This window comes from Arachis stenosperma, chromosome 1 (genome assembly GCF_014773155.1).
Source record: "Arachis stenosperma cultivar V10309 chromosome 1, arast.V10309.gnm1.PFL2, whole genome shotgun sequence".
In the NCBI taxonomy this organism is placed as follows: domain Eukaryota; kingdom Viridiplantae; phylum Streptophyta; class Magnoliopsida; order Fabales; family Fabaceae; genus Arachis; species Arachis stenosperma.
Genome location: NC_080377.1, coordinates 13650231 through 13722096, shown reverse-complemented (window position 1 = coordinate 13722096; position 71866 = coordinate 13650231). Strand labels below are relative to the sequence as shown.

The 71866-nt window shown below is 36.8% G+C and overlaps 4 protein-coding genes, 1 long non-coding RNA gene and 1 other non-coding gene across 9 annotated transcripts in view; all 6 read left to right on the top strand.

Annotated features, from left to right (window-relative positions):
* The window catches only part of LOC130939971 (uncharacterized), a 4012-nt gene extending 3514 nt beyond the window's left edge, over positions 1–498 (top strand). For both annotated transcript variants that reach the window (XM_057868038.1, XM_057868034.1), the window contains exon 5: positions 1–498. This exon is cut by the window's left edge and continues 15 nt beyond it. In XM_057868038.1, the coding sequence (XP_057724021.1) occupies positions 1–73 (73 nt within the window). In that variant the 3' untranslated portion in view covers positions 74–498.
* A 272-nt stretch (positions 499–770) lies between these two features.
* TRNAN-GUU (transfer RNA asparagine (anticodon GUU)) lies at positions 771–844 on the top strand. Its single transcript has one exon. It is a non-coding gene; the product is annotated as a tRNA-Asn (tRNA).
* Positions 845–20145: 19301 nt separating this feature from the next.
* On the top strand, positions 20146–23874 carry LOC130944939 (diacylglycerol O-acyltransferase 2D). Its single transcript, XM_057873544.1, has 9 exons — positions 20146–20530; positions 20925–20999; positions 21130–21215; positions 21857–21963; positions 22050–22205; positions 22677–22763; positions 22906–23003; positions 23166–23253; positions 23510–23874. Exons 1-9 carry the CDS (start codon positions 20325–20327, stop codon positions 23609–23611), a joined length of 1005 nt encoding a protein of 334 aa, XP_057729527.1. The 5' UTR covers positions 20146–20324; the 3' UTR covers positions 23612–23874.
* A 5648-nt stretch (positions 23875–29522) lies between these two features.
* On the top strand, positions 29523–30796 carry LOC130975673 (uncharacterized). Its single transcript, XM_057900430.1, has 3 exons — positions 29523–29579; positions 30077–30223; positions 30290–30796. Exons 1-3 carry the CDS (start codon positions 29523–29525, stop codon positions 30794–30796), a joined length of 711 nt encoding a protein of 236 aa, XP_057756413.1.
* Positions 30797–45304: 14508 nt separating this feature from the next.
* LOC130984435 (uncharacterized) lies at positions 45305–46745 on the top strand. The gene is made up of 7 exons (XR_009088422.1): positions 45305–45371; positions 45466–45533; positions 45640–45689; positions 45869–46031; positions 46114–46373; positions 46452–46529; positions 46615–46745. It is a non-coding gene; the product is annotated as an uncharacterized LOC130984435 (long non-coding RNA).
* A 1145-nt stretch (positions 46746–47890) lies between these two features.
* LOC130947341 (uncharacterized) lies at positions 47891–50666 on the top strand. 3 transcript variants are annotated; one of them, XM_057876021.1, is made up of 5 exons: positions 47891–48032; positions 48510–48576; positions 49188–49253; positions 49320–49413; positions 50424–50666. In XM_057876021.1, the coding sequence occupies exons 1-5, from the start codon at positions 47980–47982 to the stop codon at positions 50432–50434; spliced, it is 291 nt and encodes a 96-aa protein (XP_057732004.1). In that variant the 5' UTR covers positions 47891–47979; the 3' UTR covers positions 50435–50666. The 3 variants fall into 3 exon arrangements, with proteins under 3 accessions (XP_057732004.1, XP_057732012.1, XP_057731995.1); XM_057876029.1 differs by lacking the exon at positions 50424–50666 and adding an exon at positions 50066–50085; XM_057876012.1 differs by lacking the exon at positions 50424–50666 and having other exon boundaries at positions 49320–49830.
* Positions 50667–71866: the final 21200 nt, after the last annotated feature.

The following is a 71866-nucleotide window of genomic DNA, read 5'->3' as shown; positions in this document are numbered from 1 at the left end:
AAAGGCTGTACTAAGTGATGTTTTCGCCAAGTATGGATCAAAAGCTGCCGTAGCTGCTTCCAAGGAAAGTTAGTACTATGCCAGACTCAAGAGATTTGCAAGGCTAAAACCAGTATCTGCATGTTGGAAATTGAGAATCAGAACTAAAAAGCCACATTGCATGCAAATGGACTTTCTAGCTGGCCATAAATGCCAGTTTTTGGATCAGTGTACAATTAAACAGTTCTGTAGTAACATAGGGGCAGCACTATTTCTATGAATGCCAAATCATTCTTTATTAATATCATTTCTCTCTTCACATGAGTTGGAATCCAGATGTTCATCGGAAGCTTTCATATCGCAAACTGCCATATCGAAACGACGACTGATCTATTGGTCACTTGGAAAATCATACTACTAAATGTGATTGAAATCACACGTCTCAACAATAAGAATTGAACATGCGCATCTGTTGAAATTTTCATTTATTATTGATTAATTTTATAACTTTTTTAACAAGTCTCTAATAGTCCAATTGGTGGGATATAAACAAGAATATAGGTGATAAATAAATGATTCCAATCCTTAAATGAGATTATTTTGTGAATGAAGTTTAGTTGGATTAATAGTACGGTGCCATTTATCATATTATTAAAAGAATTGTTTGATTTTTTCGTTAATAATATTTCCTAAGACCAAGAATCAAAGAAATTAAGAATTAAATAGACGTTGGTAAGTTTTTCCCATTATTAAAGAAGGTATTAATGTAAATTAAAACTATTGTTATAGAAGCTGGAGTAGCTCAGTTGGTTAGAGCGTGTGGCTGTTAACCACAAGGTCGAAGGTTCAAGCCCTTCCTCTAGCGTATTCTACTTTTCTCATACATGACTTGGATTTTTCAATGAAATAAATGACTACACACACATATAATAGTATGGGACTTTGAAGCCAATTTTAATATGAAATAATCAATCCAACTATATATTATTACTACACCAAAATCCATTAAAAGATAAATTTAATTTTAATACATTATCAATATAAATATAAAATAATTATTTATACATATATATTTAATTTTATAATATTATATTAAAAAAATAATTATTTTTATATTAATTGTATAAATAATTATAAAAATATATAATTACACAATGGTATAAATTTATATTATTAGTGCTTTAAAATTAAACTTTTAAAACATATCCACCTAAAAGTTGAACTACATACACATACAGACATACTTATAATAAACTGGATCTCTCTTCTTCTATCATGCATGTGAAATTTGCCACATTCTATGCATGCATAGTATATAGATTTCTATTGCATATAGCAATGCTATAACTGATGAACAAATATGAAAGAGAAGATTTTAATGCATCCTTGTCCATTCCACAAAGATTGGATCGCCTAGAGACTAGAAAGTCTTGTTACTTGAGTAGTTAGTTATTCAGCTAGTAAGTTGCTGGTGATGTATGATAAATTAGTTAATTAAAAATTAGTTAGATGTCATATGTAAGAAGGTATTAAAGTCAGTTATGAAAGGTTGTTATGACTGATTACTTAGTTAGCAGGTAATTTAATCACATTGAATAGAAAAAAAGTATATATTTTAACTAGTTAGTGGTAATTAGTACTGTAAATTTTATTTTTTTCTGAGATGAAAACCTGATTAGTGGTGCTTCTCATTATTTTCTCTGAACTTCTAACTTCTTCTCTATTTCACTAGTTTCATTACTTTTTTTAGCTTCGTTCTATTTCTTCCTTTCTCTTTATGCCTAGACTCACACAACAGAGTTGATGAGAGTGCTTTGCCTCTGCCATAGCTCTTCTCTTCAATATGGTACGGTGACCGTGGACTGAGGTAAAGACTCCGATCACGAAACTAGGTGTGAAAGGTGAGCGATTCACATCTCACAAACTGTTGCATGTTTCTTAATGCCGAACTCACAGTCAAAACCAACAATGGAAAATTCAGTGACTAACTTTGACATCCAAGCAGTTGCGAACTTGGTGAATCAAGTGAACCAGTTGCAATCCGCCACAAATCGAGCCAATTTGAGTCCTATTACAAATCTGGTGAGTTCATACTTTCTTCATCCTGGAGAGAATCTAGGAGTTCCTTTGATTTCAACTGTTCTTAGACCTAATAACTATCATGTGTGGGAGAGAAGAATGTCCAAAGCCCTCAGATCTAAGAATAAAATACAATTTGTTGATGGATCTATCACAAAACCAGCAAAAAGTGATCCTCTATACTATACGTGGGATAGATGCAATACATATGTAGTGTCATGGCTGAATCTTTCTTTAAGTTCTGATATTGCACAAGGTGTGATTTGGATCAATGTAACTACAGATCTATGGAATGCTCTAAAACATAGGTATTATCATGGAGATGTTTTTCTAGTTGCTGAATTACAAGAGGAATTCTTTACAACAAGGCAAGAAAACCTCAGCATCACAACCTATTTTGCAAAGTTGAAAGGTATCTAGGAAGAATTGGACAATTTCAGTCCAATTCACATGTAATTGTGGACCTGACATTATGAGAAACCGATTGGAAGAGACTTATCTGGTGCGTTTTCTAAGAGGTCTTAATGATCAGTTTGCAATTACAAGATCTCAAATAATGTTGATGACACCACTTTCTAAGGTCGATGCTGCCTTTTCATTGCTTCTCCAACAAGAAACATAGAATTATGATTCAAATGATTGCAAGGCACTAATAGCAAATGCCAATTTCAGAACTGATGCACAAAACCACCAGTAAATGAGAGGTGGAAGGAGTTTTCTAGGAGCAGAAGGAAGAGCAGGCGGCGACAGAGGTGGTAGAAGTTATAAAAAATGCACATTTTGAAAAAATCTGGACATGTTGAAGATGTATGCTATAGAAAGCACGAACTGCCACCACATATGAGGAATGACAATAAGGGCATCATGATAAACAGCGTAATTGCTGATGAGGAAGTTGAAAAGATTAGCAATACTCTTCCACAGGGACTAAATGGTGATGGATCTGAGATTTATTTCTCTGCAAATAAGAAACTAGCATTGTTAGCACTTCTGAAAATGGAAGATTCATAGCAACCAACTCATAATGACAGAAACCAAGCCATCACATTGTCATCAAGCCAAGGTATAACGTTTATCATGTTTTTATGCACTTTTAGTCCAAACTCTTGGGTGATAGACTTAGGAGCCACCGAGCATGTGTCATTTTCTATTAGTGCATTTAGTACCTTATATCATATTAAGCCTATACACGTCAACCTTCCTGATGGAACAAAAACTGTTACTAACATAGCAGGAACCATTAAATTCACAAGCCAATTTCATTTAGTTCATGCATTGTACATACTAAACTTTAAGTTCAACCTCATTTCAGTCTCCAAATTGACATCAGACCTTAATTGCCGATTCATTTTTAATGACTCTAATTGTGAGATACAGGATCAGTTCTCCAAGAGGATGATTGGAATAGCTGAACAAAAAAGAGGTCTGTGTGCATTCGAAAATCTTTCAACAACTGCATTCACTACATTCACAAATAATGCATCAGCACTGGCCGCTTTGATTCTCCTTGTGATTCCAGCAAGAGAAATGGAGAGGCATTATGGCATTTTAGATTAGGGCACATTCCAGATAGAAGAATGAGAATAATGCAGGAATTTTACTCATGTTTAGAGAATAAAGGATCTGCGGATCCATGTGACTCATGTCACTTTGCCAAACAAAAGAAACTTTCTTTTCCATCTAGTTTGTCACAATCTGAAAACTTATTTGAGCTTGTTCATATAGATATATGGGGACCACTTGGTACTCCCTCTATAGGAGGACATAAATACTTTTTTTACTGTAATAGAAGACAAAAGTAGATTTCATGGTTGTTTTTCATGAAATCAAAGGCTGAAGCCTCTTCTTTTGTGTAAAATTTTGTGAAATTAGTTAGCACTCAGTTTAATATCAAAGTAAAGAAAATTAGGACAGACAATGGTGCAGAGTTTAAACTAACTTCTTTCTATAACTCAAATAGAATCTTGCATCAAACAACTTGTGTTGAGATACCTCAACAAAATGCTATTGTAGAACGTAAACATCAACATATACTTAAAGTAACTAGAGCTCTAATGTTTCATTCAGCCATGCCAAGATATTTTTGAAATTATACGGCTGCACAAGCAGTCCACACAATTAATAGGATTCCAAGCACCTTGTTACAAAATCACTCTCCCTATTTAAACAACAAATTGCCAAAAATTGATTATTTAAGAGTATTTGGGTGCTTGGCATACGCCTCCACCCTCACTGCTCATAGGACAAAGCTTGATAAGAGAGCACGTAAGTGTGTGCATATTGGTCATAAACCGGGTGTAAAAGGTTACATACTTTACGATTTTTCAAATAAAGAAATTTTTGTGTCAAGAAATGTGGGTTTTTATGAGAATGTTTTGCCGTACCAAACGTTTTACTTGGCTGCTCTTGATTCCAACACTCAAACAAATTTCACACCACTACAATGATCTACATACACATTCATTGACCCATTTGATATAGGCATTTCATTTGATCATAGCATTACTTCACAGAACATGACACTTAAGTTTGGTCTCAATAATCAATTGCATAATCATCATGACAATGCTAAATTACATGGACCATATTTTGAGATCATGCCCTAGGGCATAGATATTAATACATCGAAATTTGATTACACACATTCATCATATTATGAGAATGTACGAGAACTTAGGAGATCAGATAGAATGAGGAGGCCTCCCTCCTATTGAAAGATTTTCATTGCATGCTTGCTGCTTCACATGAATCCCCTATTTCCCACTCAGAACCTTTTAAAAATGATTTTGCATCCCATGTCAAACCTGCATCTGCATTAGTTGCATCCATGCATATAGAACCAAAAACCTATGATGAAGTGTTGTAGATCTTAATTGAAAGGAGACTGTTCTCAATGAACTTTTTACTTTAGATAACAATAAAACTTGGACACTCACTAAACTTCCTGCTGATAAAAGTGCTGTGGGTTGTAAATGGGTGTTTAAGCTTAAGCTTCACCTTGATGGCAGCGTTGAAAGGTATAAGGCAATGCTTGTGAAATAGGGGTTCTCTCAAACTCAAGGTGTAGACTATAAGGACACCTTCAGCCCAGTTGTGAAGATGAATACTTTTCGGATTGTTATGTCCATAGCTGTTGTCAAGGGTTGGCATTTACATCAATTAGATGTAAATACAACTTTTTTGCATGGTGATTTAGATGAGATAATTTACATGAGGCACCCCCTGGGTTACAACTTTCAGAACCAGGTTTGGTTTGCTGCCTTGATCACTCTCTCTATGGATTGAAGCAAGCAAGCAGGCAATGGAACACTAAGCTTGCTGTCTCGCTTGTTGCTGCTGGCTACACTCAATCTAAACATGACTACAGTATGTTTACTAAGTGATCTCCATGTGGATTTACAATCATTCTTGTCTATGTTGATGATTTTGTACTCGCTGGGGATGACTTGAATGAAATCTCTCGGATAAAGAGGTATTTACATGATTTGTACAAAATTAAATATCTGGGTGAACTCAAGTATTTTCTTGGTTTGGAAGTCGCTCGAAGCAAGAGGGGGATTGCTGTGTGCCAGCACAAGTATTGCCTCGATCTCCTCCAAGATTATGGGATGATGACAGCAAAGCCAGCCTCAACCCCCATTGACTACACATCACCCTTATCGAAACACACAGGGACTCCACTCCCATCAAATTCAAAATATAGAAGAATCATTGGGCGTCTATTGTATCTCACAAACACAAAACCTGAAATCTGCTATGTGGTTGGAAAGTTAAGTCAATTTCTGGATTGTGCTACAGACAAACATTTTGAGGTTGCACTAAGAGTTCTAAGATACTTGAGAAGAGCTCCAGCGAAGGGATTGTTCTTCTCAGCCAACACAGACCTCACTCCATCTAGATTCTCAGATAGTAATTGGGGGGACATGTCCAGATTCAAGAAAGTCAGTCACGGGTTACTGTTTTTTTCTAGGAACATCAATCATCTCTTGAAAGAGCAAGAAGCAGGACACGGTTGCAGCATCATCTTGTGAAGCAGAATACAGGGCTTTGGCCTCAGCAACAAGAGAGGCACAGTGGCTTACTTATATGCTGAATGAACTTCGCGTAAAACAAGAGAAGCCGGTGACTATATACTGTGATAGCCAGTCCGCTCTACACATAGCAGCAAATCCAATTTATCATGAGAGAACAAAACACCTTGAGGTAGATTGCCATATTGTGAGGAATAAGTGGCAAGAGGAGGTGACAAAGCTGCTGCGGATTTCAAGTGGTGAGTAGACAACAGACATTCTAACCAAAGCCTTAGCCCTAAGACCATTTCGAGCATGCGAAGCCAAACTTAGACTGTCAGATTCATATGGTCCAAGTTTGCGAGGGGATGTTACTTGAGTAGTTAGTTATTCAGCCAGCAAGTTGCTGGCGATGATGTATGATAAACTAGTCAGTTAGAAATTAGTTAGATGTCACATGTAAGAAGGTACTGAAATCAATTATGAAAAGTTGTTATGACTGGTTACTTAGTTAGCAGGTAACTTAATCACATTGTATAGGAAGAAGTATATATTTTAGCTAGTTAGTGGTAATTGATATTGTGAATTTTATTTTTCTCTGAGATGAAAACCTGAATAATGGTGCTTCTCACTATTCTCTCTAAACCTCTAACTTCTTCTTCTCCGTTTCACTAGTTTCATTACCTTCTTTAACTTCGTTCTATTTCTTCCTTTCTCTTCACGCCTAGACTCACGCAATAGAGTTGATGAGAGTGCTTTGCCTCTGCCATAGCTCTTCAATAAGTCTTGTAAGTATCTTCAATTTTTCTCTACTCAAATTAATTAAACTTCTTGCCATGGTTTTTTCTTCTTCATCAAGCGCACATATATATTGAATATAAAAGTTAATTGTTTTATTACAATGCTATTTTTTTTTATTATTTATTTTTATAATGATGTATATGTAGATGCTCCTTTTGAAAGAGAAGCAGTGTTATATAGCAATGGATTGTGGTGTCGCAATTTAGAAATGTTTGAAACCAATTGAGCTCTTTCCTCTGCTCTTGAAGAGGTTTACCTTAATGAAGAGACTAGCAGTGTTAGAAAATTGACTATATCAGGTTCTTCAATATACACACAAATTTATAATTTTTTTCTTTCGAATTTTTTATTTTTACTTGTTATTATTATTTCTTTATTTATCTTAAAGCTAATTGCATGCTTTTTAATTATATCTTTAGATCAATGTATGTTATTATAAAAAGTCTACTAGAAAGAAAAAAATGGTCAATTTCAACATCAATAAACAAGCAAATCCAATTATTCACAATTTTTTTTAAATAATTCTTTTACTCTTTTTTTTCTTTCTTTTAAATATTGTAATTTTACCGACCATTATCAGCCACCAACCGTTACTATTAGCTATTATTTTGCTGCTGTCTCTGCCCATTTTAAATTCTAAATCTTAAATTCTATATTCTAAATTAATTTTATTTTGTTTCACTTTTAATTTTTTTTACTTGAGTTTTTAAAATTTTTATTATTTTTAGTTTTGTAGGTTTTTTTTAGTTATTGCTAATTTTAAAACTAGTTGGCTAAATTAATGTTAGTTTTCTTGACTTTTTCTTATTATAACTTGAATTCAAAATTTTTTATAAATTGTAAAATGTCTTAATATATAAGAAGTAACGTGTAGTTTATGAAGCACTATTTGTTTTCTTTATAAATTATAAATTTTTTACCTTTTGCATGTCGCTAATGAAGCACCATTTGTTTTCTTTATAGTCTTTGAGGTCCTCATGGAGTAGCTCCAGAAACCACCTCCAATTCTCCATGTTCTCAACATCCACAATTACCCATGCTATAACATATATGTGATGATTTGCGTCTTGACCCACTGCGAGTAAAATCTGACCTCTAGTTTGTGTTTTAAGAAATGCCCCATCTAAATCAATCAATCGCCTACACTTTGCCTTAAAACCATTCTTGCACCCATTAAGACATACATACATCCTCTGAAAGATCACCTCTCCATCTGGTTGTGGGATGGTTCTAATTCTAACTGTTGATCCCGGATTACACTTCAAGAGTGTTTCTCAGTAGTCCCTGACCATTGCATATTGGGCCTTCTAATCTCCATATACCATAGCTCTAGCATCTGCCAAGGCTCTAGAAATTGAATTCCTATTTAACACTAAATCACACTTAGACTTGAAGTAGACAACTGCCTCACATTGTCTGAAGTTAGGATATTTCCTAACCTTCTTCACTAACTTGCTAGTCAACCAGTTCCTATTTGCAGCTCGGTTGGTGGCTTCTCTAGCACATGTGTGGTCGTCATTGAAAGTTTTTATCTGCCAACATGTTTCTTCATGATCCCGTGAGGCATATACCACACACTTGCACTCCTCAGCCTTACAGACAGCCCTGCATCTCATAGCATCGTTCTTAATAAACTGAATCCGTCTACCTTCTTGAATTGTAAACTCTCTCACTACCTCTCTGAACTCAGATTTTGTATTAAACTTCATCCCCACCTCAAGTTTTAAATCACCGAACCGAATACCATCTCTAAATACCGGGAATACATCATCTGGCTCTTCTTCAGAAAATTCATCTTTCGAAGGAGGAGGAGTCTTCATTTTCTCCGAGTGCCAAGAGTTAGCCCCATCAGACTCTGATCTAGGATCCAAAGCATTGTCCAGGTTTTCATCTCCTGTGACAGGGACTTCTAAGAAACTTAAGTCCACCTCACACTCCTCATCATCCACCAACAATGCATCATCATCGTTAAGAAACTTTCTCTTAGACTTTGCTAGTCCCTCAGCAGGTGCATGTTTCAACCCAGAGTCTCTTTTCTTGGTCTCACATTTTTTTCCAACGACATCATCATCACTTGAGCTATCATCTCTCCCAGGATCATATGAACTGTCATCCGTGATGTGTTCATCTTCAAAAGAAGACAACCTCATAACTTGTTTTTTCTTGTCATGTTGCTGTACCTTCCTCACTTTTGAAGCAGACCTTGTGCAATAGGCTTTAGTAGTGATTTTGGGTTTTGGATTTAGTTTGGACTTGAACACAGAATTCTGGTTGGGCTTGGACTTGGGCTTGGAGGCATTCTTCGGGTTGGCATTGGCCCTGGAGGATGATGTAGTATTGAATTTTGGATTTGGGTTGGCATTTGAATTGGGTTTAGTTTTTGGGTTAACTGGAGGAGTCTTGCTAACAGGCTTTGCAGTAGTAGCTTGGCTAGGATTAGAGTTGGATGTGGTAGTGGGATTATTTTTTTGGGGTGTTGGGTTATTAGCACCAGGATCAGTTGGTTCTGTGCTCTTGGGTGGTGAGGTATTATGCGTTGGTTCATTGTTGTTGGTGAATAGAGTCTCATCAGCAGGGGCAGTGGGTATATTAGTTTGGTTTAGGATCTTGTCTTGTAGGGGTTCATTGTCAGGTTCATCACTAACCTCTCTCAACTCATCATGGTCACCCTCAACATATACCACAATCTCATTTCTCTCAAGAATTTCTGGTGATAAAACTATATGCTCAAAGTAAACATCAACCAGCTCATCATTCTTTTCACCCATGAAACACATCTCTCTCAACTCATCATCACAATTCAGAGCTCTTAACCCATTGTCTAAACTCCTCCCGGGAACATGCCACCAACATTCTCCTAGCCTATCATATCCTAGTTCTTTATAATAATTTCTCACCCAAAAAACATCTAAAGTATCTACATCAATATCACCAACGCATGCCTTCTTATCAGGAGAATATATAGTCATCCCGTTTTCATCTTTCTGAAACTTTTTTCCATGGTAGAACATAATATCTAAGTGCACATCCATCTGCATGATTCAAAAAAATTTCTTTTCAGCACCAGTTTCACACAATGATTCCTTTAAGATAGTTTTTATCAACTACATTCATACATGACAGAGAGATATATCAAAATAAAACACAGTTATCCACCATCAGAACAGAGCATAAAGACAAACTCCAAAAAAATAGTGGCACACAACATCGAAATAAAACCCTAGGACAAAATTCACTACAAACCTTAGGGAATAACAATATACAAAGCAATAAACTATGATCAATAACTATCACGCATTCTCTAAAATTTGAAAAAATAAAATTTTAATCTCTTCACTAACCTCGGTGATGGAACAGAAGCTCCTTCTAGCGGCAAAGTAGCTCTTCAGACAACTATACAGTGTTCATTCGTGATCCAGCAGTCTCCAGAAATCCTATTACAGTTACCCGTTCCTATTTTGAGTCACTCATAGAAGAGAGACGTTTTTCCATTGCGTCACTCATGGAGGAGTTGAAGACGAAGAGTGGAGACAAAAGAGGGATATGCAAACGTTTTGTTTTCCATCACATACAAACGACGTCGCTCAAAGGGATTTTTTAGCGTCAAATTAGAAAGAACGCATTTTCCTAGTGTCCAGCGTGGCAATATTTGGTCATGTCACTAACAATGTCAATGCTCCGGTGACGGAAAATAGGCTAAGGACTAACGTGGTGTATTTTTTTGAATCTAGGGGACTAATCTAGTGCAATCAGAATCTAGAGGACTAGATCAGTGCAACTCCCCAATCTCAGAGACCAATACGAAGCTTAATTCAATTTATGATGGTCTAAAGACTTTTCTAAAAGCAGCAATGGCATATGTGATTGATGAACAATCAATAATATATCTTATAATGATACATATGGTTTTGGTATTTTTATAATATAATTTAGCTGAGCATGAAGATGGAGTTGGAGAACACATCTAGGTGGAGTAATTCTGAAAAGCTAGCAAATGGATCAGATTTGCAAGATATGAGCATGATCACCATCCTCCAAGACAATCATGTTGCTACTTCTATAATTAAGTATGTAAGTTCATTAATTTGATTAATACACTTAAACTCATAATTAAGAAAGCACATATTATTATGGTATTGCAGGATAGCATTATTGTGGAAGCTTGTTCATTATACTCTAATAGGAAATGGCTCAAGTGGTTCAAATTCGGATGTTGATGTTATACTCTCAAAAAAATCTTGTAAATATATATATAGTTCATCATAAATTTGGTCTTTATGTTTCACTATATTGAGTAATTTTGCTTTGTGCTTAATTGGACTGCAAATTAAACCAAGTGCAGTTTATATATATAGTCATTTTGTTTTCTATCTAAAGTAATTACTAATTAGTCAACCAACTCAAGTTGAGTATTGTCTACTTATGGGTCATGAAATTTTGTCTTCAAAATTGGCCCAAACCTATGCACCTAGGCAAGCGTGCCTATCAACAAAAATGACAAAGACACCACAAAAGAAGAAAAAACCACATGCACTATTAAAAAAAAAAAACTGATTTAGCTTCGGGTTTTACTTTATATTTATTATTTTTATTTCCATCTTTTTCTTCATTTTATCTCAATTTACAAACATACTTTTAGTTTTATATATATATATATATATATATATATATATATATATATATATATATATATATAATTGAAGTTTAAATATATATTTTTAATATTGTTTTCCTCATTTGCTCAACATGACTAAATGCATTTCATCCTTAAATGATTTACTTATTATGCTTTTAATATTATTTTATTTCAGACAAATCCAAAATATAAAGCCAATCACTACTATTATTCCGTAGTTGTAGAGAAAATCAGCCAAAATATAATGACAATGTACTTGCTAGTTGCTAGTACTCACATATTTATTATTCCATAATTGTAGAAAAAATCAGCCAAAATTTATTTTATTTAATATTTATTAATTATTATAATAATTAATTAATATTAAATAAAATAAATTCTGAATAATTTTTATTAGATTTTTTTTGTTATCAACCATTATATATATATAACCATATCAAAATTCAGTATATGCAATTGTATGGATGTATTGAATTTTTTTTATTATGAGAGTAATAATAGTATTTTTTTTAAATGTGAATAGTTAAAGTGTTATTTTTAAATGTGATATCTTTAATTAGAGAAGTAAAAATTAGATCTTTTAATTTATTAGAGGTATAAAAATTAAATTGTCCAATTTATATTAAAAAAATTAAAATACAAAAAACATATTTTCTAATTTATATACTTTCTATAATTTTAAAAAATATAAAAAATTATATTATTAAAATATATTACTACTTTTACTTCGTACCCCAAAAAAAAGAGGCTATGTATTAGTGGCTTAGTGCATGTAAACGGTGTGTGCATGTGTGAGTTTGGTTAAGTGAGCACGTCACCGATAAGTCTCTATCAACTATTAAATGACAAAATTTTACAAAAAGAAATGTGTTGCCCCACATTTATATAAACTCCAAACCATCCATTATTATTAAATTATCACGTTCTCCACGATACAAATTTTCGGTCCTATAATTCATAACTCACCTTATGTCTGAGCTTTAATTTCACACAGACCACAATTAGTAGTTTAGTTTTTTACTTTTTATTTAAGCAGTGAATGGATGCTACAAGTTTGTTAGCTGTTATATTAATGGATTTGATACTAATATAAATATTTAGCAGCTTTAATTTACATATAGTTAGTTAGTTAATTTTGTTTTTATTTTCGATATATAATATACATACAGTACAATGTACAATTGTTAGTGTTAAGAAATGATTTGTATTTGTAAGATGTTCTCCATTAACCGTTATAATGTTATGGATTTAGCCTAAATACAAAGTCATCTGAAACTTATTACCAAAGATGGATATTAACTAGACCTTATATTATTAGTTAGAACATAACATAATAACGAGTGAATATTTCTATGGCTGTTGAACAAAAAATTTAGGTACAATCGAAATTGCTGGTACAAAAGTGCATCCACTAAAGTTTTTTGATCACACATTTCTTTATTGCCAGCTTGAAGCTTTGTTGGAAGATTTCATGTCTTTGATTATACTTATAGAAAAAAAAACAATTATTTTATAAGAATATATATAGTGTTTATAAAAGTTTTGATTATTCGATTATAATAGATTTTATTATTCTACTATAATAGATATGACTATTTTAGTTGTTGAAAATATATGAAATAATGTACAAATATACGAACATTTTTTGTTAGTTAGAAACTTAAAATTGATTCTATATAAAAAGAAAATAATTTTGGAAGAATGGATTTAGTTAGAATTGATTTTATCAAATTGATAATAATAATCGTCAAACTAAATGTTGTATAATAAAAAAAGTCATTATATATCTTTTTACTAATTTAATTTAATAATTTTATTTACCACATAATTTTTTGTTTCACATAAGCATAAAGGGAAGTATAAATATTTTTTGTTCAAATTTAATCTAATCCAATTAAACCTATTAAACACTTAAACTAATAATTAAAGTTAAATCGAAATTAAAAATGGTTGAAGTAGCAAAAAGATATATTGGTTTAATACAAAAGTTTAATTTTGATGCAGTAAAGTGTTTTACACAATTATACATTTGTTGGGTTTTTTCTCTCTTTTGTGAGGCTCAAGCCCAACATTTTGGAGGTGTATTCTTGCACCCTAGTGTCACAACCTTAATTCAGTTTTTTTGAGATTTTTTTGAGAGAGAGAATAGCCACCAAGTGAGAGAGAAGAGGGAAAAACAGAATTTCCGTTTTTACCCAAAGCAGTAAATTTCAAATGGCAGTTTCTCAATTGTTCACCGTTGGATCGGCTTGAAATTTAAACTGCATGTTTCTATCATCTTATTCTTCATTCTGGTCGGTGAAGATGTTTATTAAAGATTTGCAGTGAGAGAAATCGGCTTTGCAAGAGAGAAATTAGGTTTTCCGTTTTTACACAGAGCAACAATTTTGGAACGGCAGTTTCTCATTCTTTCACCGTTGGATCAACGTGAAATTTAAACTGTAAATTCTTCACATCTTGTTCTTCATTCTGGACGGTAAAGATTTTAATTGGAGGTCTGCAGAGGGAGAAATTGGCTTTGACAGCAGCTCTATTTTTTTTGGGTATATTTTATCTTCTTGCCTCTTATTTGTGAGCTTTGGTGCTTTGATGTTTTGGATGGTTATATGCACGCTTTTGTGCTTTATTTGAGACTCTCTTGTATCTCATTTGATTATAGTGGAGCTATTTCATTGGTCTGGACGACCCATGGTTTTTACCTCTCACGTTGAGGGGATTTTCCACGTTAAAATCTCGGTGTGTTCTTGTTATTGCTTTACTTGCTATATTTGCTTGTTATAGTTGCTACCATATTGTGTTGTGAGTACTTCCATATTGTTCTTGTGTTGGACATTTGTGTCGTTTCTGCTGCTAGGCTCTTTCATACTGGCATCAGAGCTTGTTGGTATTTTTCTGGGCTTGTGATTCTGTGAACAATGGAAGCTAATACTAATACTAGTAGGATGATCACTCTTAATGGTCCTAATTATGATTTGTGGAAGTCAAAGATGGAAGATTTGCTTTATGTCAAAAATTTTCATCAACCAGTTTTTGGTACAGAGAAGCCTAATGATAAGTCTGATGATGATTGGACTTTGTTGCATAGACAAGTCTGTGGATATATTAGGCAGTGGGTTGACGATAATGTATTGAACCATATTATTGGAGAGACACATGCTCGAACCCTTTGGATTAAACTTGAACAGTTGTATGCTCGAAAAACTGGGAATAACAAGATGTTTTTGATCAAGCAGTTGTTGGCTTTGAAGTATACAGATGGGACATCAATGATATATCACTTGAATAATTTCCAAAGAATTATGAATCAGTTATCTTCCATGGGCATCAAGTTTGATGAAGGGGTTCAAGGATTGTTACTTCTTGGCTCCTTACCAGACTCGTGGGAAATTCTCAGAATGTCATTGTCCAATTCTGCTCCTGATGGTGTAATCTCTATGGATCTTGCCAAGAGCAGTGTTTTGAATGAAGAGATGAGAAGAAAGTCACAAGGTACATCGACTACACATTCAGATGTTCTTGTTTCTGAGTCTCGGGGGAGAAGCAAAAGTCGAGGTCCTAAAGGTAGAGATCAAAGCAGAAGCAAGTCTTGAGGAAAGTATAAGAATATTGAGTGTCATCATTGTGGTCAAAAGAGACATGTGAAGAGATTTTGTTGGCAGCTAAAGAAGGAGAAAGCCAAGGCAAGTAAAGACAAGAGCACAAATAAAGATGATGGTAGCAAGGAAGACAAGGTTAATGTAACTCATGATGATTTTTTGTTGTTGAGGAGTTTGAATCTGTTAACCTTGTTGATAATAGCACTAGTTGGGTGATTGATAGTGGTGCTTCTATTCATGTTACATCTAGGAGGGATTTGTTTATATCTTATACTCCTGGTGATTTTGGTGATGTGAAAATGGCTCATCAAGGTGTTACAAAATGTGCTGGTGTTGGACAGGTTTGCTTAGAAACCTCCAACGGTACCAAGTTGACTTTGAAGCGTGTGAAACATGTTCCAGATATTCGGTTGAACTTACTTTCTGTTGGTAAGTTGTGTGATGAAGACTTGGATAGCTCATTTTCTCGTGATAGCTGGAAGCTCACCAAGGGTTCCATGATTGTTGCTAGAGGTACAAGACACTCTACTCTTTATTTAACTCAAGCAAAGATTATGAAAGATGTTGTTAATGCTGCTGAGTTTGTTGATGAAACTGATTTATGGCATAAGAGATTATGTCATATGAGTGAGAAGGGTATGAATATGTTATCCAAGAGGAATCTTTTATCTGGTTGTAAGGTTGCTTTGCAAAAGTGCAACCATTGTTTTGCTGGAAAACAAAACATGGTTTCTTTTAAGAGCCATCCACCTTCAAGGAAGCCGGAGATACTTGACTTAGTGCATTCTGATGTATGTGGGCCGATGAAGACAAGAACACTTGGAGGGTCTATCTATTTTGTAACCTTTATTGATGATCATTCTAGGAAATTATGGGTTTACACTTTAAAGACCAAAGATCAAGTTTTGAATGTGTTCAAGCAATTTCAAGCTTCTGTTAAAAGAGAACTTGGGAAGAAGTTGAAATGCATTCGTACTGACAATGGTGGTGAGTACTCAGGTCCATTTGATGCTTGTTATAAAGAGCATGGTATAAGACATCAGAAGACTCCTCCGAAGACTCCTCAGTTAAATGGCTTGGCTGAAAGGATGAACAGAACATTGGTTGAAAGAGTTAGGTGCTTGTTGTCACAATCTGGATTGGCAAAATCCTTTTGGGGTGAAGCTTTGAGCACTGTTGTTCATGTCTTGAATCGGACACCATGTGTTCCCTTGCAATTTGAAGTGCCAGAGAAGGTATGGTCAGATAAAGATGTTTCTTATGATTATTTAAGAGTCTTTGGATGTAAAGCTTTTAATTTGTTCATATTCCCAAAGATGAGAGATCTAAGCTTGATGTAAAGACTAGGCAGTGTATTTTTATTGGCTATGGCATGGATGAGTTTGGTTACAGGTTTTATGATCCTGTTAACACGAAGGTGATTCGAAGTAGAGATGTTGTCTTTGTTGAAGACCAAACATTGAAGGATGTTGATCATGCGGAGAAGCCAATGGTTCAGCCTAGTGATGATTTTTCTGACTTGGATATTACCCCCTCTATGCCTATGGTAGAAGATGGTAGAGTTGAAGCTCAAAATAATGAGCATGATACAGGTGCAGGTGAAGATAGAACAGTTGATCCGATATTTGATGAAGTTGGTGATGATGATCAAGATGAAGAACTAGCTTTAGAAATTCCTGCAAATGCACTTAGAAGGTATACAAGAGAGAGAAAGCCTTCGTCAAGGTATTCTCCACATGAGTTTGTTTTGTTGACTGATGGGGGAGAACCTGAATGCTTTGGAGAGGCCGTTGAAGATGAAAGCAAAGCTCAATGGCTTGAAGCTATGCAAGAAGAAATGAAGTCCTTGCTTGAGAATGATACCTATGAGTTGGTGAAGCTACCGAAGGGTATGCGAGTTTTGAAGAACAAATGGGTATTCAGAATCAAGAATGAAGAATACAATTCTAAGCCTCGATATAAGGCTAGATTGGTTGTTAGAGGCTTTAGCCAGAGAAAAGGTGTTGATTATAAGGAGATATTTTCTCCTGTTGTGAGGATGTCATCCATTCGCGCTGTGCTTGGATTAGCAGCATCTCTTGATTTGGAGATTGAGCAAATGGATGTGAAGACAGTTTTTCTTCATGGTGATTTAGATAAGGAGATCTACATGGAGCAACCGGAGGAATTTGTTGTTAAAGGAAAGGAAGATTTTGTGTGCAAGCTTAAGAAGAGTCTTTATGGGTTGAAGCAAGCTCCAAGACAGTGGTACAAGAAGTTTGAATCTGTTATGGGGAAGCATGGTTACCGTAAGACAACTTCAGATCATTGTGTATTTGTGCAAAAATTTTCTGATGATTTTTTTATCATTCTTTTGCTTTATGTGGATGATATTTTGATTGTGGGCAAGAATGCTTTGAGGATTAATGAGTTGAAGAAACAGTTAAGCAAGTTCTTTGCTATAAAGGACTTGGATCCTGCCAAACAGATTTTGGGCATGATTATTACTCATTATAGAGATTCCAAGAAGCTTTATTTGTCACAGGAAAAGTACATAAAGAAGGTGCTTCAAAGGTTTGGCACGAATGATGCCAAATGTGTTGCTAGTTCTTTTGCTCCTCATTTTAAGTTGAATACCAAGCAGTGTCTAACCACTGATGAGGAGAAACAAGCAATGGATGAAATTCCTTATGCCTCAGCTATTGGAAGCTTGATGTATGCTATGGTGTGTACTAGACCAGACATTGCTCATGCGGTTGGTACAGTGAGTCGTTTTCTCTCTAATCCAAGTAAAGAACATTGGAATGCTGTTAAATGGATTATGAGATATCTCAAAGGTACAACTAACTTGAGTTTGAGTTTTGGTGGTGAGAAACCTTTACTAGTTGGCTTTACTGATGCAGACATGGCAGGAGATATTAATTCTCGAAAGTCTACTTCAGGTTATTTGGTCAAGTTTGCAGGGGGAGCTATTTCATGGCAGTCAAGGCTACAAAAGTGCGTTGCACTTTCTACTACAGAGGCAGAGTTTATTGCAGCAACTGAAGCATGTAAAGAGTTGTTGTGGATGAAGAAGTTTCTTGTAGCACTTGGTTTCGAGCAAGACTGTTATGTGTTGTTGTGTGATAGCCAAAGTGCTATTCATCTTGCCAAGAATTCTACTTTTCATCTAAGATCTAAACATATTGATGTTATGTATCACTGGATACGGGATGTGTTAGATTCTAAGTTGTTGAAACTTGAGAAAGTTCACACTGATGACAATGGTGCTGATATGTTGACAAAAGCATTGTCAAGAGAAAAGTTTGAAACATGTTGATCGCCGGAATGGCGAGGGCCTCAACCTAGTCGAGAATGGGGAGATTTGTTGGATTTTTTTTCTCCTTTGTGAGGCCCAAGCCCAATATTTTGTAGGTGTATTCTTGCACCCTAGTGTCACAACCCTAATTCAGTTTTTTTGAGGTTTTTTTGAGAGAGAGAGAATAGCCACCAAGTGAGAGAGAAGAGGGAAAAACAGAATTCCCGTTTTTGCCCAAAGCAGTAAATTTCAAATGGCAGTTTCTCAGTTGTTCACCGTTGGATCAGCTTAAAATTTAAACTGCGTGTTTCTATCATCTTGTTATTCATTCTGGTCGGTGGAGATGTTTATTGGAGATTTTCATTGAGAGAAATTGGCTTTGCAAGAGAGAAATTAGGTTTCCCATTTTTACACAGAGCAGCAATATTGGAACGGCAGTTTCTCATTCTTTCACCGTTGGATCAACGTGAAATTTGAACTGTAGATTTTTCACATCTTGTTCTTCATTCTGGACGGTGGAGATTTTAATTGGATGTCTGCAGAAGGAGAAATTGGCTTCGACAGCAACTCTATTTTTTTTGGGTATATTTTATCTTCTTGCCTCTTATTTGTGAGCTTTGGTGCTTTGATGTTTTGGCTGGTTATATATACGCTTTTGTGCTTTGTTTGAGACTCTCTTGTACCTTATTTGATTATAGTGGAGCTATTTCATTGGTCTGGACGACCCGTGGTTTTTACCTCTCACGTTGAGGGGGTTTTCCACGTTAAAATCTCGGTGTGTTCTTGTTATTGCTTTACTTGCTATATTTGCTTGTTATAGTTGCTGCCATATTGTGTTGTGAGTACTTCCATATTATTCTTGTGTTGGACATTTGTGTCGTTTCCGCTGCTAGGCTCGTTCAACAATGACATTTATTTTTTTGGACAATTATTTACGTAAATTAATGTAAAAAATAATTATTTTTGTTAATATAGTTGTACGTAATTAGATGTACGTATAAAACTACTTTACGCTGACAGTAGAACAAATTTAAATTCTTAATACAAATGAATTAGAGCAAGTATATTATATCTACATGCTATAGTAAAAATATAATTATTTTAGCTATTTACATATTAAATATAAGAATTTAATTTTAATGCACTCAAAGTAAAATATTTTATATAATTGTGTAACTACATCTATTCTTTTAATTAACCATTTATGTTATTAATATAAAAAATAATTATTTTTATTAAAACTAATTAAAAATATATATAAAATTATTTTATACTACTAAATTTTTTTTCTTTTTTTTTTAAAACAACAGAGTTCAATACAAACGTAAAGTAAAAAGCAAAAAAAAAATAACCAAAACAAAACACCACCTGTTAAAGTCAGCTAACAAATTATTTATACTATTAAATTCTTAATATATAATTCCAAACATAATAGTATGTAACTCATGAAAATATATTTAAGCAAATATTTATATTTATATATATATAATTTAATTTTAATATATTATTAATATAAAATTATTTTATAAATCTAATTATTTAATATTATATTAATAAAAATAACTATTTTTTATATTAATCACATAAATAATCATGCAAAAGATAACTATAATTGCATTCCATGTATCTTTGCATGAAAATTAAACTAATATATACTTATATATTAATGCAAATACAATCCGTTTTTCTTAACGCCCACCACCCCACCTTGACCTGGAAAAATAGTTTACATATTTTAATTTGATTTAATTTAAAAAAAGAAAAGAAAAGAAAATGGAAGCATGTGCGAAGTGCCAACTGCCAAAGAAGTAGACGGAAACTCCGAGAGACGAACTCAAAATGACAAATTTACCCTCCAAAATCTGCGAAATTTTGTCACCGCTTCCTTCATAAGCACACCATACTCGCATTGACGATTGGAACTTCAACAGCCACCGAATCCAAACATGGAAGGCCGAGGGAACGTCACGGCGGCGCCGCCGGCGGAGGAGAAGGTCTTCAGGTCCACGGAAGTGTTCGCGCCGGAGTCGTCTTCGAAATCGAAGGGCTTCAAAATGACGCTGGCGCTTGCGTTGTGGCTTGGAGCTATTCACTTCAACGGCGCTTTGATGCTCTTTGCTCTTCTCTTTCTACCTCTCTCCAAAGCTCTCTTGTGAGTTTTTTTTTTTAATTTTATTTTCTAAACATGATATATAGTCGTTGTTAGTAAAAATTTAATCTGTATACCGAAAGGATAAACTTTATTGCTCTAAGGATCAAATTAGTATTTTTTTTTAATTATTATTAGTGTTTGACTATGTTACATTGCATTAGAGGACTAAAATTGACCTTCACTTGAAGCAACAAGTTAAGTAGCTCAATTGATGTCTAATTTTTATTTTTATTTTTTTCCCCTAAAGATTAGTTTCATGTCTGGATATGTTGTTGAAAGATGAATATAAGTATTTCTTTTTAACCATTTTTTTTGTTGCCTCTTCAAAGCTATTTTTTATAATTCTCATTTTTTGTTAAATGTTTTTATTTTTTATTTTTGCGATGCATGACAGGGTTTTTGCTTTGCTGTTTGTGTTCATGGTGATTCCAATTGATGAAAAGAGCAAATTCGGACGAAAATTGTCCAGGTAGAGGCTTTTTAGCTTTTTGTTTTTTGATGCTGGACTTTCTCCTTTTTTTCCCCTTCTTTTCAGTGATATTCTCCTTTCTTTTCTTTTAATCAAAATAAAATAAAATAATGATTGGATGGGTTTTCAGGTACATATGCAAAAATGCTTGCAGTTATTTTCCTATCACGCTTCATGTTGAAGACATAAAGGCCTTCAATTCTAATCGTGCTTATGGTTTGAATCAAAACTACTATTGATTCCATTTTAAAGAATGTTTTTATTTAATGCTTTTATGTTGAATTCTTATTGTTTTCATTTCCAATCTTTTTCCTTTTTATGTTGGAAAGTTTGATGGGAATGTAAAAAAAAGAAACTTGTTTTCTTGTAAGTTTGTTGTGTGGGTTTGTTTTAGGAAGAAAAGGGTTATAAAGAAAACTGGTATTATAAATGAATGGTGTTTGGAAATTACCATTATTTACCATATAATGACTCAGAGAATGATGTCAACAAGTTTGAAAAGTGTAACTTAACCTGAGATTTTTGAACTTGTATTCTTAAATTTTCATGAATAAATGTGAATAGTGGAATTGGAATAGGAGTACTATTATTTATTGATGTTTGACTTTAACAAAAAAAATTTCTACTTATTATTAATAATTTAAGAAATTGTAGCTACAAATAATGGTTAGTATGGAGTCAAAACAGGCAGTGCATAGTCTGCCAATAGCCTGACCCAAATTTAAGGATTTTACAATGTATTGAAGTGAAAAAAATGGGGTCCAGTTGTTTAGTTAACCATTGTGATGGTACCTGTTTTTATTGTATTTTATCAATTGCTGGCTATTGATAGTAACATGAGTATGCACTTCGTGCAGTTTTTGGTTTTGAACCACATTCGGTTTTGCCAATTGGTGTTGTTGCGCTTGCCGACAACACAGGGTTTATGCCTCTTCCAAAGATAAAGGTTCTTGCTAGCAGTGCGGTAAGACTTTCGCTTGAGAGTTGCAACTCTGCTTTGTAATTGGTTCTTAAGTATGTAACATTAAAATTTTCTCAATTGATGCATAGGTATTCTATACACCATTTTTGAGACACATATGGACATGGTTGGGTCTTACACCAGCAACAAAGAAAAACTTCCTCTCCCTCTTGGATAATGGCTACAGTTGCATTTTAATACCTGGTGGAGTGCAAGAAACATTTCTCATGGAGCATGGTACTGAGGTGTGTTCCATCTCACTCCTTTTTAGTATTTCTATTCTATTTTTGATAATTATAGTGCTATGATTGATGCAAAGTTTAGTATTATATTGTTATGGGAAATTTCGCTTCTAATGCTATGTAAATGGTTGAGGCCAACTATCCTATAACATGACATACTAGGAACTTGGCATTCTACGTTTTCCTTGTATGATTATATTAGTGTATAGTCAAAAAATTCCTAAAAAAGTTGTAAATATAATTAAGGAGTACATTGTGTTAGTTAGACCTTTTAGTGCCTACATCTTGCGGTTTTTTCTTGATATTTGGTTTTGTGCTGTATTTCTCCTTTCTACTGATTTTAAAGACAGGCTGAAGAGGATTTGAAATAAATTGTCTTAATGTCTTTCAAGATGAGCATCATTATTGTCATTGCATGATTTATGTTAAAAACTTTAAATGGGTCAGTGATATTAAGATATTTTTACCCTGTAGACTGCCTATCTCAAGGCAAGAAAAGGATTTATCCGCATAGCCATGCAGAAGGGCCAACCCCTTGTTCCGGTTTTCTGTTTTGGACAGGTACTTATTTCTTGTCCAAAACAGCTTTACAACACTAAAAATTATTTAGTGTTTCACATCCTTATATGTTAGTTTTACTGATTTATGTTTGTCATTAACTACCATTTCTCATTTTCCTTCATTACTGCAATGTTTGCTATAGTCAGATATCTATAAGTGGTGGAAACCTGGTGGGAAGTTAATTCTGAATTTTGCAAGGGCTATCAAGTTCACCCCCATATACTTTTGGGGAATTTTCGGGTGTGTGTTTCTTCTACATCCCAATTTGTTAATCCTCAACATTTTCGTTATCCATGTTTTCACTAGACAATGTTTCTTCCATGAAAAATCAGGGTAACTAAATTTATATTTGAAGTTGAGTTGGTTTAATCTTTTAACACAAATCATCTCTTCAACTTCTAGATCTCCAATACCATTCAAGCATCCAATGTATGTTGTTGTGGGTAGACCGATTGAGCTTGACAAAAATCCAGAACCAACAACAGAAGAGGTATATGTCCATCATGCGGTGTTTATCCATTAAGTTATCCTGGGATATATACCATGCTGCATTTTTTCTCTCTTTAGTATTGTTCCTATTCATCTTCAAAATGTTCATTACATTGACTTGTGATATGCTCTCACTAAAGATTCTAGCTTCCATGAAAAACCTTAGTCAAACCTTTGATGAAACCTTATATTTCAATGTAAAGCATGTGAGGTATCTCTAATATTGTTTGTAAATTTGATATCTTTCTCCATATTAGGTTGCTACGGTGCATAGTCAGTTTGTTGCATCACTTCAAGATCTTTTTGAACGGTACAAAGCTCGTGCTGGATATCCAAACCTTGAGTTGAGAATTGTCTGATGATTAGTCCAATATTCTGGGGAATTACACCAATCTTTCTTAGAGTTTATGCTTATTACACTTTGACATTCTTCTTGGTTGAAGGATTACATGTGCATTCCTTATTTTATATATTGATATTGTACATGGCACCCTTCCTTGTTTTAAGAATAACGCTTCTCTTATCTATTGTAAATAACAAACTTAATCTGACGCATATTTTCAAATAAGGAAGGTGTTGAGTGTAGTAATTATTAAACTTAAGTGGAGGTTTCTTATTTTTATTGTTTGTGTATTATTTATTATTCCTCTTCTCTCTCATTGGCGAGGAGCTTGTGGTGTAGTGGATTATTTATTTTGGCACACAGTTGTAATTACTAATTATTTATTTTATGATTATCAAGTATCAACCATAGATAAAGGTTATATTGAACTTATTTTGGGTTCTTTTGTTATTGTTTGGTGGGGTTTGTTATGGGCTAATACCTATCGATGGTTGTGCCAACCTTGCTACGGGCATCAGATAGAGAGAAATATTGCCCAACAACAACATAGTATACCAAGCTAAAAGGAAAATGAAAAATTGAGCCCATGAAAAAAAAATTAAGCTGATGAGAAATGTTTGGATAATATTTTTTGAATTTAATTTTGATACATTTAAAGTAATTTTATTAGTGTATTTAATTACGTAATGTTATTTCAGCAAAAAGAATTACTCTTTTCATATTAATTGTATAAATAGTCATTTAAAAGAGCGAATATAATTGTACGACTATATAAAATATTTTACGTTACGGTGCATTAAAATTAAAATATGTTTTTAAGCAATATACATTATTATTGAAGCGTAAATTGCCATATAAAATGAATCTAATCATCATCCTCCTCATTATTATTATATCCCTTTATATCCTCTGATGTGGCCTCAAGTTTTCTTTTTCCGGTAGTTATGTGGCATCAAGTTTTAAAGGGTTTCTACCAATTAAGAGAAGGTTTAGTGAGCCCTTTGATGGCAATTCAAGTGCCATGGCTTTTCCAATTTCATCAGTGGAAGCAGTGACTATAGCCCTTGAACATAGTATTTGTCTCTCTCAGATTCTTTAGAGACCTTAGGAACATAACCCAAACCCACTTCACAAAACTAGCTCACACTTTTTTCTCTTATCAGCAGGGATGGAACTCACAACAGGAGAGACAAATTAGAACTCAAGGTTCTATCTCCTTGATCTTAGCTCAAGCCAAGATTTCATTCTCAACCTTCTTTCCACAACCATGATATTTAGGCACGCTCACCGTGCAATTAACTTAGTGGTATTGCAACCAAAATTTCCCAAATCATTCTAACCATCTTCCTACCATTGTATCCTTTTCAGTCTGATACCTGTTCACACCGACACTCTCCCAACTCCTACACTCCAGCTCCTCCCCTATCAGTCTTTAACCAATATGACCATACTAAACATGGGTACCGAACCAATAGAAGGCACCACCATCACCCTTAATAATTAAACAAGTCCAGGCTTCCAAGATGATTGTGTTAACCCTGATCGGGAAAATGATCACCGACAGAAAGATGAAGTACAAAACTATCAAGAACTCGTTAATGGAAATGTGGGGCAATCCCAAGCACATTTCTATATCGGAGGTAGGAAGGAATAAAGTTCTTGTAAGCTTTAAAGACAGACGCACAGGGAATATGATCATAAAAAATGATCCGTGGAACGTCAAAGGGTACCTGATGAATTTGCAGAGGTGGCTGTATGGAGAGGCAATACTGGACGTTAGCCATGATTTCATGGAGTTCTGGATTCAAGTGCATGGGTTACCGATAGAGAAGTTGAATGCTGAAACAGCAAAGTGTATTGGCAACATGATTGGAATTGTTGGAGAGGTTGAAAACCCCATTAAGGAGGGAACCTTACAGAGGAACTTCCTAAGAATCAGAGTAGCGATCAACATCACTCAACCCCTCCAAACCGGTTTCTGGATGAATAGAGGAGACAATCCCAAAACCTGGATAAGCTTCCGGTACGAGAGATTGATGGATAGCTATTGCTTTAAATGCGGTGTTATAGGCCACGAGAAGAAGAACTGTGACAAACCGGTAGCTATGGCATGCTGGGATACCACCAAGCCGAAATATGAAGCAAGATTAGCAGTGGATAGAGCTAGACCACTGTACACAACAAAGGAGGAAGAAGAAGACTGGGAACAACACCTCAGAGAGAACGACGAAGCGCGTGGAAGTCAGTCGCGGGGAGGCGAAGAAGGAAATAGCCAAAGCTCTGAAAACAACTACAATATCCAGCGGATAAAAGAAACGGTAGGAATAGAGACCCAATCAGGAGAAAGCAAAGAACAAAAAACTGAAGAAAAAGGTAGTGACAATATGTTTGACCTGAGAGAAGTTAGCCGACTGCCACAAGAAAGAGACACAGAGTACCGTGAAGCGAGCCTACTCAATCTCCTCGAATCAGTCATTCACAATCTGCAAAGAGTAAAAGGAAAAGGCATCATGAGAGAAGAAGAAGCTTCCAGTAAGAAGAAAGGGGCAGAGAAAGTAATCATGCATCCAAATCAAGAAAGAGACCAAGTTGAGCCTTCTAATTGGATGCAACCCAATCCAACGTGGGCATAAAAAATAAGGAGGTATGAGATGCAGGTTCAGCAGAATGAAGAAAACAATAATGTCGATGAACTAGGCCCAAACATAAACAGCACTAATTATCCAAAAAACCCATCAGATCTCCAATCACCTTATTCAAGCTTCAAAGTAGGCCACCAAGACCTTATCTGCCAATCTAGGAATCCACTCAATACCCAAACAAGCCAATGGAAGATGGGTAAGGAAGCAGAAACAAAACGTATAGAAGAGCCAAAGACGGAAAGAGCATACAAAAATATTAGCCTCAAATGGGCCATGAGAGAAGAGGCAGACAATTGGGAAATGAAGAAAAACCAGAAGAAGAAGCAAGTACACAAGAATCAGGAGGGAGAAACTTACTATGTGGAGCTGGCTTCGGACGAAGAGAATGAAGAATCGAAAGCTAGCAACCAAGTTAACAAGGATCCAAAAATTTGGGAGGAGATTCTAAGCATAGGAATGCAACACAATCTGAAGATCAAGAGGAAAAGGGAAGTTACAGACACCAAAATTCTCGCTGAATTCAAGTGTAATGAAGATCAAGAGTCAAGAAATAGCAAGCGAAGCACGATAGAAGCGGCTGAACATGACAACAATATGGACATGGAAGAGCAAGAACCAACACTCGAGGCTGAGGAGGCGGGCCTAAACATGCCCCCACCCCAGCCATGATTGTCCTAAGTTGGAACTATCGAGGCATGGTGATAGCCCCGACGACTTCTGAATTAAAGAATTTGTGCAAAAAGCACAAGCCAACCATAGTTTACTATTATGTAGAGAAGAAAATGTAAAGAAATATGCTAGAAAGTTGCAGTTTAAAAATAGCTTTTGTGTAGAACTCCGGAGCTTGTCCGGCGGTCTATGTCTACTATGGAATGAAAATATCAATGTTTCTATTTACTCTTGGTGCCAAAACTACATCATTGCAAATATTAAAAGCTACAACAACCCAGATTGGAAATATGGATTTATCTATGGCAATTCTGTTTTAAAACAGAGAAGGAAGACATGGCAAGCATTGGTGGAATCAAATGACTTGGAGGAGGAACCAAGATGTCTCATAGGTGACTTTAATGACATCCTTTGTCAAGAAGAGAAGGTAGGTAAACACCCCAAGCCATGCATCCAAATAGAAGTATTCAAGAATTTGGTGAATAAAAAGAATCTCATGGATTTAGAATTGAAGGGTAACAAATTCACCTGGTTTAGCAACCCGAGAGAGGGGCTTGTGACTAGAGAGCAACTTGATAGAGCTATGGTGAATTGAAAATGGAGGCAAGCCTTTAGCAATGCTAGCCTCACGGCCTTAACGGAAATTACGTCAGACCACTGTCCTCTTATTTTCAACCTGAAACCAAACAGGAATGTTCCAAGGCAATTCAAATATGAGGCGTACTGGGATGACAAGGAGGAATGTAAAGAAGTGGTATCAAAAGGATGGAAAACCGAAGACCAAGAAGGAGGATATTGGAGCACATTCGTAAATAAAAGAAGCAAATGTATTAAAGAACTCAAGGAATGGAATAAGATATGCTTTAAGAGAGCGGACAAGGAAATTATGAAATGGCAACTCAAGATTCAACACCTTCAAAATCTTTCCCACAATTAGAGACAGCAACGACTAATCGAGGAGACCAAACAAAAAATCAAAAAACTGTGGAAACAGGGAGAGAAGTATTGGGCTCAAAGAACAAAGGTCAAATGGCTCAAATGGGGAGATCGAAACACAACCTTCTTTCACGCCACTTCCTTACAGAGGAGAGACAAGAATCATATTGAAAGATTGAGAAATGCCGAGGGGAGATGGACGCAAGATCAAAAGGAGGTTATAAGGCTCATAGAGGACCACTACACCAAGTTTTTTACCTCTAATGGTTGCACTAATATGACCGATTCCACCAAGGCTATTCCCAAAAGAATAATGGAGGAAATGAATGAAAAGCTACTGGAAGAAGTCTCAGAGGAGGAAATCAAAATTGCAGCGTTCAATATGAATGGCCAGAGCACCAGGTTTGGATGGTCTAAGTAGTCAATTCTACCAAAAGCATTGGAATATCATTCAGAAAGATGTTTGTGCAGTGGTTAAGAATTTTTCGATAAGGGCTACCTCTCTAAGAAAATTGATGAAACTCAGATAGTACTTATTCCAAAGACCAAACAAGCAAAGACATTGAACCAGCTGAGGCCCATAAGCTGTTGGAACTACATCTACAATTATAGCCAAGGTGATAGTGGCCAGGTTGAGAGGGATCATGGACAAGATTGTCCCCTATCCAAAGGAAAAGAAGCCTCTCAAGACTTATCCATCAAGCTTGACATGAACAAAGCATACGATAGGATGGAGTGGAGATTCATAGAAGAGGTCCTCAAGAGGCTTGGATTTCACCAAAAGTGAATCAAGCTCGCCATAGAATGCATCAAAAGTGTGACATACAAGTTCAAGATTAATGGCACTTTATCAAAAGAAATAGTTCCACAAAGAGGATTAAGACAGGGAGACCTTCTTTTCCCTTATCTTTTCATTATTGCATCTGAGGTTTTCACAATCTTGATGAATAATGCTTTAAATAAAAAATAGATTTCAAGAATTAAATTAGCACCTAATGCACCAACCATAATACATTTATTGTTTGCTAATGGTTGCATCATCTTTTCAGGAGTTAAAGAGGATGAGATTTACCAATTGATTCAAATCATTGACCTATACACCTTGGCTAAGTGATCAACTTGAAAAAATCAGGAATAACCTTTGGCAACCAAATTCCAATACAAACTAGAGTCAATATAGAAGAAATCTTGAACATTCCATCCTGGGACAACCCAAGTAAATATTTAGGGCTCCCAACACAATGGGGAAGAGCAAAAAGCAAGTCCTTATAATGGATAATGGAGAAAGTGGAAGAAAAGATTCAGGGGTGGAAGGAAAGTCTTCTAAACCAAGTTGGAAAGGAGGTCCTAATCAAAGCAGTTATACAAGCGATACCAACCAACGCCATGATCATTCTTATATTTTCAAAATCGTTCTGCAATAAATTGAATGCTAAAGTGGCGAAGTTCTGGTGGAGGAACCAAGGAAAAGAAAGAGGAGTGCATTGGAAAGCTTGCCAAAATTATGTAAGAGCAAAAAAGAGGGAGACTTGGGGTTCAGGTAATTTTATCATCAAAATATTGCTCAGTTGGTGAAACAAGCATGGAGAATAATAAAAAATTCGGAAGCCATTTGGATGCAAATACTTAAAACCATATATTTTTCAAATTGCAAATTTTGGGAAGCGCATAAGCACCGAAATGGATCTTGGATGTGGAATAGCATATTGCAGGGAAGAGATCTATTGGAAAATAAAGGTAAATAGAGCTTAGGTAAAGGAAGCAAAGTTAGAGTGTGGGATGACAATTAAATTCATGGTATCAACAAACCTCTCAAAAAAGGATGCAATGACAACCAAAAAGTGGAAGAGTTTATCACCAACTCTAGATCATGTGACAAAGCAAAAATTCGAATGAGTTTTTTCCTAACTGTGGGAAACATGATAGTTCAGACTCCAATTAGCAAAACCTCAGATTCAAATAAGTTTATTTGGCCGTACAGAAAAGATGGAGCATATTCAACAAAAATAGGGTATTATGCGGCAAAACAAGAAGAGAAAGAAAAAAATTCAAAGACAACCCCTTGACAAGCAACTCAATGGAGGAACTATGGCAAGGGATATGGAATATGAAGGTTCCACAGAAAATTAAAATGTTTATTTGGAAGGCTACACATAATATAATACCAGTAAGGGCAAACTTATTGAAAAAAAAAAAAGCTTACGAATTCTAATATTTGCACAATTTGCTTACAGGAAGAAGAGACCAGCGAACATGCCCTGCTTTTATGCGACTGGACAAGAGCGGTGTGGTTTAGTTCTCAGCCACAATGCATCCCCTTGAAGGAGAACGTAAAATCAATAGGAGACTGGCTCCAGCAGATGTACAAGAATGGTAAGACGGTAGATAGAGCATAATAGACTCAAAATTAGAGCAAAATTTGCATCATTTTGTGGTCAATATGGAAGGCAAAAAATATGCAAGTTTACAACTACATAGAACCTAACCCAGAACTAGTTATTAACCAAGAAAGAAAACTAGAACAAAAGTATAGTAGCCATACAGAGGAATTCAACAACAAAGTAATGGAACCAAGCATAAGAAGCAAAGTACCTGTTAAATGGAGACCTCCACCACAGGACTGGCTCAAGTTGAATACAGATGCGGCCTTCTCAGACGAAACCAAAACAGGTGCAACAGCTGCAGTGATCAGAGACTACCAAGGGAACATGCTAGGAGGAATAGTTAACAAAATCATAGCTCGATCAACACTGTCAGCAGAAGCACAAGCGATTAGAGAAGCTATAATTCTGGCCAACAACCTAGGAATTCAAAAAGCTACCATTGAACAATCAATTACTAGTTCAAACTCTCAAAACAAGAAGTACAATTTGGGAGGTAGATCCAATAATCCAGGACATCAGAACAATCCAAAGAAAAATGTCAAATTGTGGTTTTACCTGGATGCCTCGTGAGGGAAACAAGCTGGCGCACTGGTGCGGGATTTATAACCCACAAACTAACCGGCAAGTGCACCGGGTCGTACCAAGTAATACCTCAGGTGAGTGAGGGTCGATCCCACGAGAATTTATGGACTAAGCAACAATGGTTAAATGATTTACTTAGTTAGGTAAGCAGAAAATGGTTTTGAGATGTTCAAAAGGTTTAAAAAGTGACTTCCAAATATCAGAAGGCAGGCACGCAAGTAATTAAGTTGAAAATAAAATATGGGAGAAAACAGTTAAGGCTTCGGAATTATCTATTTTCCTGATTGACTTTTCTTATTAACTATTTTAATCATGCAAGATTTAATTCATGGCAAACTATTTATGACTAGACCCTAATTTCTTAGACCTTTCTAGTCTCCTCTAAAATTCATCAACTGCCAATTCCTTGGTAAATTAATTCCAATTAGATGGTGATGATCAAATTCTAGTTTATATGCCACAAGAATCCTAATTGTCCAAAAAAAAAGGATTATATGTCACATATCCCGTTAAATACAAACAATTAGAAATTCAGGATAATATGTTTTCGAGCTGTTGTTCAAGTAAAGAGCTTTTCCAAGTTATACAAGAACTCAATTAGAACATGGGTCATACTTCCGTTCCACCCAAATTCATAAAATACGAACAAAAATAATTATTGAAATATAAATCAAAACAAGAATTAAAACAGAAAAATAATAGTATCAATCCATACAATAGACAGAGCTCCTAACCTTAACAGTGGAGGTTTAGTTGCTCATGGAATGCGGAATATAAATTGGTATAGAATTTCCTAATGGAATCCCCCTGGAATCACTATAAAGAAGAAAAGTTTCTCCTTTTTATAACTAATCCTAATTAATTTAAAATCTAATATCTAAAATTAAGATAATATCTTTTCCTATTTTTAAATTCAAATTTGAATCAGAATCAATTAAATAATCCAGGCCTTGTAACGTAGGGACCACTTGGCTTCATCGGATCTGCGCCTAACTTGGCAAAAAGCTGCGCCTTACTTGAGTGCCAAAATGGGGCCTAGAAATCGCCCCCAGCATTTTCTGCGTTCTCTGCACGTGGTGTATGTCACGCGTACGCGTCGATGGTCTATTCTGCGTGTCACGCGTATGTGTCAGGTACGCGCACGCGTCACTGCACAAATCTTCAATTCACGCGTACGCGTCGGGTATGCACACGCATCGCCATGGAAAGCTCCAAATCACGCGCACGCGTTAGGTACACGTGCACGTCACTCTTCGCTGATAATCTCCTTTAGTTTTTGTGCTCTTTCCATTTGTGCAAGCTTCCTCTCCATCAAATCCAGCCAAATGTTACCTAAAATAAATAAAATTGCACGAGACTTAAAGTAGCATCCATAGTGGCTGAAAGATAATTAATTCTTGATTAAACTCAACAATTTAAATGTAAATTCATTAGAAAAAGATAAAAAAGATGCTCACGCATCACGGACACATTGGCACAATTAAATCACCAAAACCAGCTTCTCAATTCATGGACTACTAATCCCCAAGCTCAGGTAGCAGACATCATCAAAAGGGAGAAGTCGGGGATCCCCCATTTTAGTCTCGTCCAATCTTTTTTATTGCAACCCAGCGATGAGATCAGAAGCCACAGGCCAGCGTTGAAAATAGAGTTCTCGAGTCTCATTGTTCTGTAATCAAGGGTGGAACTCGCAGTCATGAGCATGTAATGCTCATCCATGAGCTTAGATTGTCATTGGAACCCGAGAACCCTTGTACCTACCCAAAGCAATGCATCTCCTTCGGAATTGCGTCCTTCTCCCTGACAGGCGAGCCATCTCCTTCATCCTGCACCGCCGTAGCCAAAACAGCAACACCCATCTTCCTTCATCATCGCCGAAACAGTAATGATTCACCATTGTTACCATCTCAGAATCAGCTATAAAGAGAGAGTGGAAGAATTTGGAGAGTGAGCGTAGTTGATGTGGGAGGCACATATTGAAAATTGAATGGGAAGTGGGCATGGTTGTACGGGAGGCACAAATTGAAAAATGAACGAAGGTAAGAGGGAGACATAGTTTGAATTAGGGAGAGTGGGTTTGGGTGGGTTTTGGGTTTCGGATCCTTTTCAGTGTGGACCGGGTTTGCTCAGTTCTCACCATGTCCAAAAAAAAAAGATGAACCGTATGAAGAAATCAACCAACTCCATTGTTGCTAATAAACTATAGATCATATTTTGGATTTGAGTCTCATCTAATGTAACTTGACCAAAATTTTTTTTTCCATTTTTATCCTTATATGGTGCAATAATTGGATACTAATTACATAATATGAATAGGTTGGTCAATAGTGGTCAACAGTAGAACAATGCAAGAACGAGTGAGGAACAAATTATGAGAAAGCACCACAAGTTACACACATTTAAGTGAAAAGAGTTTATTGTAGCCACTAGCTAGAATATGATCTATAGTTCAATTTTGTAATCATTATTACCAAGAACTTTGTTGATATTTGTAATAACATCTATGCTCTTATGCTAACGACACACATTTTGATTATCATTAGGATAAAGTATTATTTTAATCTTTAATGTTTAAGTCAAATCTTAATTTAAATATTCTATTTCAGGGTAAAGTATTACCAAGAACTTTGTTGATTTTTTATAATCATTCTATTTTTTACATTCTATTATTTTCAACTGGTTTAATTAGTTAATTGATTGTTTGATCAGTTTATTATTGACTATTTTTTTTAACCAAATTGATTCAATGACTAATTTTTGGTTAATTGGATAAAAATTCTCGGTTCGTTTCCTAGAACATTGTTAATTCATATCAACCAAATTTATTACAAGAAGGCGACTTTCAATAAAAATGCTAAAAAATGGTAATGCCAAGGAGACAAAAAAAAAACTGTCATAATTTTTTTTTTTAGTATTCATTAATTATTGCAACAATTAATGAATGCTAAACAAGATAAGTTATGACTGGTTGGCTAATTTTCTTTGATTATCAAACATTTCTGCTAAAATAAAAGAGGGAGGGGTTTATGTCATGCGTGAATCCTGTATTTGTTCATCACACTATCTCTATCAACCAAATTTATTAGTTTTTTTTAAACAAAAGGCTCAACACAATACGATGGAGCAGCTAAAAAGTACAAAATTACTAGGTAACAAAACAGAAAATTAAACTGTAGTCATCTCCGTAATTACCAGCACCCGATCAATGTGACTGTACGATTGGCCCCTAAATCAAGTAAATTTATGGTCATTTAGCTCTGAATCCACCAGTTTCATATCCTGATCCTGTATCCAGTTTTTAAAATCTTACTGTATTGGCTCATTTCTTCTCATCCACTATCACAACCTCATTAAAGTCACCCATGTAGCAAATTGGGACTTGACGTAACACAGAGATAAACCTAAACTCTTCTCACATAGTCAGTATGTCCTCTCTGGCATGTGCACCATACATATACCAAGCAAAATGCACAATTGAAACTATTATTCATCAACACCTCTTTCACACACAACCATCTCTCTTCTTTATAACAATTACTCGACTTAAATATTATGTCGTCCCATCTCAACAATAAACCTCCAGAAGCACCATCCGATCCCACAAATTCTCAATCCACCGCATTATTTTTCCAAATTTGCACTACATCAAACTTAGTCACCACCTTTTTTTCTGTTTCTATCAATTCTAACATGTTTACCTTATTTTTTCTCTTAAAATTTTCACCATTTCCAACTTTTTGACACCCCCTAAACCCCTTATATTCTAACAACTGTAAATCATTTAAACACTGTATAGCATACCTTATTTCGATTTTTAGGATGACTTCTTCTTGCTTTCTCCTTTTATTTTGTTGACTCCTTTTCTGTGCACTCGCTTCATTCTGAGCTTGAAGAATAGCCATAATATCTTCTTCCTCATCATGAAGAATAGCTCCTACTTCTATTTTCGAATCCCAAGCCACTCTATTTTCACCCAAATCATCTTTCCAACTTTCTCATTGCTTTTCTAGATCTAGCTAACTATCTGCATCTTTTCCAGACCTCTAAAGTCCTCCAAGTTCCTTAAATCCCCTACCTCTCCAAAGCAATTTTCTTTCATCATTGAATTTTCAGCCCCTACATATGATTCTTCAGCTTCAACATTCCTCATCCTGCTTGGAGCAATGTTCATCTTGACACTCTCGTTCAACCTATTTGCAGTGGCACAGGGCCACAGGTACCATTCAAACTCCTTATCTCCTTCCTAATATTTCCCTTGCTGTATTGTCACTATTTATGTGAGCATCTGTACCAGCCTCAACGAGCATCATGGCCATCTTCTCATTAGAATGTTGCTGCATTCCTAACGCATATTTTTTTTGCTATATTGTTCCCCGCACCTTCGACAGACTGGTGGACGAAATTGTGATCGCTGTTCTTTGATTTGCATTTATTGTAGAATTGTGGAACTTAGGATTTTTGGCACGAGTGGACACAACTCCGTTCAACTAACCAGCAAGTGTACTGGGTCGTCCAAGTAATAAACCTTACGTGAGTAAGGGTCAATCCCACAGAGATTGTTGGTATGAAGCAAGCTATGGTCACCTTGTAAATCTCAGTTAGACAGATTAAAGGGTAATTGTGATTATTGAAATAAATAATAAATAAAAAGGAATAATAAAAGGGATAAAATACTTATGCAGATTCATTGGTGGGAATTTCAGATAAGCGGATGGAGATGCTGTAGAGCTCAAGGACGCCTGCTCTCCTACTGCTTCTACTCAATCCTTCTTACTCCTTTCCATGGCAAGCTGTGTATAGGGGTTCACCATCAGCGGTGGCTACTTTCAATCCTCTCGGGAAAATATCCTATGCGGCTGTCACTCGCACAGCTAATCATCTGGAGGCATCACCCATGGTTGATGGCTACATCCCATCCTCGCAGTGAAAACTAATGCTCACGCACTCTGTCACAGTACGGCTAATCACTGGTTGGTTCCTGCGCCTACTGGAATAGAATCCCTTGATTCTTTTGCGTCTGTCACTAACGCCCAGCACTTGCAAGTTTGAAGCACGTCACAGTCATTCATTACCGGAATCCTACTCGGAATACCACAGACAAGGTTAGACTTTCCGGATCCTCATAAATGCCGCCATCTATCTAGCTTATACCATGAAGATTCTGTTGGGAAATCTAAGAGATACACGTTCAAGCTCGGTTGCATGTAGAACGGAAGTGGTTGTCAATCACGCGCGTTCATAAGTGAGAATAATAATGAGGGTTATCTAACTCATCACATTCATCATGTTCTTGGGTACGAATGAATATCTTGGAATAAGAATAAGAGAGAATTGAATAAAAGAAAGTAGAATTTCATTAATACTTGAGGTACAGCAGAGCTCCACACCCTTAATCTATGGTGTGCAGAAACTCCACCGTTGAAAATACATAAGTAAAAGAGGTTCAGGCATGGCCGAATGGCCAGCCCTCTCCATGATCAAGTGACCGAATGAAATAATGAGTTAAAGTGGTCAAAAGATGTCTAATACAATAGATAAATGTCCTATTTATACTAGACTAGCTCCTAGGGTTTACATGAGTAAGTAATTGATGCATAAATCCACTTCCGGGGCCCACTTGGTGTATGTTTGGGCTGAGCTTGATCAATCCACGAGCTGAGGCTTCTCTTGGAGTTGAACTCTGAGTTATGACGTGTTTTGGGCGTTCAACTCCGGATCATGACGTTTTTCTGGCGTTTAACTCCAGACAGCAGCTTGTACTTGGCGTTCAACGCCAAGTTACGTCGTCAATCTTCGAATAAAGTATGGACTATTATATATTTCTGGAAAGCCCTGGATGTCTACTTTCCAACGCCGTTGAGAGCGCACCAATTGGAGTTCTGTAGCTCCAGAAAATCCATTTCGAGTGCAGGGAGGTCAGAATCCAACAGCATCAGCAGTCCTTTTGTCAGCCTTTTTCAGAGTTTTGCTCAAATCCCTCAATTTCAGTCAGAATTTACCTGAAATCATAGAAAAACACACAAACTCATAGTAAAGTCCAGAAATGTGAATTTAACATAAAAACTAATGAAAACATCCCTAAAAGTAGCTTAAACTTACTGAAAACTACCTAAAAACAATGCCAAAAAGCGTATAAATTATCCGCTCATCACAGACCCTAACCCAGCGCAGACTGGTTCAGTAGTGACTCCATGAGGTTCTCGCTCTCCACTATACACCACACCAGCGTACTCTATCCGGAACTCGACACAGTCACCGTCACTGCCTGTCGGTCTTTTCACCCCTTTCACTGCCTCTCCCCAACCAGTCCCATTGGCCCTACATTAAGTCGCGAACTCCACATCTCCTACACAAAGACCTGACCCTTTGACCCTCCTCCCCCTCGATGGCGAAGTACCTCTGTCACATGTCCCCGCGACAGCCACTAACACAGTCTTATGGAGACGCACAACTAAGTACTCATTGTCGCATGCCACTACAATAGCACCATCATTGCGTCTAAAAGACTGAAACCATGCCCCTCAACAAGAATAAGAAAAAGGCAGAGAATAGTATTTAAAAAATGATAAATATGTATTGAAGTTATGTTTTACATGATATAAGAGTCATGCTATTTATAGAGATATTACCAACTAACTTCATAAATATTCATCTACTAACTACAAATCCTCAACTACTTATTAAATATATTTTGTGTTGTTATATGTGAGGGCTAATGGAAATTGGTTTAATATACTCCCACAAACTGGAGGATGGTATACGTCAAGAATTCCCAGCTTGGATAAGTTGGTGTAGAAAGGCTTAGTTGGAAGTGGCTTAGTAAAAATATCTACAAGTTGGCCAGAGGAAGGGACTGGCAGTAACTTCATTATCCTAGCCTGTGCCTTTTGACGCACCAGATGACAATCAACTTCCAAATGCTTGGTACGCTCATGAAAAACTGGATTGGCAGCTATATGAAGAGCACTCTGATTATCGCAGAACAAAATAGGCAGTCTATCACAAGAAACATGAAGGAAACCCAATAAATTCAATATCCGTAAGAGTTCATAGGTGGTATTGACAAGAGCACAATACTCTGATTCAGTTGATGATCATGCAACAGTGGCTTGTTTCTTTGTTTTTCAGGAAATAAGGGACTCTCCTAGAAAAAAGCAGTAGCCAGTCAAAGATCGACGTGTATTTGGACACCTGGCCCAATCAGAATCACTAAAACCAGAAATATGAAGGGATGAACTCCTGGGAAAGAAAAGCCCTCTTCCTGGGCTGTTCTTTTTCGAAGAACACGCAGAGCTACCTTATAGTGGTTCTGAGTTGGGGTGGCCATAAATTGACTCAACTGTTGGGTAGCATAAGTAATATCTAGCCGAGTGGTGGTTAAATAGATGAGCCGACCAACCAACCATCGATAAATAAAAGGAACTTGCAGCAGGTAGGCGTGTTCGTGGTGCGATTTGGTTCGATTTTTGAAGAAAAAGTTATTTGATCCAATCATCTAATTAAAATACGATTCAGTTTGGTTCGACTTTTTTATCGAAGCCATCTGAACCAAACCAAACCGATTAAAATCGGTTTGGTTTGGTTCGGTTTGTTCGGTTTCTTCAATTAATTCAAAAAATACTACCATACTATTTCACAAAGTTATAAAATTGAAATCGACCAACACAAATACACAATAGCTAACAAAGTCTTAGTCTAATGAAATTTAATGACAAAAAGAATTCAAGTAAGAAAGTGCAACATCATTTGAACTAGCATTATCAACAGTGATAAAAAAAACCCGTGATATCCCCCAACTCAACAAACATCTCTCAATTTTCCTACCAATTGTTTTCCCCTTGTGATTCTTGATAACACAAAAATTCAAGATTCTTTTTTGCAGTTTCCAATTAGCATCAATGTAATGAGCAATAATGCAAAGGTAGTTCAAGTTTTGCACAGATGACCAATAATCAGTTGTCAAACAAACATTTTGATTTGGTTGATTAAAAACAGACTTCAACTTAATTTTTTCATTCAAATAAAGCTTCCAACAATCCCTAGCAACTGTGAGCCTTCCAGGAACTGGAAACTTTGGTTGCAAACAACTCGTATAATAATGAAAACCCTCCCCCTCAACATGCAAAAAAGGCAATTCATCCAGAATAATCATTCTAGTAAGCGCTTGTCTACAACGATCAACATCAAAAGACACGGCAGAAAGTGAACTACCTATTCCTTTCCTATCATCTTTTATCGCATCTTGAAAAAAAGAATCTTTTGGGTAGGATCTGATGCCTCCTTTGGAAATTTTTTTTGTATTGCAACAACAAGTGATTTTTCATGTTACTGGTGCCATTTTTATGTGTATCACAAGCATAACTAGCCCCACACAAATTACATTTAGCTCCAGGGTACTGTGGATTACTAATTTCATCTTTAGTAAAGTGATCCCATGTCCAAGACCTAGGTCTACAAGGTTTTCTCTTACCTTCATCGGTCTCAGTTTCAGCGGAGTCATCAAGAGGAGTGGTGCACGAAATTGTGATCTCAATGGCGCCAACAACTTGGTAGGCACAATTGTAATCTCAAATCTTTTTTACAACTTCACACAACTAACCAGCAAATGCACTGGGTCGTCCAAGTAATAAACCTTACATGAGTAAGAGTCGATCCCACGGAGATTGTTGGCTTGAAGCAAGCTATGGTCATCTTGTAAATCTCAGTCAGGCAGATTCAAATGGTTATGGGGTTTTGATAATTAAAATATAAATAAACATAAAATAAAGATAGAGATACTTATGTAATTCATTGGTGGAAATTTCAGATAAGCGTATGGAGATGCGTTATTCCTTCTGAATCTCTGCTTTCCTACTGCCTTCATCCAATCCTTCATACTCCTTTCTATGGCAAGCTGTATGTTGGGTGTCACCGTTGTCAATGGCTACTTCCCGTCCTCTCAGTGAAAATGGTCCTCTACGGTTTCTATACGGCTAATCAACTATCGGATTTCTCGTCTCGGATGAAAAATACCATGCACAGATATCGTATGGCTAATCAGCTGTTGGTTCTCGATCGTGTAGGAATAGGATTTACTATCCTTTTGCGTCTGTCACCACACCCTACAGTCGCAAGTTTGAAACTCGTCACAATCATCCCATCCCAGATCCTACTCGGAATACCACAGACAGGGTTTAGACTTTCAAGATCTCAGGAATGCTGCCAATGGATTCTAGCTTATACCACGAAGATTCTAATATCAGATTCAGATGCCCCATTGTTAGAGGAGAGTTGATGTGAATCGTTGATTAGAAACCCAAGAGATATACATTCAAGCTTGTTTTCATGTAGAACGGAAGTGGTTGTCAATCACGCGTTCATGAGTGAGAATGGTGATGAGTGTCACATAATCATCATATTCATCGTGTTCTTGTGTGCGAATGAATATCTTAGAATAAGAATAAGCATGAATTGAATAGAAGAACAATAGTACTTTGCATTAATACTCGAGGAACAGCAGAGCTCCACACCTTAATCTATGGTGTGTAGAGACTTCACCATTGAAAATACATAAGAACAAGGTCTAGGCATGGCCGTGAGGCCAGCCCCCAAAACGTGATCAAGAGATCAAAAGATGATCAAAATATGTCTAATACAATAGTAAAAGGTCCTATTTATACTAGACTAGTTACTAGGGTTTACAGAAATAAGTAAATGATGCAAAAATTCACTTCCGGGCCCACTTGGTCTGTGCTTGGGCTGAGCATTGAAGCTTTTACGTGTAGAGACTTCTCTTGAAGTTAAACGCCAGTTTGTAATTTGTTTCTGGCATTTGACTCTAGCTTGCAACTTGTTTTTGGCGTTTAACGCCAGAATAGGGCAGAAAGCTGGCGTTGAACGCCAGTTAGCATCGTCTAAACTCAGGCAAAGTATGGACTATTATATATTGCTGGAAAGCCCTGGATGTATACTTTCCAACGCAATTGAGAGTGCACCATTTGGACTTCTGTAGCTTCAAAAATTCCATTTCAAGTGCAGGGAGGTCAGAATCCAACAACATCAGCAGTCCTTTTTCAGCCTATGAATAAGATTTTTACTCAGGTTTCTCAATTTCAGCCAGAAAATTCTTGAAATCACAAAAAAACACACAAAATCATAGTAAAGTCTAGAAATGTGAATTTTTCTTAAAAACTAATAAAAATATACTAAAAAGTGAATAAAACATACTAAAAACTATGTAAAAACAATGCCAAAAAGCGTATAAATTATCCGCTCATCACAACACCAAACTTAAATTGTTGCTTGTTCCCAAGCAATTGAAAACAAAATAGGATAAAAAGAAGCGAATATACAATGAATCTCACAATATCAATGAAACTTAGTCCCAATTAGATGAGCGGGGCTAGTAGCTTTTTACTTCTGAACAGTTTTGGCATTTCACTTTATCCTTTGAAATTCAGAATGATTGGCATCTATAGGAACTCAAAATGTTAGATAGTGTTATTGATTCTCCTAGTTTAGTATGTTGATTCTTGAACACAGTTACTTTATGAGTCTTGGCCGTGGCCCTAAGCACTTTGTTTTCCAGTATTACCACCGGATACATAAATGCCACAGACACATAACTGGGTGAACCTTTTCAGATTGTGACTCAGCTTTGCTAAAGTCCCCAATTAGAGGTGTCCAGAGTTCTTAAGCACACTCTTTTTGCTTTGGATCACGACTTTAACCACTCAGTCTCAAGCTTTTCACTTGGACCTTCATACCACAAGCACATGGTTAGGGACAACTTGATTTAGCCGCTTAGGCCTGGATTTTATTTCCTTGGGCCCTCCTATCCACTGATGCTCAAAGCCTTGGATCCTTTTTACCCTTGCCTTTTGGTTTAAAGGGCTATTGGCTTTTTCTGCTTGCTTTTTCTTTTTCTTTCTTTTTCTCTCTTTTTTTTGCCACTTTTTTTCAATATATGTTTTTTTCACTGCTTTTTCTTGCTTCAAGAATTAAATTCATGATTTTTCAGATCATCAATAACATTTTTCTTTGTTCATCATTCTTTCAAGAGCCAACAATTTTAACATTCATAAACTTTACTATAAAAAATATGCACTGTTCAAGCATTCATTCAAAAAACAAAAAGTATTGCCACCACATCAAAATAATTAAACTAATTTCAAGATAACATTTGAAATTCAAGTACTTCTTGTTCTTTTGTAATTAGGCACATTTTTCATTTAAGAGAGGTGAAGGATTCATGAAATTATTCATAGCTTTAAGCATAGACACTAGACACTAATGATCATGTAATAAAGACACAAAACAGCCAAACATAAAGCTCAAAACCAAAAATAGAAAAATAAATAGACAAGGAGATTAAGGAATGAGTCCACCTTAGTGAGGGTGGTGTCTTCCTCTTGAAGAACCAATGGTGCTCTTGATCTCCTCTATGTCTCTTCCTTACCTTTGTTGCTCCTCCCTTATAGCTCTTTGATCTTCTCTAATTTCATGGAGAATGATGGAGTGCTCTTGGTGCTTCACCCTTAGTTGGTCTATGTTGTAACTCAAGCCTTCCAAAGAGGTGTTGAGTTGCTCCCAATAGTTGTGTGGAGGAAAATGCACCCCTTGAGGCATCTCAGGGATTTCTTGATGAGGGAATTCTTCATGCTCTTGTTGAGGTCCATGAGTGGGCTCCCTTATTTGCTCCATCTTTTTTCTTAGTGATGGGCTTGTCCTCTTCAATGAGGATGTCTCCTTCTATATCTATCCTAGCCAAATTGCATAGGTGACAAATGAGATGAGGAAAGGCTAACCTTGCCAAGGTGGATGACTTGTCAGCCACCTTGTAGAGTGCTAGAGGTATGATCTCATGAACTTCCACTTCCTCCCCAATCATGATACTATGGATCATGATGGCCCGATCTATAGTCACTTCAGATCGGTTGCTAGTAGGAATGATGGAGCGTTGGATGAACTCCAACCATCCTCTAGCCACGAGCTTAAGGTCTGGTCTTCTCAATTGAACTGAATTGCCTCTTGAGTCTCTTTTCCATTGAGCTCCTTCCACACATATGTCCATGAGGACTTGGTCCAACCTTTGATCAAAGTTGACCCTTCTAGTGTAGGGGCGTGCATTTTCTTGCACATTGGCAAGTGGAACGCCAACCTTACATTTTCCGGATTGAAATCTAAGTATTTCCCCCGAACAATTGTAAGCTAATTCTTTGGATTCGGGTTCATACTTTGATCATGGTTCTTAGTGATCCATGCATTGGCATAGAACTCTTGAACTATTAAGATTCCGACTTGTTGAATGGGATTGGTAAGAACTTCCCAACCTCTTCTTCGGATTTCATGTCGGATCTCCGGATACTCATTTTTCTTGAGCATGAAAGGACCTCAGGGATCACCTTCTTCTTGGCCACAACTTCATAGAAGTGGTCTTGATAGACCTTCGAGATGAATTTCTCCATCTCCCATGACTCGGAGGTGGAAGCTTTTGTCTTTCCTTTTCTCTTTCTGGAGGTTTCTCCGGCCTTAGGTGCCATAAATGGTTATGGAAAAACAAAAAGTAATACTTTTACCACACCAAACTTAAAATGTTTGTTCGTCTTCGAGCAAAGGAAGAAAGAAGGGCAGAGAAGAAGAAGAGATGGAGGGGGTTAAGTGGTTCGGCCAAGTAGGGGAAAAGTGTATAAGATGTGTGAAAATGAAGGAGTGAAGAGGTGAATTTATAGGAGAAGATAGGGAGAGTGGCCGAATGGACTTGGGTGGGTTTGGGAGGGAAAAGTGTTTGAATTTGAAAGTGAGGTAGGTGGGGGGTTTTTGGGGAAGAGGGGTGGAGATGATTGGTGATGAGAATATAGGGAAGAGAATAGGATTTGATAGGTGAGTGGTATTTTGGGTAGAGTGTTATCTTAGAGATGTGTGAGGGGGAGATAGAGAGGTGGGGTAGGTGGGGATCCTGTGGGGTCCACAGATTCTGAGGGGTCAAGGATTTCTCATCCCTGCTCCAATTAGGCGTGTAAACGCCCTTAGTGTGTGATGAGCGGATAATTTATACGCTTTTTGGCATTATTTTTAGTATGTTTTTAGTATGTTTTAGTTAGTTTTTAGTATATTTTTATTAGTTTTTAGTTAAAATTCACTTTTCTGGACTTTACTATGAGTTTGTGTATTTTTCTGTGATTTTAGGTATTTTCTGGCTGAAATTGAGGGACCTGAGCAAAAATCTGATTCAGAGGCTGAAAAGGACTGCAGATGCTGTTGGATTCTGATCTCTCTGCACTCGAAGTAGATTTTTTGGAGCTACAGAAGCCCAATTGGCGCGATCTCAATGGCGTTGGAAACACTACTAGAAAATTAGTTATTACAGACGGATATTTCCGACGAATTTTATCCCACTGAAATACAGACGGAATTTCAGAGGGATTTTTTTGTCAAAAAACAAAAAAAATAGATTAGCATAAATTACAGACGGAAAAAAAAATCCGTCTATAATTCCGTCGAAAAAATTAATTTTTTTTCCATGGAATGGTTACAGACGGATTTTCCGTCTGTAATTAAGTAGATAAGATGCGCGTTTTATTAAATTATTACAGACGGAAAATCCGTCTGTAATTTAAATTTTCCGTCGAAAAATATTCAATTAAATCTAAATGAAACACGAGCTCTTTCAGATCAAACATGAGCTTCTTCTTCTTCTCTCTGTAGCACGAGCTACTTCATTCTCCTCTCCGTGGCTGCTTCTTCCGCCGCTGCAGCTGCCGCCGTTGCGTCGCACAATCTCTCTCTATCATCCTTTGCGTCGAACGAGATCCCTCCGCCGCCGCCGCTCTCGTCGCATCTACTCCCATCGTCGCAGATCTCTCTTTGCCGCCGCTCTCATCGCATCTGCTCCCTCTGGCTCCTCTTCCATCTAATCTCAACTCGCTCTCTTAGTTCTTCTCGTAACCATCTCAAATTTCAGGTATATATATCCTGATTTGTGATTCTGTTCTTCATGATAAATCTTAGGGCTTAATTTTTCTGTGCCATTTTTAGATTTATCATATTCTACTTTTGTGCTTTGTTTGAATCTGCAGGTTTACTCTGATTTTGATGAATTATTTTCTGCAATCGAAGCTTTTTTGACCTAAAATTCATGGTAGGCCATTGCTTTCTATAGTTTTTAATATTTCTTTTGTCATTGTGCTCTTGAAACTTGTTTATTGTGTATTGCCTTGTTGTTCTATTTGAACTTGGTGACCTGAGGTTTTCTTAATTATAACTTGGAAGGTCCCTGAAGAATATAGTACTAAATTTGATGGATCTTCTATTTTGAAGGTATAAAATTCTAATTCTTCCTCATATTAATCATCTAAATGTTAGTAGTTATTAATTAACACATAAGTTTTCTTGTTGAACTGGTGGCAGAGATGTAGTTCCAAGCGTTGAAGGTAACTTAGCTTCTTTTTTTTGAATTAATTTTATTTTCCTGTATAATGATGTTTGGTTTTTCTTTGCAGGAGACTAACATTGGGAGGCACGTGAATCGGTTGCAGAAGCATTCCTCCAATGGCGTTCGCAGATTGGTGAAGCTACTTGTGAGGTTGTTGATTAAACACTACTTTTCTTTTTATTTTCAAAATTGAATTAATCTTATCATAATTTCAGTGTACTTGATTGAGCTGTTTTATTTGCAGGAAGTGGAAGGAAATTGTGGATGAGTGGGTGAGGTTGAATCAATCGGGTGGAACAGCTTCTCTCATGGGTAAAACCAAACCTCAACTCAAATGTTTTGGGACATTTTTCTTAGTTAAGGAATTAGAAATCCAAGTGTTTGATGATAATTGTTGGCGTTGCATTTAAATTTGCAGCTGATGGGGACTCTCCACAGCTGAAAATCACCCAAAACGGGCATCATCAGGTCTTTCTTGGACCCTTTTTTATTTTATTTTTATATCATGGTAAAATTTAAGACCCTTTCTTGGGGAAGTGATTTGCTTCTATCTTAATCGAATTCCAAACTTTTAAAGAATTGTTTTTTTTTCATGTTTTCTTTATTGGAAACTTGTATTCAGATTTAATTTGAATATAATTTGGCAGATGTAGGCGCCCCTTGAGTTGCTTTTTCCTCAAAAGAACGAGCAGCAAATTGCTTTTTCCTCAGATGATGGTGATAGAAATGATAATGATAGAGATGACGGGGCTGATATTAAAAGAGAAGCTGGTAGTCAAGAGGGAACCCAGCAAGTTGCTGGAACAAATGGTGAGATGTCACTAATCATTTTACCTTGACTTCTATCGTGATAAGAGCCTTTAAGCTTAAATCATTATCTCAACTCTTGCAGAAAATGCAGCAGATGGATCTAACCCCCAGCCGAAGAAACTTGTTCCAATTTTTCTTGCGTACTACTTGAATAGCATGATGAGGTTCAAAATTTTAAATTTCTTAACCCTGTGCGTTTCTTCTTTTTCACAGTTTTGTACAGAAATATGATCCCTAGTAACTTTACAATGAGATTAAATGTGAATCAGCAACTTTCACCGGAGTTGGATCTCTTCATGAAACAGAGGCTCCAAAATTATGAGTTAAAACGAAGCAAAATCGGTATGTTACAATGTTTTGTTATATATAATTAAACACAATCATGCTCTTATTTTAATTTGTATCTTATTTTATTGGCAGCTTTTTGTGTTTTCAAAATCACACAAAGGAACCTATGATGGAGAGTGTCCCTTCTACTGCTCTTACTCAGGCTATAATGTAATCATTTCCTATCAATCTTATCAAGTGAATGTTATATATATACGATGATGTGGTTGTTTATAATAATTATTGGATAATACAGGATGAACTTATGTGGTTAGCAACATGGTTATACATGGCTACGAGGAAGCCTGCGTATTTGAAGTACATACAAGAAGAATCGATAAGTGCTAGCGTAACAGAATTTAATTGGGATCTTAAATATGCAGGAGCCCAAATCCTTCTTACCAAGGTTAACTAGTTCTTTATTTATTTATGAAAAAGTGTTTTAATTAATTGGTGTGTATCTTATTAATAATTGGAGTTATGTAACAGAAAAATAATCTAAGGTGGTTGTTGATGATGTTGAAATTTAGTAGTCCTATATATATTTTTCTGCTTTTGATTATACTTTTCCCAAAAACAACACCACCACCCTTTCCCTTCCATGCTTTCACATGACTTGATCAAAACAAAGTTTGAATCCTTTCATGGTGGAGAAGCATTAGCAACCCTCACCTTCTTCTCTAACCCATTGGGGAACCTGAATCAATCAATTTTAGTTTCTCTTTCTTTAATGGGTAGAATCTTCCTGTGCTAGTGTTAAAGGTCACACTTTTTCAAGAACTCAGTTGCAGATTTGTCCTTGTTTCAGTTGAAGATGGGTATTTGCAACCAGGATGCAGTCAAGCAGTTGCAATCCATGATGGAAAATGGTGTGTTCTTCACAACCTTCAAAATAAATAAATAAATCCCTCCTTTTTTTTACTCTTATTTTAATAAATCCCTCCTTTTTTTTCCCTAAAATAGTTTACTTCATATTTCAGAACATGCATCAGAAAATGAGATTGACAATGTTTTATCAGTAAGTTCCTTCACTATGTTCGTTTGACGATTCATGAAAGTGAAAGTGCATAAACTGTTTTCTTTTATGTAATGGCGTTGCTATATTTAAGTTCGTTTGACGATTACAAATCACTTTCATCACCATGTTCCTGATTCAGCACTAATATCTTCTCTTTTCCTTCTGTTTTGCTTTTTAATTTTACAGGGTGATTACATCAAAGATTTGTAGCTGTAATTACATCTGTATCAGTTTCTAATTTCACACACTGTTCTTGGATTCATTTCTTTCTTCCCCCAATTCTGTGATATTTTTTTTAATCTATTCCAAATCGAACTTTGCTCCATGGTTTTTTCATTCTTTGTTTCTCTGTAGATTGATAACTTTGGATCTATAATCTGCTTATTGTAGTTAAAACATGATTTGATTCCACTGATCTAACACCACACCAAAATTGCACTGCATTATCATGTTACTGCTGGAATGGATAATTTAATAGCTTTCTTGAAGTCCTGCTTCTGATTCATATTGATTATTGATTATCATGATTTAATAATGAATTATGTTACCTTGATCCAGGGTTGCAGTAACTAGAACACCTCTTTCAACCTATGATGCCACCTTATGCAGCACTTTATTCACCTGGAGGGGTTTATACTCATCCTGCCATTCCTATTGTAAGTCTAGCTACTTTCATGCAATTTATTTAATGGTTTATGAAAAATTGGACCTTGTCTTGTTCATTGCCCATGAATGTTTGGCTTCTACTGTAATGATATCAATCAATAGTTCACAATAGGATAAAGATTTGTTTTATTGTCTGGATAAAGATTTGAAGTTATTTATGTTATTTGGTTGTTTTTCTTTGATTAGCATGTCATATTGAGCTTTGACTTCCTCTTCTTATGATGGATGATAGCACAAATTGCTATTAAGTAGTGGTATTTGTTGAAATTTGTATTCTTTTGAATCATTCTGTGCCTGCCAGCCAGCAGTGTTCTTTTCTGATTTTTTCCCCCTCCTAAGGAAAATCATATGGTGATGCCTGTCAATACATATGTTGTAATATCACATTAGTTTTACTGTTTTATGTCATTATTGGTTATGTGCTTTAAAATAGATGTGTGTCATACCACTTGTGTTTGTTCGAACAGGTTAAATTCTCCAACCACATTTGAAATGCCACTGGAGGTTTTGGGCCATGAATTGCAGTTTACTCAGGTATATTTATCTTTTTCAAGTATACCTTCTATAACTATCCCATTTTGTTGAGAGGAAGGTACTTTGAAGAAGGTGTTCTTTATGGAACTGGTGAACAGAACTTGCATTATATATATATATATATTAAATAGTCTTAATGCAGGTAGATTAATAATAGCTAACACCTTTGTTCGTTTAGTATATTGAAGTTACATTTTCCTTTAAGCCGAGCGAGGTTTGCCTTAGTTGATATGATTTATGTCAGGCAAGCTGAAATTTTGTACAAGTAAAAACCTTCTTGAGTAGTATCATTGGTGTAGAAGAGGCTCATATTGTTGCCCTAGTGACTCTATGATTCTGCTCGATAAGTAGGTACTGTCGATATCCTCGGAAATGATTAGATATATACAATGCTATAGGGAAGAGTCCCCTTGGAAAATTTGCAAGTCATGATTGATAATTTTTCATGAGCTTAGAATTTTTATATTTTTTTACTTCGGGATGTTCTCTTGTTTCTTCTTTAGCTTCTAGGATTTGAATTCATTATTCGATTATTTACCCCCCGAAGTTTTCCTTTTTCTTTTTCCTCTTTATCTATAAAATATTTGACAATGCCAATTTTGTTTTGTCAGGATCCCAATTCAAAGCACTTAGGAACAAAAGTGTGGGATTCATCACTTGTTTTTGCCAAATTTCTTGTAAGTTGTTGATCCTCCTAACATTTTCTGAACTGTCCTGTCATAAATATAATTTAGTTTTTTCAGGAACGGAATTGCAGAAAGGGAAGGTTTTCTCCAGCTAAACTTAAAGGAAAACGTGTAATTGAACTTGGAGCTGGCTATGGTGTTTCTGGTTTTGGTAATGTTACAAATGATTTTTAATGTTTGGTTAGCCTATTAATTAACTCGTCCTATATGGACTCCCTTATTGAAAATGTTATGTAAGTAACTAATAAGTTTTTAATCAGCTGCAATAATTACAATAAAAACTAAGAGAAAAAATGCTAAAAAAAATAAAGATTTTCTTTAATAGATAATTAAATACTTATTTAAGAGAATGTATTATTTTATTTTTATTAATTTTTAACATAAATTATATATTATTTTATTCTTTTCACACAAAAACCTCTTCATCATAGAATTATCTAACATTTTATACTTTTCAAGTGTCCCATTTGCTTCTTTTTAGCTGTGTAAGCAATGACATGAAGGATTAAAACAATTATTAGCTGTTGGTTGGATTCAAATTTTGTAACAAAGAATGTGAACTCTTCAAAATGTGTAGAACTACTTGCGCAAATAAAGCAAGCATTGGCGAGCTAATTGTTCAATGTGCATGCTTATTAATGCACAAAATGAGTTAAAATTAAACCCCACTTCTATAATAGTGTATTTTTTTTGAGTTATTTTTATTGAGAATTGAGAATATCTTCCTCTTTATTTCTTCTCTTGTTGTTAAAATTAAACCCCACTTCTATAATAGTATAATACCAACTTTCATAATTGATCAGCACAATAACCACCACCTATCACTTTCATAATTCTTCCTGATCCATTAGAACATCACAACTCAGAGTATTCAGGTATTGTTTTTTCTTGTATTGTTGTCTTGCATTGCTTTAAACTACTATGATCACATTTTCAATTACATATATGAAGTTCAATCCTGTCATTTAAAACTTAACTATATAGGAGATTTTAAGAACTTGGAGGTTAATTACTTGCAATTATCTAACCATTCTTGTCCATGCTTGGCTTTGCGTGTCAGGAACATTCTTGATCACATATTAATTTCTTGTTGCTATTTCATTTGGATTAATTTTTTGACAGCTTGCAGATGTGTGTTGCTTTTTGTCATAATTAACACAGTTAAATATTAAAGCACTCCCAAGCTGCTCATGTCACCAACTTGTGGAGGGACTTCTCCAGTGAGTTGATTGTGGAAAAGATCAAGTGCTTCTAATTTCAATAGATTCCCAAGAGAAGATGAGATTTCACCTGAGAGATTGTTGTAACTGAGGTCTAAACTGATATAGAGATTTTTGGCATTTTTCAATTTCTGTTTTAATATGGAGAATAACACAGCTTTTAGTATGGTTGATAGTTTTAGTATGGTTGAAAAATATATTGAGGATTATAGTTGATGTATCAATACATTTTCTTTATGCTTTGAATTATATTGACTTGCTTGTTTAATATAGTACTTTTCTTTTAATTTGATAATACGATGAATTTGTTTATTTTTGAAATATTATAAATATTCGAATATAAATTAGATAAAATTTGTATTAAATTTATATTTATTTTGTATGAAAACAAGTTTATTTTGTAATTAGAAAAAGTAAAAAAAATTCTATTTTACCTTACAGATGGATTTACAGACGGATTTTCTGTCTGTAATCATGATTTTCCAAAGTTTAAATTACAGAGGGAAAATCTGTCGAAAAATCTGTCTGTAATTACAGACGGAAAATCCGTCTGAAAATTCGTCTGTAATTACAGACGGAAAATCCGTCTGAAAATCTGCCTATAATTACAGACGGAAAATCCGTCTGAAAATCCGTCTGTAATTATAGGCGGAAAATCCGTCTGAAAATCCGTCTGTAATTACAGACGAAAAATCCGTCTGTAAGTTTGTCGCCTTCAGGAAATGGAGGGAGAATTTACAGAGGGAAAATCCGTCGGTAACTGGTAAAAATCCGTCGGTAATTTTCCGACGAAAAAAAATCCGTCGGTAAATAATTTCCGACGAGGCTTTTACAGAGGGACAAAATCCGTCGGTAATTTCGTCGGTAACCAAAAATCCGTCTGTAATATATACCAAATCTGTCTGTAAATCTGTCTGTATTAAATCATTTTCTAGTTGTGAAAGTAGACATCCTGGGCTTTCCAGCAATGTATAATACTCCATACTTTGCCCGAGATTTGATGGCCCAAACCGGCGTTCCAAATCAGCTCAAGAATGCCCGGCGTTAAACGCCGGAACTGGCACAAGAATGGGAGTTAAACGCCCAAACTGGCATAGAAGCTGGCGTTTAACTCCAAGAAAAGTCTCTACACATGAAAGCTTCAATGCTCAGCCCAAGCACACACCAAGTGGGCCCGGAAGTAGATTTTTATGTCATTTACTCATTTCTGTAAACCCTAGGCTACTAGTTCTCTACAAATAGGACCTTTTGCTATTGTATTTTCATCAGGAGATTTTTAGATCTTTAGATCATCTTTTGATCACATTTTGGGGGCTGGCCATTCGGCCATGCCTAGACCTTGTTCTTATATATTTTCAACGGTGGAGTTTCTACACACCATAGATTAAGGTGTGGAGCTCTGCTGTACCTCGAGTATTAATGCAATTACTATTGTTCTTCTATTCAATTCAGCTTATTCTTGTTCTAAGATATCACTTGTTCCTCAACTTGATGAATGTGATGATCCGTGACACTCATCATCATTCTCACCTATGAACGTGTGCCTGACAACCACCTCCGTTCTACCTTAGATTGAGTGGATATCTCTTGGATCCCTTAATCGGAATCTTCGTGGTATAAGCTAGAATTGATGGCGGCATTCAAGAGAATCCGGAAGGTCTAAACCTTGTCTGTGGTATTCTGAGTAGGATTCAATGATTGAATGACTGTGACGAGCTTCAAACTCCTGAAGGCTGGGCGTTAGTGACAGACGCAAAAGAATCAATGGATTCTATTCCAACCTGATTGAGAACCGACAGATGATTAGCCGTGCCGTGACAGGGTGCGTTGAACATTTTCACTGAGAGGACGGGATTGTAGCCACTGACAACGGTGATGCCCAACATACAGCTTGCCATGGAAAGGAGTAAGAAGGATTGGATGAAGACAGTATGAAAGCAGAGAGACGGAAGGGACAAAGCATCTCCATACGCTTATCTGAAATTCTCACCAATGAATTACATAAGTATCTCTATCCTTGTTTTATATTTTATTCATAAATCATCCATAACCATTTGAATCTGCTTGACTGAGATTTACAAGGTGACCATAGCTTGCTTCATACCAACAATCTCCGTGGGATCGACCCTTACTCGCGTAAGGTTTATTACTTGGACGACCTAGTGCACTTGCTGGCTAGTTGTGCGAAGTTGTGAAACTATGTTTAGACCATGGTATTAAGCACCAAGTTTTTGGAGCCATTACCGGGGATTGTTTGAGTTGTGCAAAGTAGAGATCACAATTTCGTGCACCAAATTTTTGTCGCCGTTGCCGGGGATTGTTGAGTTTGGACAACTGACGGTTCATCTTGTTGTTTAGATTAGGTATTTTTCTTCAGAGTTCTTAAGAATGAATTCTAGTGTTTCAAGGTGATGTTCTTATCATCACCAAAGCTGATTGATTCTCATCAATTTAGCTCTTGAATGTAATGTCCTGCTGAAGCTTGGCTAGCCATGTCTAATTTCTTTAGACTGAAGCTTTAGACTAACATTGCATGATTCCTGGAATTCTCATTAAGAATTTTGATATCCTTATTTTCTTTCAATTTTTGAAAAATCCAAAAAAAAATTACAAAATCATAAAAACCAAAAATATTGTATATTTCTTGTTGAGTCTAGTGTCTCATGTTAAGTTTGGTGTCAATTGCATGTTTCTGTTCTTCTTGCATTCATTCATGTGTCTTAAGTGATCTTCAAGATGTTCTTGATGATTTCATTGCCCTGATCTTTAAATTCTCTTGACTTGAGTGTTTTGTTATTTCTCATATGCATTCTCATTTTGTTAGTGTCAGTAGTATACAAACTGTTAAGTTTGGTGTCTTGTATGCATTGTTATTTGATTTTAGTTGCATTGTGATTATTCCTCATTATTAAAAATCCAAAAAATATTTTTAATTTGTGTCTTTTCAAGTCAATAATACAGAGAATTGAAGATTCAGAACATACAGCAGAGAAATTATACAGAAAGAGCTGGACGTTCAAAACGCCCAGTGAAGAAGGAAAACTGGCGTTTAAACGCCAGCCAGGGTGCCTGGTTGGGCGTTTAACGCCCAAAAGGGTAGCAATTTGGGCGTTAAACGCCAGAATGGATACCATTCTGGGCGTTTAACGCCAGGATGGCACAAGAGGGAAGATTCTGTTTTTAATTCAAATTTTTTTAAGTTTTCAAAATATTTTCTTTTTTAAATCAAATCTTTTTCAAATCATATCTTTTCAATCATATGTTTTCAAAATCAATCTCTGTCCTTTTTCAAAAATACTTACTAACAATTAATGATTTGATTCAACATTTCAAGTATGTTGCCTTTTCTATTGAGAAAGGTTTAATGTCTGAATCATATCTTTTCTTGTTAGTCAAGTCATTGATTTTCAAAATCAAATCTTTTTTTTAAATTGTTTTTGAAATCATATCTTTTTAATCACATCTTTTTCAAAATAGTTTTCAATCATATCTTTTTAATTTCTAATTTCAAAATCTTTTTCAAAAAATCACTTGATTTCTTTTCCACTCTTAGTTTTCAAAAATCAATTAGTAATTTTCAAAATGATTTTAAAATTTTTTACTGAATTTTCAAAAATTTCTTCCCTTCTTCTCACATCCTTCTATTTATGGACTAACACTCCTCCTCAATGCACAATTCGAACTCCATCATACTTGAAAAGTTCGAATTCTTCTACCTCTTCCTTCTAATTTTCTTTTCCTCTGACACCTCAAGGAATCTCTATACTGTGACATAGAGGATTCCATATTTTCTTGTTCTCTTCTCTTTCATATGAGCAAGGGCAAAGAAAAAAGCATTCTTGTTGAGGCTGATCCTGAACCTGAAAGGACCTTGAAGCGAAAGCTAAGAGAAGCTAAGGCACAACTCTCTGTAGAGGATCTAACAGAAATCTTCAAAGAAGAAGAACCCATGGCAGCCAAAAACAACAACAATGCCAACAATGCAAGGAAGGTGCTGGGTGACTTTACTGCACCTACTCCCGACTTCTATGGGAGAAGCATCTCTATCCCTGCCATTGGAGCAAACAACTTTGAGCTTAAGCCTCAATTAATTTCTCTAATGCAACAGAATTGCAAGTTCCATGGACTTCCATTGGAAGATCCTCATCAGTTTTTAGCTGAATTCTTGCAAATCTGTGACACTGTCAAGACTAATGGGGTTGACCCTGAGGTCTACAGACTTATGCTATTCCCTTTTGCTGTAAGAGACAGAGCTAGGATATGGTTGGACTCACAACCTAAAGAAATCCTGAACTCTTGGAAAAAGCTAGTCAATGCCTTCTTGGCAAAGTTCTTTCCACCTCAAAAATTGAGTAAGCTTAGAGTGGAAGTCCAAACCTTCAGACAGAAAGAAGGAGAATCCCTCTATGAAGCTTGGGAAAGATACAAACAATTGATCAGAAAGTGTCCCTCTGACATGCTTTCTGAATGGAGCATCATAGGTATTTTCTATGATGGTCTGTCTGAACTGTCTAAGATGTCATTGGATAGCTCTGCTGGAGGATCTCTTCATCTGAAGAAGACGCCTACAGAAGCTCAAGAACTAATTGAAATGGTTGCAAATAACCAATTCATGTACACTTCTGAAAGGAATCCTGTGAACAATGGGACGAATCAGAAGAAAGGAGTTCTTGAGATTGACACTCTGAATGCCATATTGGCTCAGAACGAAATATTGACTCAGCAAGTCAATTTGATTTCTCAAAGTCTGTGTGGAATGCAAGCTGCACCAGGCATTACTAAGGACGCTTCATCTGAAGAAGAAGCTTATGATCTTGAGAACCCATCAATGGAAGAGGTGAACTACATGGGAGAACCCTATGGAAACACCTATAATCCTTCATGGAGAAATCATCCAAATCTCTCATGGAAGGATCAATAGAGACCTCAACAAGGTTTCAACAACAATAATGGTGGAAGAAACAGGTTTAGCAATGGCAAGCCTTTTCCATCATCTTCTCAGCAACAGACAGAGAATTCTAAGCAGAGCCACTCTGACTTAGCAACCATGGTCTCTGATCTAATCAAAACCACTCAAAGTTTCATGACTGAAACAAGGTCCTTCATTAGGAATTTGGAGGCACAAGTGGGTCAGCTGAGCAAGAGAGTTACTGAACTTCCTCCTAGTACTCTTCCAAGCAATACAGAAGGGAATCCAAAAGGAGAATGCAAGGCCATTAACATGATCCACATGGCCGAACTAGGAGAGGAGGAAGAGGCAGTGAACGCCACTGAGGAAGACCTCAATGGACATCCACTGGCCTCCAATGAGTTCCCTAATGAGGAACCATGGGAATCTGAAGCTCACACTGAGACCATAGAGATTCCATTGGATTTACTTCTGCCATTCATGAGCTCTGATGAGTATTCTTCCTCTGAAGAGGATGAGTATGTCACTGAAGAGCAAGTTGCTAAATACCTTGGAGCAATCATGAAGCTAAATGACAAGTTATTTGGTAATGAGACTTGGGAGGATGAACCCCCTTTGCTCACCAAAGAACTGGATGACTTGTCTAGGCAGAAATTACCTCAAAAGAGACAAAATCCTGGGAAGTTTTCAATACCTTGTACCATAGGCACCATGACCTTTAAGAAGGCTCTGTGTGACCTAGGGTCAAGTATAAACCTCATGCCTCTCTCTGTAATGGAGAAGCTAGGGATCTTTGAGGTGCAAGCTGCAAGAGTCTCACTAGAGATGGCAGACAATTCAAGAAAATAAGTTTATGGACTTGTAGAGGATGTTTTGGTAAAGGTTGAAGACCATTACATCCCTGCTGATTTTATAGTCCTAGAGACTGGGAAGTACATGGATGAATCCATCATCCTTGGCAGACCCTTCCTAGCCACAGCAAAGGCTGTGATTGATGTTGACAGAGGAGAATTGATCATTCAAGTGAATGAAGAATCCTTTGTGTTTAAGGCTCAAGGATATCCCTCTGTTACCATAGAGAGGAAGCATGAAGAGCTTCTCTCAAAACAGAGCCAAACAGAGCCCCCACAGCCAAACTCTAAGTTTGGTGTTGGGAGGCCACAACCAACTTCTAAGTTTGGTGTTGAACCCCCACATTCAAACTCTAAGTATGGTGTTGGGAGGTTCCAACATTGCTCTGAGTATCTGTGAGGCTCCATGAGAGCCCAATGTCAAGCTACTGACATTAAAAGAAGCGCTTGTTGGGAGGCAACCCAATGTTATAATCATCTATTTTCCTTTGTTATTTTATGTTTTCTGTAGGTTGATGATCATGAGAAGTCACAAAATCAGTTGAAAAAGCAAAAAAAGAATGAAAAATAGAAAGAAAAATAGCACACCCTGGAGGAAGATCTTGCTGGCGTTTAAACGCCAGTAAGGGCAGCAAATGGGCGTTTAACGCCCAGTCTGGCACTATTCTGGGCGTTTAACGCCAGAAAGGGGCACCAGACTGGCGTTAAACACCAGGAAAGGGCAAGAAGTTGGCGTTAAACGCCAGAAATGGGCACCAGCCCGGCGTTTAACGCCAGAATTGGCATAAAGATCATATTTGCTCACAACATGGTGCAGGGATGAATTTTCCTTGACACCTCAGGATCTGTGGACCCCACAGGATCCCCACCTACCCCACCACCCTCTCTCTTCTTCTTCACCCATTCACCAATCACCTCAACCACTCTTCCCCAAAAACCCCTCGCCTATCAAATCCCACTATTCTCTTCACCATTCATATCCATCCTTCATAAAACCTCACCTATCTCACCATTCAAATTTAAACCACTTTCCCTCCCAAACCCACCCATTCATAACCGAACCCTACCCCTCTCTCCACCCCTATATAAACCCATCTTCACTCCTTCATTTTCACATAACCTAAACACTACTTCTCCCCCTTTGGCCAAACCACAAAGCCATCTCCATCTCCTCTATTTCTTCTTCTTCTAATCTCTTCTTTCTTCTTTTGCTCGAGGACGAGCAAACCTTCTAAGTTTGGTGTGGTAAAAGCATTGCTTTTTGTTTTTCCATAACCATTTATGGCATCCAAGGCCGGAGAAACCTCTAGAAAGAGGAAAGGGAAGGCAAAAGCTTCCACCTCCGAGTCATGGGAGATGGAGAGATTCATCTCAAGGGTGCATCAAGACCACTTCTATGAAGTTGTGGCCTTGAAGAAGGTGATCCCCGAGGTCCCTTTCAAACTCAAAAAGAGTGAATATCCGGAGATCCGACATGAGATCCGAAGAAGAGGTTGGGAATTTCTTACCAACCCCATTCAACAAGTCAGAATCTTAATGGTTCAAGAGTTCTATGCCAATGCATGGATCACCAAGAGCCATGATCAAAGTGTGAACCCGAACCCAAAGAATTGGCTTACAATGGTTCGGGGGAAATGCTTAGATTTTAGTTCGGAAAATGTAAGCATTCAACTTGCCCATGATGCAAGGAGATGAACACCCTTACACTAGAAGGGTCAACTTTGATCAAATGTTAGACCAAGTCCTCATAGACATTTGTGAAGCGGGCGCTCAATGGAAGAGAGATTCAAGAGGGAAGACGATTCAACTGAGAAGGCATGACCTCAAGCCCGTGGCTAGGGGATGGTTGGAGTTTATCCAACGCTCAATCATTCCCACTAGCAACCGGTCCGAAGTTACTATAGACCGGGCTATCATGATTCATAGCATCATGATTGGAGAGGAAGTAGAAGTTCATGAGGTCATATCCCAAGAACTTTATAAGGTGGCGGACAAGTCCTCTACCTTGGCAAGGTTAGCCTTTCCTCATCTCATTTGTCACCTCTGTTATTCAGTTGGAATTGACATAGAGGGAGACATCCCCATTGATGAGGACAAGCCCATCACTAAGAAAAGGATGGAGCAAACAAGAGATCCCACTCATCATGAAATCCCTGAGATGCCTCAAGGGATGCACTTTCCTCCACAAAACTATTGGGAGCAAATCAACACATCCCTAGGAGAATTGAGTTCCAACATGGGACAACTAAGGGTGGAGCACCAAGAACATTCCATCCTCCTCCATGAAATTAGAGAAGATCAAAGAATCATGAGAGAGGAGCAACAAAGACAAGGAAGAGACATTGAGGAGCTCAAGCACTCCATAAGATCTTCAAGAGGAAGAACAAGCCGCCATCACTGAGGTGGACCCGTTCTTTAATTTCCTTGTTCTTTATTTTCCTGTTTTTCGAATTTTCATGCTTATGTTTATCTATGTTTGTGTCTTGTGATCATTAGTGTTTTAGTGTCTATGCCTTAAAGTTATGAATGTCCTATGAATCCATCACCTTTCTTAAATGAAAAATTTTCTTAATTGAAAAAGAGAAGAATTGCATGAATTTTAAATTTTATAACAGATTAATTATTTTGATGTGGTGGCAATACTTTTGTTTTCTGAATGTATGCTTAAATAGTGCATATGTCTTTTGAATTTGTTGTTCATGAATGGTTGGCTCTTGAAAGAATGATGAAAAAGGAGACATGTTACTAAGGATCTGAAAAATCATAAAAATGATTCTTGAAGCAAGAAAAAGCAGTGAATACAAAAAAAAAAGAGGGGGGGGGGGGAGAGAAAAAAAAACGAAAAAGAAAAAAATTAATAAAGTTGTGATCCAAGGCAAAAAGAGTGTGCTTAAGAACCCTGGACACCTCTAATTGGGGACTCTAGCAAAGCTGAGTCACAATCTGAAAAGGTTCACCCAATTATGTGTCTGTGGCATGTATGTATCCGGTGGTAATACTGGAAGACAGAGTGCTTTGGGCCACGGCCAAGACTCATAAAGTAGCTGTGTTCAAGAATCATCATACTTAACTAGGAGAATCAATAACATTATCTGGATTCTGAGTTCCTATAGAAGCCAATCATTCTGAATTTCAAAGGATAAAGTGAGATGCCAAAACTGTTCAGAGGCAAAAAGCTAAAAGCCCCGCTCATCTAATTAATACTGATCTTCATAGATGTTTTTGGGATTCATTGCATACTCTCTTCTTTTTATCTTATTTGATTTTCAGTTGCTTGGGGACAAGCAACAATTTAAGTTTGGTGTTGTGATGAGCAGATAATTTATACGCTTTTTGGCATTATTTTTAGTATGTTTTTAGTATGTTTTAGTTAGTTTTTAGTATATTTTTATTCGTTTTTAGTTAAAATTCACTTTTCTGGACTTTACTATGAGTTTGTGTATTTTTCTGTGATTTCAGGTATTTTCTGGCTGAAATTGAGGGACCTGAGCAAAAATCTGATTCAGAGGCTGAAAAGGACTGCAGATGCTGTTGGATTCTGATCTCCCTGCACTCGAAGTGGATTTTCTGGAGCTACAGAAGCTTAATTGGCACGCTCTCAATTGCGTTGGAAAGTAGACATCCTGGGCTTTTCAGTAATGTATAATAGTCCATACTTTGCCTGAGATTTGATGGCCCAAACCGGCGTTCCAAATCAGCTCAAGAATGCTCGGCGTTAAACGCCGGAACTGGCACAAGAATGGGAGTCAAACGCCCAAACTGGTATAGAAGCTGGCGTTTAACTCCAAGAAAAGTTTCTACACATGAAAGCTTCAATGCTCAGCCCAAGCACACACCAAGTGGGCCCGGAAGTGGATTTTTATGTCATTTACTCATTTCTATAAACCCTAGACTACTAGTTCTCTACAAATAGGACCTTTTGCTATTGTATTTTCATCGGGAGATTTTTAGATCTTTAGATCATCTTTTGATCACGTTTTGGGGGCTGGCCATTCGGCCATGCCTAGACCTTGTTCTTATGTATTTTCAACGGTGGAGTTTCTACACACCATAGATTAAGGTGTGGAGCTCTGCTGTACCTCGAGTATTAATGCAATTACTATTGTTCTTCTATTCAATTCAGCTTATTCTTGTTCTAAGATATCACTTGTTCCTTAACTTGATGAATGTGATGATCCGTGACACTCATCATCATTCTCATCTATGAACGTGTGCCTGACAACCACCTCCGTTCTACCTTAGATTGAGTGGATATCTCTTGGATCCCTTAATCGGAATCTTCGTGGTATAAGCTAGAATTGATGGCGGCATTCAAGAGAATCCGGAAGGTCTAAACCTTGTCTGTGGTATTCTGAGTAGGATTCAATGATTGAATGACTGTGACGACAAAAGAATCAATGGATTCTATTCCAACCTGATTGAGAACCGACAGATGATTAGCCGTGCCGTGACAGGGTGCGTTGAACATTTTTACTGAGAGGACGGGATTGTAGCCACTGACAACGGTGATGCCCAACATACAGCTTGCCATGGAAAGGAGTAAGAAGGATTGGATGAAGACAGTAGGAAAGCAGAGAGACGGAAGGGACAAAGCATCTCTATACGCTTATCTGAAATTCTCACCAATGAATTACATAAGTATCTCTATCCTTGTTTTATGTTTTATTCATAAATCATCCATAACCATTTGAATCTGTCTGACTGAGATTTACAAGGTAACCATAGCTTGCTTCATACCAAAAATCTCCGTGGGATCGACCCTTACTCGCGTAAGGTTTATTACTTGGACGACCCAGTGCACTTGCTGGTTAGTTGTGCGAAGTTGTGAAACTATGTTTAGACCATGGTATTGAGCACCAAGTTTTTGGAGCCATTACCGGGGATTGTTTGAGTTGTGCAAAGTAGAGATCACAATTTCGTGCACCAAGTTTTTGGCGCCGTTGCCGGGGATTGTTGAGTTTGGACAACTAACGGTTCATCTTGTTGCTTAGATTAGGTATTTTTCTTCAGAGTTCTTAAGAATGAATTCTAGTGTTTTAAGGTGATGTTCTTATCATCACCAAAGCTGATTGATTCTCATCAATTTAGCTCTTGAATGTAATGTCCTGCTGAAGCTTGGCTAGCCATGTCTAACGCCAGTTTGTTGCTTCTTTCTGGCATTTAACGCCAGTCTGGTGCTTCTTTCTGGCGTTTAACGCCAGTCTGGTGCTTCTTTCTGGCGTTTAACGCCCAGAATGGTGCCAGTCTGGGTGTTAAACGCCCATTCTGCTACCCTTACTGGTGTTTAAATGCCAGTAAGTTTCTCTTCTAGGGTGTGCTGTTTTTAATGCTGTTTTTGATTTTTCTATATTTTTTTTGCAGTTGTTTTTGTGACTCCATATGATCATCAACCTAAAAAAAAGAAAATAACATAGATAAATAAAAATTGGGTTGCCTGATAAACCACTATTTTATGGTTTATCTTATGCTCAATTAAGTGATTTTTATCAACTCTTTACTCACTTATTCATACAATTCACATGTTTTACATTTTCCTTCCTGATTTTGTGCTATGATTGAAAACATGCTTCTTTGATCTTATATTTGCTTATTATTAATCCTCTCTTATTACCATTAGATGCCTTGATATGTGTGTTAAGTGTTTTTAGATATTATAGGGCAGGAATGGTTCAGAGGATGGAAAGGAAGCATGTAAAAGTGGAAGGAATACAATAAGTTGGAGAAATTGCTAAGCTATCCAGCCTGACCTCTTCGCACTCAAATGACTATAACTTTAGCTACAGAGGTCCAAACGACACAGTTCCAGTTGCGTTGGAAAGCTAACGTCCGGGCTTCGATTTGATATATAATTTGCCATAGCTGCCCCGACGCCAGGCGACGCGAATGCGTGAGTCACGCGGACGCGTGACCTGGCAGGAACGCAACCCGCGCGGCCACGTGAGCCATGCGGCCGCGTCACTTTTCCGGGACCTGTACGGACCAGAAAGCGCTGGAAGTAACTTCTGAGCTGTTTCCGATCCAGTTTTTGGCCCAGAGAACACAGATTAGAGGCTATAAAGTGGGAGAATGCATCCATTCATGAAGATGCTTTCATAATTCACTTTCCATGATTTAGATATAGTTTTGAGAGAGGTTCTCTCCTCTCTCTCTTTAGGATTTAGGTAGAGTTTTTAGAAATTAGGATTTAGGACTTCTCCTAGTTTTAGGAGTGACTCTCGATCCCAGGTTCAATGTTCTTTGTATTTATTTATTTTCAATGTTCCATGTTTAGATTGATTTTCTTAATTAATGTTATTTGAGATATTTCAGTTTATGATTGTTTTATTTATGAATGCTTTTTATTTAATTTAGATAGTTTCCCTTTTTGGCTTTGGTTAAATAATTGGTGACTCTTGAGTTATCAAACTCATTGTTGATTGAAAATTGGATTTCTTCATTTCATTAATTCAAGTTCCAATAACTCTGACTTTTCCCAAGGAAAGACTAGGACCTGAGGAATCAAAATTAATTCATCCAATTAACTTACCTTCATAGTTAGAGGTTAACAAAGTGGGAGAAAAATCCAATTCTCATCACAATTGATAAGGATAACTAGGATAGAACTTCCAGTTCTTATTCTTTGCCAAGAGTTTAATTTACAGTTATTATTATTTTTTTATTTTAAGTGTCATTCAACATACCTTTTACCTTAATCCAAAACCCCAAACATACTTTTGCATAACCAATAATAAGAACATACCTCCCAGCAATTCTTTGAGAAGACGACCCGAGGTTTAAATACTCGGTTATCAATTTTAAAGGGGTTTGTTACTTGTGACAACCAAAACGTTTGCACGAAGGGATTTCTGTTAGTTTAGAAGCTATATCTACAACGCGAATATTTTTATAAATTCTTTACTAGCAAAAAAATCCCAACGTCAAAATGGCGCCGTTGCCGGGGTATTGCAAACGTGTGCCTTATTATTGGTTATTGTAAATATTTTTTTCAAAAAAAAAAATTTTAGATTTTTATTTTAAATTTTTTATCTTATCTTATCTTATTTTTCAAAATTCAAATCTTTTTCAAAAATTATATCTTTTTCAAAATATTTTCTTTTTATTAATTTTTGTTTTTCTTTTCTCTTACTACTATGAACTCTCACCCCTTTGGCTATGAGTCTGGTTATAATTATGTTGTAGGAAGAGGAAATTACAATGAAAACATGCATCAAGGTTGGAACAATCAAAGATGGGAGGAGCCACAAGGATTTGATCAACCCTCATGGCAACAACCACCTCCAATGGACTATCAACAACCATTTTGTGATGCATATCAAGGCAATGGCTATGGTGAGCACTCTTTTGACTATCAACAACCACCACCATACGCCTATGAACCTCCTCCTCAACATAGCTTTGAACCACCATACTCACAAGGCCCTTTCTGCCATTCACCTCCATATAACCCTAACCCTCAACCACCATACCAACCACTTTATGAGCCATATGAACCATATATAGAACCACTCCAATTCCAACCCAATTACTCCCAAGAACCACTACCTCAATATTTGCCATCTCCATATCCATCAATCCAAGAGTCTTATGGTCCTACTTATGATACTCAAGTGGAACAAGAATCAAGGGATCCTCTCAAGGAAACAATGGAAAAATTTCACGCAACCATTCACCAATTAAATCAAGCGATAAGTCAATTAGCTTCCCGACGTTCATACACTCAAGGAACCCCCATGGCTTCATGTGGACAATCTAATGAAGAACGCAGCACGAAGGAGATACTAGAAACTCCAGTGGACAGTACAGAACATGACTTTGTACTGGAACATGTGGAGGAAGCCGTAATTATCAAAGAAGAAGAATTGGTTGAAGATTTAGGAGATGCAGAACCTCCATGGGAAAGTCCAGTCATAGAACCCCCTTCCAAGACGTTTGAAATTGATGCTGAGGAGGGTGTACAACCTCCAAGGCATATCACAATTGAAGACTTGGAAGATGTTGATCAAGAGATGGAGATTCAAGAAGAAGAAGCACAACCTCCCATACCCCTGGAAAGTAATGAAGAGGAGATTGAATTGGAAGAAAGCTACCAAGAGGAAAAGGTTGAAATTGAAGAAACTTGCAAAGAGGTGGTAATTATCAGAGAAGAGCACAAGGGAGTGGAGCTTGCAATTTCATTAAAAATACCTCCCCCTAAGTTGCCATCATCCTTCACAACATTCAAGTGGGTAAAATTCATATCCCTTAGCTTTCTAATTCCACTTGAATATGGGCTACTGGAGACGGATGGTCAACTTAGAGCTCTTTGTGACATTAAGAGTAAGCGGAAGATGGCCAGTGGTAAGAATTGTCCTGCAAGGTTCGTTATGGTTGGAAGCTTTAAGTTTAAATGCAAAGGTTGGTGTAAAGCTCAACTGAATGGGTCTAGGAAGCTGTTTGGTCGCTGCAGTGAGAATTCAGATCACCTTTCACCCGGCTGGAAAAATGCAGATCGAGACAAAAATGGGTGTAAAAGTGAGGTTTGGGATCCTGGAATCTGTTCTGACATTTGTCACCCCGGGAGCCTAAGAATCTGTTTGAAGCTTCTTAAGGGCTTTACATGCTTAGTTTGGGACCTCGGAGGCTACTGGAAGTACAAACATTGGTGGGGATTCCTGGATCAGTATAAGCATAAACCACCATAACAGGGAGCTCACCAAAGGTCCAACTTAAGGACTTTAACTAAAAGTGCTAGGTGGGAGACAACCCACCATGGTATGATCGTTCTTTTTCAATTTTACTTCGTGTTGTTTATTTATTTTATTTTCATTGAACTTGGAAGTTTTCATAGCATCTACATTAACACTGAATATTGCATACTGCATAATTGCTTAAAAAAGGGAAAACACGCACGCGATGCGACAGCGTCGCTGATGCGTCCGCGTCACTAGTGCGTTGGGAAGAAAAGAATTGAACAGAGAGTCACGCGAGAGCGTGGCTGGAGGCGCGCCTTTAGCATACTTTGACCCCACGTGACCGCGTCGCTCACGCGACCGCGTCATGTGGAACTTTGGCCTCCCACGCGACCGCGTCACCCACGCGGCCGCGTGCCATGAAAATCGACGTCAAAAAGGTGCATGGCCGAAAGTTGTGCTGGAATTGGGCTGGACTCGTGCTAGAAGCCCAAGCCCTCCCACGCGAACGCGTGGCCCACACGGCCACGTCGTCTTTAAAAAATGGCCAGCCACACGATAGCGTCACCCACGCGACCGCGTCACCCAGATTTTTGGCAAAATAAGATTTTGAACAGAAAGTTGCGCGAGCGCGCGGCTGCCCTCGCGCCTGTAGCACGAATTCACTCATGCGACCGCGTGCCCCACGCGGCCGCATCACTTGATAATAGCGCCAACCGCGCGAACGCGTCACTCACGCGTTTGCGTCGCCTGCGCCGCACAGCTTATCCAGATCAGCCAAGATATTTTCTCTTTTCTCCCCCAAATCTAAATCTTTTCTTTCCCTTCTTATTTCTTTCTTCCTTCCTTTCTTTTTTCTTCTTTTTTCTTTTAATTGGTGTTGGAAATTTATTTGGGTCATTATTTCCCATATTTTGCTTATGGATTATTTGGGATTTGTTTAAACAATTATATATTATTATAAGGGTGCTTGCATGTTCTAATTAATATTTTCCATACCTTATTTAACATGCATGCTATGTGTTTGTGAAAACGCCCATATGGCATTTTGCACTATTTTTAGATTTCTTTTAAATCTACTACTCTAAATGCCTGCTTTTCACATAATCCCTTCTCTATTTTATTATTTAAATATAATTGTTTTACAAACATATTATTAGTTTGGAGACTTGGTAATCCAACTTGGACATTGAATGCTTGATCTATGCTACTCATGCCTTTGACAGCATGCCAATTTCAATTTCATCTTGCATTTAACTGTCATCACATGCACTTACTATATTTCCATTGATGACTTTTCACATGTAGTCATGACCATGTGTTAACATCATTCTTCTTTACTGTGCATTGATTACCACCTTTTCTGCTCTCTTCCTTGCTAGATCCCCTAGCTTTACTTGTTACTTTCCTTTTTCCCCTTTCAGGATGGTCACCAAGAAGGGTAAAAAGAGAAAGCTACTCCCAAACCACCGGCAAGGAAAGGAACACAAGAGAGCCCTAGCTGAGGAACTACAACCCCCATCCACCTGCATATCTCAGCATGCACCGAGGACGGTGCAATCTTTAAGTGTGGGGAGGTCGATACCGATCTCCACGGGTTAGTTAGTCCCTTCTCAACACCAATTTTTGTTTTTCATTGTTGCATTTGCATGTTTGATTGCATGTTTATTTTTTGTGCATATTTTACCACTTGGTTAAAGTAATATTTTCTTTTTCAAGAAATTTTTATAGTATTTCACTAATTTGAATAAAACTTTTTGAAAAACTTGTTTGAAGAAAAATTATTTTGAAACATAGTTTAGAGCCCGAACACACAAAACCAGTGAGATTTTGAGCCTATTTGATTGGTTGCATTTTATCAACCAATATTTTATTTTTGGTGTGTGTTTTTCTCTCTAAAATTGTGATCTTTGTCTTGCTTAATTCTATATTTCCATTGTTTAATGTATGCATGCACTGATATGATTGAGGCCTTTGTTTCACTAAGCTTACATACTCATATGGCCTTACCCTTTCATTATCCTTTGCAAACCAATTTGAGCCTAATATACCCATCTGTTCTTTACTTTATCTCATTACTAACTCTAAGCGGAAAACAATAATGTCCTTAATTTGAATCCTTGGTTAGCTTAGACTAGTAAAAGTGCTCATGATTTAAGTGTGGGGAAGTTGGGTTTGAAATTATTTGGTTTGAATAATTGGGTGTTGTATATTTTAGTGAAAATGTGCAAAATAATAGTTGAGCACATATTATTACATTCAATAATTTAATCATATGCATTGAGAAAAAAAAAGAAAAAAAAGAAAAAGAAAAGAGCAATTAATAAAAGGGGACAAAATGCCCCAAAGTAAGTGTTGGTATTAATGCATATGTACTAAACTCAATGTTAGGATGCATGAACATGTGGAAAGCACAGTTAATGGGAAGTTAGATTTTGCATTTTAATTAAATGGATTGTCTTAAGTTAGGTGGGAAGTTTATGTTAATTAAGGATTCAAATTTTAGTCCACTTGGCCAAATACAATCCTACCTTGACCCTAACCCCATTACAACCCTTAAAAGACCTCTTGATTTGTGTATTGGTGCATTAAATTTTTGTTGATTGTTAGATGAAGAGCAAGCTAGAGAAAGCAAGATTAGTAGAGAATTGAGAGAATTGACCCTAGACACTTGAGAGTTAGAGTGATATACACTACCTAGCAAAATTTTTTATTCTGTGATTTGAATTAGTGAAATTTAATTAATATTTGTCTTGAAGAACTTATTTATTTTTAACTAAGTAGGTAGAAATATTTTTGCATGTAGTTGCATTCATATAGATAGGTTGCATTTCATACATCCTACCATTCCTCTTCATCTCTTTATAGTTTCTCTTGAGCTTAGCATGAGAACATGCTATTGTTTAAGTGTGGGGAGGTTGATAAACCACTATTTTATGGTTTATTTTATGCTCAATTGAGTGGTTTTTATCAACTCTTTACTCACTTATTCATACAATTCGCATGTTTTACATTTTCCTTCCTGATTTTGTGCTATGATTGAAAACATGCTTCTTTGATCTTATATTTGCTTATTATTAATCCTCTCTTATTACCATTAGATGCCTTGATATGTGTGTTAAGTGTTTTTAGATATTATAGGGCAGGAATGGTTCAGAGGATGGAAAGGAAGCATGCAAAAGTGGAAGGAATACAATAAGTTGGAGAAATTGCTAAGCTGTCCAGCCTGACCTCTTTGCACTCAAACGACTATAACTTTGGCTACAGAGGTCCAAACAATGCGGTTTCAATTGTGTTGAAAAGCTAACGTCCGGGGCTTCGATTTGATATATAATTTGCCATAGCTGCCCCGACGCCAGGCGACGCGAACGCGTGAGTCACGCGGACGCGTGACCTGGCAGGAATGCAACCCGCGCGGCCGCGTGAGCCATGCGGCCGCGTCACTTTTCTGGGACCTGTACGGACCAGAAAGCGCTGGAAGTAACTTCTGAGCTATTTCCGATCCAGTTTTCGGCCCAGAGAACACAGATTAGAGGCTATAAAGTGGGAGAATGCATCCATTCATGAAGATGCTTTCATAATTCACTTTCCATGATTTAGATATAGTTTTGAGAGAGGTTCTCTCCTCTCTCTCTTTAGGATTTAGGTAGAGTTTTTAGAAATTAGGATTTAGGACTTCTCCTAGTTTTAGGAGTGACTCTCGATCCCAGGTTCAATGTTCTTTGTATTTATTTATTTTCAATGTTCCATGTTTAGATTGATTTTCTTAATTAATGTTATTTGAGATATTTCAGTTTATGATTGTTTTATTTATGAATGCTTTTTATTTAATTTAGATAGTTTCCCTTTTTGGCTTTGGTTAAATAATTGGTGACTCTTGAGTTATCAAACTCATTGTTGATTGAAAATTGGATTTCTTCATTTCATTAATTCAAGTTCCAATAACTCTGACTTTTCCCAAGGAAAGACTAGGACCTGAGGAATCAAAATTAATTCATCCACTTAACTTACCTTCATAGTTAGAGGTTAACAAAGTGGGAGAAAAATCCAATTCTCATCACAATTGATAAGGATAACTAGGATAGAACTTCCAGTTCTTATTCTTTGCCAAGAGTTTAATTTACAGTTATTATTATTTTTTTATTTTAAGTGTCATTCAACATACCTTTTACCTTAATCCAAAACCCCAAACATACTTTTGCATAACCAATAATAAGAACATACCTCCCTGCAATTCCTTGAGAAGACGACCCGAGGTTTAAATACTCGGTTATCAATTTTAAAGGGGTTTGTTACTTGTGACAACCAAAACATTTGCACGAAGGGATTTCTGTTAGTTTAGAAGCTATATCTACAACGCGAATATTTTTATAAATTCTTTACTAGCAAAAAAATCCCAACGTCATTGCCTCCCAACAAGCGCTTCTTTAATGTCAATAGCTTGACAGTGGGCTCTCATGGAGCCTCACAGATATTCAGAGCATTGTTGGGACCTCCCAACACCAAACTTAGAGTTTGAATGTGGGGGTTCAACACCAAACTTAGAGTTTGGTTGTGGCCTCCCAACACCAAACTTAGAGTTTGATTGTGGGGGCTTTGTTTGACTCTGCATTGAGAGAAGCTTTTCTTGCTTCCTCTCTATGGTTACAGAGGGAGATCCTTGAGTTTTAAACACAAGGTAGTCCTCATTCAATTGAAGGGTCAACTCTCCTCTGTCCACATCAATCACAACTTTGCTATGGCTAGGAAGGGTCTTCCAAGGATGATGGATTCATCCTCATCCTTCCCAGTGTTTAGGATTATGAAATCAGCAGGGATGTAAAGTCCTTTGACCTTTACTAGCACGTCTTCTACCTGTACATAAGCCTTTTTCATGGATTTGTCTGCCATCTCTAATGAGAATTTGGCAGCCTGTACCTCAAAGTTTCCCAGTTTCTCCATTACAGAGAGTGGTATTAAGTTTATGCCTAACCTAAGGTCACACAGAGCCTTCTCAAAGGTCATGGTGCCTATGGTACAGGAAATTAAGAATTTGCCAGGATCCTGTTTCTTTTGAGGTAATGTCTGCCTAACCAAGTCCTTCAGTTCATTAGTGAGCAAGAGGGGTTCATCCACCCAAGTCTCATTACCAAATAACTTGGCATTCAGCTTCATGATTGCTCCAAAGTACTTAGCAACTTGCTCTTCAGTAATATCTTCATCCTCCTCAGAGGAAGAATATTCATCAGAGCTCATAAATGGCAGAAGTAGGTTCAATGGAATCTCTATGGTCTCTAGATGAGCCTCAGATTCCTTAGGTTTCTCAAATGGGAACTCCTTTGTATCCAGAGGACGTCCCATGAGGTCTTCCTCACTGGGATTCACGTCCTTCTCCTCCTCTCCAGGTTCGGCCACACCAAGTAAGGTTATAGCCTTGCACTCTCTTTTTGGATTCTCTTCTGTATTGCTTGGGAGAGTACTAGGAGGAGTTTCAATGACTCTTTTACTCAGCTGGCCCACTTGTGCCTCTAAATTTCTGATGAAGGACCTTATTTCATTCATGAAACTGAGAGTGGCCTTAGATAGATCAGAGACTATATTTGCTAAGCAAGATGGATTCTACTCAGAATTCTCTGTCTGTTGCTGAGATGATGATGGAAAAGGCTTGCTATTGCTAAACCTATTTCTTCCACCATTATTAAAGCCTTGTTGAGGCTTTTGTTGATCCTTCTATGAGAAATTTGGATAATTTCTCCATGAGGGATTATAGATGTTTCCATAGGCTTCACCCATGTAATTCACCTCTGCCATTGCAGGGTTCTCAGGATCATAAGCTTCTTCTTCAGAAGATGCTTCTTTAGTACTGTTGGATACATTTTGCAAACCATTCAGACTCTGAGAAATCATATTGACTTGCTGAGTCAACATTTTGTTTTGAGCCAATATGGCATTCAGAGAATCAATTTCAAGAACTCCCTTCCTCTGAGGCATCCCATTACTCATAGGATTCCTTTCAGAGGTGTACATGAAATGGTTATTTGCAACCATTTCAATGAGTTCTTGAGCTTCTGCAGGTATTTTTTTCAGGTGAATAGATCCACCTGCAGAATGGTCCAATGACATCTTAGACAATTCAGACAGACCATCATAGAATATATCCAGGATGGTCCATTTTGAGAGCATGTCAGAAGGATACTTTTTGGTCAGTTACTTGTATCTTTCCCAAGCTTCATAGAGGGATTCACCTTCTTTCTTTCTAAAGGTTTGAACATCCACTCTAAGCTTGCTCAGCTTTTGAGGAGGAAAGAACTTGGCTAAGAAAGCCATGACCAGCTTATCCCAAGAGTTCAGGCTATCTTTAGGTTGAGAATCCAACCATGTTCTAGCTCTGTCTCTTACAGCAAAAGGGAAAAGCATAAGCTTATAGACCTCAGGATCAACTCTATTGGTCTTAACAGTATCACAAATCTGCAAGAATTTAGTTAAGAACTGAAAATGATCTTCTGATGGAAGTCCATGAAACTTGCAGTTCTGTTGCATCAGAGAAACTAATTGAGGCTTTAGCTCAAAGTTGTTTGCTCCAATGGCAGGGATTGAGATGCTTCTTCCATGGAAGTTGGAATTTGGTGCAGTAAAGTCACCAAGCATCTTCCTTGCATTGTTGTTGGGTTTGGCCATGTCTCCTTCTTTTTTTGAGATTCTCTGTAAGGTTTACTCTCGATTGTTGTGCTTTAGCTTCTCTTAGCTTCTTTTTCAGAGTCCTTTCAGGTTCAGGATTTGCTTCAACAAGAATGTCCTTGTCCTTGCTCCTGCTCATATGAAAAAGAAGATAACAGAAAAAAGAGGAATCCTCTATGTCACAGTATAGAGATTCCTTTATGTGAGTAGAAGAATAAGAATGAAGGAAGAAGAAGAAAAATTTGAACACAGAGAAGGGAGGGGTTCGAGTTTTGAGGAGAGAAGTGTTAGTAAATAA

What these genes read in the sequence shown, in the direction of transcription:
- LOC130975673 (XM_057900430.1), top strand. Translation starts at nt 29,523, where the DNA reads ATGGATCTTGGATGTGGAATAGCATATTGCAGGGAAGAGATCTATTGG. An exon ending in AGATCTATTGGAAAATAAAG is followed by an intron (nt 29,580 to 30,076) that starts GTAAATAGAGCT and finishes ATTTGCTTACAG; the next exon opens with GAAGAAGAGACCAGCGAACA. An exon ending in TGTACAAGAATGGTAAGACG is followed by an intron (nt 30,224 to 30,289) that starts GTAGATAGAGCA and finishes TCAATATGGAAG; the next exon opens with GCAAAAAATATGCAAGTTTA.
- LOC130944939 (XM_057873544.1), top strand. Translation starts at nt 20,325, where the DNA reads ATGGAAGGCCGAGGGAACGTCACGGCGGCGCCGCCGGCGGAGGAGAAG. An exon ending in TCATGGAGCATGGTACTGAG is followed by an intron (nt 22,206 to 22,676) that starts GTGTGTTCCATC and finishes TTTACCCTGTAG; the next exon opens with ACTGCCTATCTCAAGGCAAG. An exon ending in TACTTTTGGGGAATTTTCGG is followed by an intron (nt 23,004 to 23,165) that starts GTGTGTGTTTCT and finishes TTCAACTTCTAG; the next exon opens with ATCTCCAATACCATTCAAGC.
- LOC130947341 (XM_057876012.1), top strand. Translation starts at nt 47,980, where the DNA reads ATGCAGCACTTTATTCACCTGGAGGGGTTTATACTCATCCTGCCATTC. An exon ending in CTCATCCTGCCATTCCTATT is followed by an intron (nt 48,033 to 48,509) that starts GTAAGTCTAGCT and finishes TTGTTCGAACAG; the next exon opens with GTTAAATTCTCCAACCACAT. An exon ending in TTGTTTTTGCCAAATTTCTT is followed by an intron (nt 49,254 to 49,319) that starts GTAAGTTGTTGA and finishes TAGTTTTTTCAG; the next exon opens with GAACGGAATTGCAGAAAGGG.